Source organism: Columba livia, chromosome 2 (assembly GCF_036013475.1).
Source record: "Columba livia isolate bColLiv1 breed racing homer chromosome 2, bColLiv1.pat.W.v2, whole genome shotgun sequence".
Classification (NCBI taxonomy): Eukaryota; Metazoa; Chordata; class Aves; order Columbiformes; family Columbidae; genus Columba; species Columba livia.
The window spans coordinates 613,511-674,458 of NC_088603.1; the positions used below are offsets into that span (position 1 = coordinate 613,511).

Genomic DNA, 60,948 nt, shown 5'->3' on the forward strand with positions numbered 1-60,948 from the left:
GTCCGCACATTGCCCAGCACCTCATCGGCCACCACGGTGGCCTTAGCCACCTGTGGGGAGAGGGACAGAGAGGGGGCTGGAGCGGGACACCCCGTGCTGGCCCGGGGGGTGGCGGGGCCCGGGGGGGTGAGTGGGCTTACCTGCTCCTGCGCCCGGCGGGAGAGGCTGCGCAGCGCGGCGCCAATGAGAGCCCCCGCGGCCACCAGCGCCGGCAGCGCCACGACCAGCAGCCCCGTCAGCTTGGGCGACAGCAGGTAGAGCGAGACGAAGCAGCCAGCGGTCTGGGTGCTGCTGCGCAGGCCCTGGGGGGGGCAGCGGTGGGTGCTGGGCGCTGCGGGGGCCGGGGGGTCCCGGTGCCGCTGGCCGCGGGGCTCACCTGGGAGATGGCCAGCTTGAAGGAGGACTTGAACTCCTGGATGTCAGCCGTCAGCCGGTTCACCAGCTGCCCCGTCCGGTTGGCGTCGAAGAACGCCACGTCCTGCCTGCCGGGGAGCGGTGCTGGGCTGGGGACCCCTGCGCCCGTCCCCCACCCCGTCCCCGTGGCCCCCGGGATATTTTACCGGAGCAGGTTGGTGAAGAGCGCCTTGCGCATGCTGCCCGCCACCTGCTCCCCGACGCGCGCCAGCAGCGCGATGTACCCGAACGTCAGCAGCCCCTGCGAGGGGACAGGTCAGGAGGGTGGAGGGGAGAGTCCCCGGGACCACACCCAGCGCAGGGTGCCGGCACCCACCTGCAGGCAGTAGACGGTGAGCAGGTGCAGCGCTGGGCGCCGGACCTCCTGCAAGTATCCAGTGACGGGGCCGCGGGCGCATCGGGCCACCACGTTCACCAGCTGGCCCAGCAGCACCGGGATACGGACGTTGAGCAGGGCTGCGCCCAGTGCCAGCTGCGGGGACAGCGGGCGTCAGCGCGGTGGCACAGGGACGGCGGGGACCAGGGTGACGGCGGCCACGCTCCCAGCCCCGCTCACCACCACGGCTGCCGAGAGCGCCAGGAGCTGGGGCCGCAGGAAGGTCCAGAACGCCGGCCAGTCGAAGGCGGGCTCCGGCCGGGGCTGCGCGGTCTCGGGGACAGCGGGGACGGGGACAGCGGGGACAGCGGCCTCCTGGCAACGTGCGGCTGTGCCCAGCAAGCCAAGTGCCACACAGCCCGCGGCCGGGCCGGCCAGGAGCAGGCAGTACCGGGCTGGTGGTGCAGGGCCGGGCGGCCGGAGAGGGGCACTGGTGAGCCCCAGGCGTCCCCCCCCATACCTGAAACTGGGGAGAGGGGTGAGTACAGGGCGCCCAAGCCGGGGCCAGCGCCGGGACGCTGGCACACCCACCAAGGTCTGTTCCGCGCAGGCACGGCCAGCCTGCCCGTGCCACCCGGGGCTGTCCCGGGGCAGGGACACCCCTGTTCCCCTGTGGCGTTCCCGGTGTCCCTGTTCCCGGGCTGTTCCCGGGCTGAGCGCCAGCACCCAGAACCCTCCGCTCTCCCCCGGCACCCCAAGCCCCGTACCAGCGGCTGGGACCCCACGGCTCCCGCTCCCACCCCAGCCCCGCTGCCCGCGCTGTCCCCGCACCCCTGCACCCCCCGGGAGCCCCGGCGCCCCCGCACCCTCCACCGCGCCCCCACCCCCGGGGTTTCCAAGTTCCGGGCTCCCCACACCGCACCCCCAGCCCCCCAGGAGCTGGGGAGTTCCCACCCCCCACAAGGGACCCAGGACCGCGGGTCCCCCGTCCCTCCGGGGGAACGAAGAGTCGGGGCTCCCACACTCCAGGGGCGCAGGAGTTGGGGTTCCCCCGCCCGCGCCGTCCGCGGTACCTGCGCCCCGTGCCGAGGGGCGGCCGCAGCGCCGAGGGCACCGAGCGGAGCCCGGCCGGGGGCTGAGCGCCCGCAGCAGCAGCGGCAGCAGCATGGCGGCACCGGACACCGGGAACGGGGCGGGCCGGGGGGCGGGCACCGGGGAACGGGGCGGGCTGGGGGGAGGGCATCGTGGAACGGGGCGGGTCGGGGGGAGGGCATCGTGGAACGGGGCGGGGCGGGGGGCGGGCACCGGGGAACGGGGCGGGCTGGGGGGAGGGCACCGGGGAACGGGGCGGGGCGGGGGGCGGGCTGGGGGCGGCCCCGGGAGGGCAGGGGGCGGGCGGGGGCGGCCCCAGCGGCGGCGGGCGGAGCTCCAGCACCGCGGCCCGGGCCCTGCGCCGGTCCCGACCCGCCCCGGCCCGAGCCGGGACCCCGAAGGGCCCGCAGCCCGACTCCCCCACCCCGGGTCCCGCACCTCCGTCCGTCCCCGGAGCCTCCTCCGGTACCCCAGGGCCCTCGCTGCTCCCCGGGCCCCGCTCCGGGAACTCGGGCCCTGCACCGGATTCAGTCCCCCGGGCGCGCACCGGGAGCCGCACCGGGAGCCGCACCGGCCCCGCTCCCCGTGGCCCCGCCCGGCCCAGTGCCGGTGCCGCTGCGGCCATGCCCGGCGGCGGGACAAGGGGCCGGGGCCGGGGCGGGGTGCGGGGCCAGGTGACAGCCCGGCACCGGGAACACCGGCCCCTGGGACCGACCCAGAGGTGAGCCGGGATGGGGACAGCGGGCAGGGGACAGCGGGGTCAGCAGGGGATGGGGACACGGGAGCGGCCACCCCAGCGCGGCCCCGAGCGGCTGCGATGTCCCGGGCCCCGGTGCAGGGTCACCGGCTCCTTCTCGGGGTCCCCTGGCCCTGCTGCTGTGGGGACGCTGCGCTCAGGACCATTCCTGCGGCTGGCCTGGGGCAGATGTGTTCCCGTGGCTGTCCCCACGGGGTGTGGGTGGGCCCACGGGGTCCAGGTGGCTCCGTGGGGCCACTGAGGTGCCGGTGTCTGTCTGTGTGGGGCTGTCCCCATGGTAGTGTCCCCACGGGATGGCTGCGCCCCGCACAAGTGTCCCCACAGGGTGGCTGTGTCTGTGGGGTGTGTGTCACCGCAATGCTATTGGAGTGTGTGTCAACCACAGCGTGTGTGTCACTGTGGGGCCAACATGCTGACTTGTGTCCCCGTGTGGGCACCTGTGTTTCCCTGGGGTTGTCGGTGTCCCCATGGGGGTGCCTGCGTCCCCACTGACGTATTTGTGCCCCTGCAGGGCCACAGGGGTCCCTGTGTGGCCATATGTGTCTCCATGGGGACACCGGGGCACATGTGTCCTCGCAGGGGTCACTGGGCCCCTTGCCAAGGCACGTGTCCCTTTGGGGACAGTGTGTCCCATGGGTGTCCGTGTCCCCTGGGGCTGTGCTGTGACGCTCAGGGGACCAGCATGTCAGGGGGTTGTGGGGCTGCCCTGCCCCGGCACAGGGATCCCCTCGCTGGCCCTCGGCCCCCCCGGCTGTTTACACCACCCGGGCTATTTTCGGGCTCCCCGGGCGCCCCGTGGGTATTTTTGGCCGCCCGGTGCGGGGCAGGTGGGGGAGGGCTGTGCCGGCCGCCCCAGTGGGCAATGGCCGGGACACCCGATCCCGGGGGACACGGTGGCTCTGTCCCCAACGGGGAGTTGCACAAGGCCGGGGGTCAGCGTGGGGACAGCGTGTGCGGCGGTGCCCGGCTCTCTGCCGGCCGCGGCCACGTCCCTCCTGCTGAATCACCGCCCCGGGGCTCCCGGTGCCCGCGGCCCCGGTGCCGTGAGTCAGGCCCCGGCAGTGCCGCGGCGGGGTGGGGCCGCACGGCATCACCTGCGGACACTGGCCCGGCCAGCAGTGGCACTGACCACAGTTGGGGACACTGGTGACGTGCGGGGCTGTGGGAGCACCGGCCGGCGGTGGTAAAGGGGGGGCAGTGGACGCTGGACGGGGGGGTCCCATCCTGCCCCAGGGGCTGGGGTCCTGTCCTGCCTGGGGTGCTGGGGGTCCTGTCCTGCTGCGAGGGGAGGGGGGTCCCATCCTGCCCTGGGTGTCCAGGGTTCCCATCCTGCTCCAGGGCTGTGGGGCTCTTGTGCTTCTCTGAGGGGCTGAAGGTCCCATCCTGCCCCAAGGGTCCTGGGGTCGCCCCCTCACCAGGGGCTGGGAGTGCTCTGGGGAGAGCAATCTGTGGGAAGGGGATCTGTAGGGATGTGGGTCCATGGGGAGGGGACTCCGTGGGGGTGGGGGTCCTTGGAGATGGGGGTCTGTGGGGAGGGGGCTCCACGGGGATGTGGGTCTGTGGGATGGGGGTTCGCGGTGATGGGGGTCCGTGAGGATGGGGTCTGTGGGATGGGGGTCCATGGGATGGGGGTCTGTGGGTGGGGGTCCATGGGGGTGGGGGTCTGTGAGGATGGGGTCTGTGGGATAGGGGTCCATGGGGATGGGGGTCTGTGGGATGGGATCCATGGGGATGGGGGTCTGTGGGATGGGGGTCTATGGGATGGGGGTCCGTGAGGATGGGGGTCTGTGGGATGGGGGTCCATGGTGATGGGCTCTGCTCCACGCAGGTTGTGGGGCAGCCCAGCGCGGCCCGAGGGGCAGCTGCGGGTGGAGGGGTGTGTGTGGGGCAGGCTGGGGTCTCTCCGGGGCCCCTGTCCCTGTGCGGGGGCACAGCCGGTGCTGTGGGTGACCGGCCGGCGGGCAGGGCTGGGCCGTGCGGCTGCGGTGCGGGAGGCCAGCTCAGGCCGCCCCAATTTGGGGCACGCGGGCGGTGCGGTGTGACCTCGCCGGCATTTCCGGCTGCTGCCGCGGGGCAGCCAGCTCACCCGCTCGCCCGCTCGCCCGCTCACCCTGCCCGCCCTCCCCGCGCCCCATGGGGCTGCCGGGGGCTCTGTCCCCCCAGGCCCCCGCTGCCGGGGGCCGTGGCGGGTGCCGACGGGTGTCCCTGGCAGGCGTCCCGGCGGGCCATGGCGGCGCAGGGCGAGTACCAGCGGCTGGAGGATGGCGAGGAGGAGTCCCCCCCCGGCGAGGAGGAGCTGCTGCTGCACGTCACCGAGGGGCTGCAAGGTGCCGGGGGGCAGCACCCCGGGGGGCCGGGCTGCGGGGCAGGCGCTGCCCTGGGGGGCACCAGCGGGGTCTGGGGGCTGTGGCCCCTGTGGAGCAGGGAGGGAGGGCAGCCGGGGGTGCCGCGGATGGGCGCGGGGGGCCCGGCCGGGCCGTGCCACAGCCCTGGCTCAGCCCCCGCTGTTTTTCTTTGCCCGGCAGACTCCTGGCACCACATCAAGAACCTGGATAATTTCTTCACCAAGATATCCTTGCGGGGCCCCTGCCTGGCGGGCGCGCAGCGCTGCACGCGGCGCACTGCGGGGGGCGGGGGGACCGGCACTGCGGGTGCACGATCCTTAACACCCCCCAACATCTACCACTTCCACCAGAAGAACGGCTTTGCCTGCATGATGCTGTCCGACGTCTTCGAGCTGGTGTGAGTACCAGTGGGACCCCCGTCCCCCGCCGTGCCGCGGGGCGAGGGGCCGCACTGAGCCCCCCGCCCCCAGGCAGTTCCTGTTCGTCGTCACCTTCACCACGTTCCTGCTGTGCTGCGTGGACTACGACGTCCTCTTCGCCAACCGGCCGCTCAACCACAGCCAGGCCGGCGCGGCGGCCGCCGACCGCGGCAAGGTGACGCTGCCCGACGCCGTCCTGCCCGCCGCACAGTGCGCCCAGAGGTGAGGGGGCCGGCAGCCCCGGCGCGGCCCTGCGGGGTCCCAGCGCTGCCTGACACGTGTCCCCCCGCCAGGATCCGCGCCAGCGGCTGGATCATCTTCCTGCTGGTGATGGCGGCCGCGTTCTGGCTGTACCGGCTGGTGAAGGTGCTGTGCAGCCTGCTGGGCTTCTGGGAGATCCGCTCCTTCTACATCCGAGCCCTCGACATCCCCGCGGTGAGGGGCTGGGGGTGGCGGTGCCGGGCTGTGCCGTGCCGAGCCGTGCCGGCGCTGATCGGCGCGTTGCCGGCGCAGGAGGAGCTGTGCAACTACAGCTGGCAGGAGGTGCAGGCGCGGCTGATCGCGCTGCAGCGCCGGCAGCAGATGTGCGTGCACAAGCGGGAGCTGACGGAGCTGGACATCTACCACCGCATCCTGCGCTTCAAGAACTACACGGTGGCCATGGTCAACAAGTCGCTGCTGCCCGTGCGCTTCCACCTGCCGCTGCTGGGCCCCGTCGTCTTCCTCACCCAGGGCCTCAAGTACAACCTGGAGCTGCTGCTGTTCTGGGGCCCCGGCTCCCTGTTCCAGAACAAGTGGAGCCTGCGGCCGCAGTGCAAGCGCGCGGGGCGCGCGGCGGGAGCTGGCGCGGCGCCTGGCACGCACTATGGTGCTGCTGGGGGTGGCCAACCTGCTGCTGTGCCCCTGCGTGCTGGTCTGGCAGCTGCTCTACGCCTTCTTCAGCTACGCCGAGGTGATCAAGCGGGAGCCGGGCAGCCTGGGCGCCCGCCGCTGGTCCCTCTACGGCCGCCACTACCTGCGCCACTTCAACGAGCTCAACCACGAGCTGCAGGCGCGGCTGAGCCGCGGCTACAAGCCAGCCACCAAGTACATGAACTCCTTCACCAGCCCGCTGCTCACCGTGCTGGCCAAGAACGTCGGCTTCTTCGCCGGCTCCATCCTGGCCGTGCTCATCGTGCTGACCGTCTACGATGAGGACGTGCTGACAGTGCAGCACATCCTCACGGCCATCACGCTGCTGGGGCTCCTGGTCACGCTGGCCAGGTAGGTGCATGTGCCGGGCCGTGCCGGGCTGTGCTGGGCTGTGCCGGTCCATGCTGGGCTGTGCCGGGCTGTGCCATGCCAGGCTGTGCCGTGCCGGGCTGTGCCAGGCTGTGTCGGGCTGTGCCAGGGGAGGCGGGCGCGGGGGGTGGGCGGGCAGGAGGTGGGACACGTGCCCCCCGCCCGCAGGTCGTTCATCCCCGACGAGCACACGGTGTGGTGCCCGGAGCAGCTGCTGCAGCGCGTCCTGGCCCACGTGCACTACATGCCCGACCACTGGCCCGGCAACGCCAGCCGCGCCGAGACGCGCAGCGAGATGGCCCAGCTCTTCCAGTACAAGGCGGTGAGCGCGGGCAGCGGTGGGCGGCGGGACCCCCGCGGGACACCCCTGAGACCCCCGTCACCCACAGGTCTTCATCCTGGAGGAGCTGCTGAGCCCCATCCTCACCCCCCTCATCCTCATCTTCGCGCTCCCTGCCCGCGCCCTGGACATCGTCGACTTCTTCCGCAACTTCACCGTGGAGGTGGTGGGGGTGGGCGACATCTGCTCCTTCGCCCAGCTTGACGTCCGCAACCACGGCAACCCCCAGGTGGGGGGTCCCGAGGGAAGGGGGGTCCCGGAGTGGGGGTCCCAGGGCAGGAGGGGACCCCAGGATGGGGGTCTGGTGGTGGGAGGGTCCCAGGCACGGCTCCACTCACCCCCTGCGCTGCAGTGGCTGTTGGCCAAGCAGATGCGGGCGTCTGGGAGTGGGGGGTCCCAGGATGGGGGTCCCGGGATGGGGGATGTCCTGGGATGGGGTCCTGGGGTGAGGGGGGTCCTAGGGGCTGCCCCACTCCCCCACTGCCACACAGTGGCTGTCGGCCAAGCAGACAGGGGATGTCCAGGGGTTGGGTCCTGGGGTGGGGGTTGCAGGGTGGGAGGGGGTACCAGGGTGGGGCAGGGGGGTGTCCTGGAGTGAGGTCCCAGGATGAGGGAGTCCCAGAGTATGGGGATCCCAGGGTGGGGGGTTCCTGGCTTGGGGGTTCCCAGGCGTGGCCCTGGTGACCCCTGCCCTGCAGATGGGGAATGTCTGGGGGTGGGGGGGTCCCAGAGGTGGGGGGGTCCCAGAGCAGGGGGTCCTGGTTTGGTGGTTCCCAAGCACAGCCCCCTAACCCTCACCCTGCAGATGGGGGATGTCTGGGGGTCGGGGGTCCCAGAGTAGGGGGGTCCCAGGGTGTGGGGTTCCTGGGTTGGTGGCTCCCAGGCCTGGCCCGCTGACCCCTGCCCTGCAGATGGGGGATGTCTGGGGGTGGGGGGTCCTAGGGTGGGGGGTTCCCGGCTCGGTGGCTCCCCGGCCCGCTGACCCCCGCCCCGCAGTGGCTGTCGGCCGGGCAGACCGAGGCGTCGCTGTACCAGCAAGCGGAGAACGGGAAGACGGAGCTGTCGCTGATGCGGTTCGCGCTGGCGCACCCGCGCTGGCAGCCGCCGCGGCCCAGCGAGCTGTTCCTGAGCCGCCTGCAGCAGCGCGTGCAGCGCGACGCGGCCGCCGCGGGGCCCGTGCCCGCCGTGCTGCCCGACGGGCCGCTGGGCGCCTCGCTGCTCTCCGACGACTCGGCGGTGAGCGGGGCCGTGGCTCTGGGTGCGGGGCTGGCGGGGCCACGGGATTGGGATGTGGGGCTGGGTCTGGCCGGGGTGATGGGGCTTGGGGTGTGGGGGTGGGTCTGGCCGGGGCGATGGGGTTTGGGGTGCAGGGCTGGGTCTGGCCAGGGGGCGATGGGGTTTGGGGTGCAGGGCTGGGTGTGGCGGGGGACGGTGGGTTTGGGTTGCAGGGCTGGGTCTGGCCGGAGGTTGTGGGGTCTGGGATGCAGGGGCGGGTCTGGGGGGGACAGTGGGTTTGGGGTGCAGGGTGGGTCTGGCTGGAGTGATGGGGTTTGGGGTGCGGGGGCGGGTCTGGCAGTGGACGGGGGGTTTGGAGTGCGGGGGTGGGTCTGGCTGGAGTGATGGGGTTTGGGGTGCGGGGGCAGGTCTGGCCAGGGGGTGATGGGGTTTGTGGTGCAGAGGGTTCCAACCAGCAGTTGGTTTGCAGTGCAGGGGTGGGTCTGGCCAGGGGGCAATGGGGTTTGGGGTGCAGGGTGGGTGTGGCTGGAAGTTAAGGGGTTTGGGGTGCAGGGTGGGTCTGGCTGGGGATGGTGGGTTTGGGGTGCGGGGGCGGGTCTGGCAGGGGTGATGGGGTTTGGGGTGTGGGGACGGGTCTGGCGGGGGACAGGGGGTTTGGGGTGCGGGGGCGGGTCTGGCGGGGGACAGGGGGTTTGGGGTGCGGGGGCGGGTGTGGTGGGGACGGTGGGTTTGGGGTGCGGGGGCGGGTCTGGCGGGGGACGGGGGGTTTGGGGTGCGGGGCCGGGTCTGGCGGGGGACGGGGGGTTTGGGGTGTGGGGTTCCGCCGGCGCCTGACGCTGCCCCCGCAGCCCGACGCGCTCCTGGCCAGCGTCCTGGCGCGGCCCGTGCTGTCGGCCAGCGGGCTGGTGGGCCGGGACCGGCGCGTGGCCCAGCCCTGCAGCACCGCCAGCGCCGCCGCCAGCGTCCTGGCGTCCCTGGCGTCCCCCCTGCCCGGCCGCAGCCGCGGGCCCCCCGGCGACAGCCCCAGCGAGCGCCCGCGTCCCGAGGAGAGGTCCCGAAATGGGGGCTGGTGGGGGCGGTGGGGAGGGGGTGTTGTGGCAGGGGGTGTCATGGTGGGGAGGGGGCCATGCTGGGGAGGGGTCTGGAGGGAGGGGCTGTCGTGTCCTCATCCTCACGGGGATGTTGCGTCAGGGAGGGAGTGTCAAGGTGGGGGTGTTGTGGCGGTGGGGTGTCATGGCTGCGGCGTTGTCGTGGAGGGGTGTATCATGTTGTGGGAGGGTGTTGTGTGGAGGGGGTGTCGTGGTGGGGGTGTTGTGGCGGGGAGGTCATGGTGGGGAGGGGGTCGTGTTGGGGAGGGGGTTTCAAGGGCGTGGCTGTCGTGTCGTGATGGGGATGTTGTGGCAGGGAGGGGGTTTTGTGGCGGGGGCCTGTTGTGCCGTGGTGGGGGTGTCATGGCAGGGAGGGGGGGAGCGGGTGTCACGGCGGGCGTGCCGTGGTGGGGGCGCCGTGCAGCCCCCGTGCCGCCGGCGCTCACCGGCGCTGTCCGCAGCGTGTCCCTGAGTGAGTCGCGGCTGCGCAGCCTGAGCCGCTCGGCGCTGCTGGGTGAGGTGGCGTCGGCGGAGATGAGCCTGCACGCCATCTACCTGCACGAGGTGCGTGGCCCCCGTGCCGGGACCCCCTCCCACACTCCGGGGGAGCCAGTGGGGCAGGGCAGGGGCTCTGAGCACCTCTGGGGGGGCTCTGAGCACCTCTGGGGCTCTGAGCACCCTCGCGCCCCCCAGCTCCACCAGCAGCAGCAGCAGAGCCCGGGACCCCAGGCCGTGGGGACGTGGGGGGCCGCAGGGACATCCAAGCCGCCATCTGAGACCACAGGTGAGCCCCGCACCGGGGGGCCTGGGGGACCGGTGATGCACGCTGGACCCCGTCCCCATGGGGCTGAGCCTGGGTCGGGGCAGCTGGGGGTCCTGAGGGCCGGGACCCCGGGGGGGCGGCTCTGACCCCCCTGTGCCGCAGGCTCGGCTGCCAGGGCCTCGCAGGCTCAGCACCGGGAGATGCCGCTGGGCGGCTGGGCTGAGGAAGAGGAGGAAGATGAGGAGGAGGAGGAGGAGGAGGAAGCACAGACGACAACGTAGCTGGCCTGGCCATGAGGGTGAGGGCACAGTCTGGCCGGGCAGCCCCGGCACAGGGGGTCGGTGAGCACCGGGGCTGGGGCCCTGTGGTGTCTGGGCCATGTCCCCACTGCTGGGTTCCCGGTGCTGGGTTCCCCAGCGCTGGTGTCCCTGGTGCCGGGTCCCTCCTGATGGACCTGTTACCTCTGCAGGTCCTGGATGTGCCGAGAGCTGCCGGTGCTGCCGGACACGGTGCCAGCAGAGCTGCTGGAGCGCTGGCCAGGACCGGGCGCGGGGCCCTGGCCGCTGCCCCGCCGTGCTGCCCGGGGCCGGGGGGGTCCAGCTGGCGCTGCCCGGGCATGTGGCCTTACCCGTGTCCCCGCCGCGGTGGGGACAGCCGGCCCACCAGGTGCTATGTGTATGGGGAGGGTGCCCCAGCCCAGGCTGGTGCCATCGCTGCCCCCGTGGTGCCGTGTCCCGGGCACCGGCTGCACCGCGCTGCTGCGGGAAATAAAGGTTTACAGAGAGGCTGTGCCAGCGGTGACGGTGCCCGGGCCGGGGGACGCTGTGGGGATGGGGGTCCGTGCAGGGTGATGCTGTGGGGGCGAGGCCGGGGCTATGGACGGATGGTGGTGCCAGCGGTGCCGCTCGCCTGCAGCTGTGGGGAACGTGGCCGTGTCCCCCCATCTCACCCACCCGTCATTTCCCGCTGCCCCATGTCTGCCCCACGCGTGGCCAAAGCGGGGCCAGTGACCCCCCCAGAGCCCCCCATGCCCACCTCAACCATTCGCAGCCACACGTGGTGCAGCCCGGGGGGACCAACAGCCCGTGGTTATCAAAACTAAACCTTTACTGAGGAGGCAGCGCTGCCGGCAGCGGGACGGGGGCGCGGCCGGGACCCCCCGCTCCGGCGCGCTCAGGGGGCCGGGCCCGGCTGCCTGCGCTCCTGCATGGAGAAGGACTGGCTGCGGATGCGGAACGCAACCTCCTGTGTGCGGAACGTCAGCCCGAAGATGTCCTCGTGGTAGCGGTTCTTGTCCTGGGGGCGGAGGCGTCAGGGCGGCGTGCCATGCCGTGCCATGCCGTACCGTACCATGCCATGCCGCGCCGTGCCGCGCGTCCCCAGCCCTTACCCGCAGCTCGCTGATGAAGTCCCCCGCCTGCCCCAGCGTCATGCCCGCCTGCTGCACCAGGATGTGCTGCACCGTCTGCAGCACCTCGGTGGCCATGGTGACGTCCCCGCACACGTACATGTGCCCGGCGCTCTGGCACAGGACTCGGTGCACCTCAGCCGCCAGCTGCGTCCGCAGCACGTCCTGCACGTAGGTCTGGGGACACCGCGCCAGAGTGGCGGTGACACTGGCACACAGCCCCGCGGTCCCATCCCCACCCATGCTTTGTGCCCTGTCCCTGTCCCCAGCCTTGTTCTGTCCCTGTCCTGTCTCTGTCCTCATCCTCATGCCACCCATCTTCATCCCTGTCTTTGTGTTCCCAACCCTGTCCATGTGTCCCTCTCATTTCTGTCCCCATCCTTTCTCTGTCCCTGTCCCCATCCCCATCCCACCGTTGTCTCCATTCCCATCTTCGTGTCTCCAGCCATGTCCCTGTCCCCCTCCCATTTCTGTCCCCATCCCAGTCCCCACCCACCCCTGTCCCAGTCCCGTCCCACCTTGGGGGTCCCGGGCTGGCGAGAGAAGGCGGTGAGGACCTGGCTGAGGGCCCCCCCCTCCTGCGCCTCCTCCATCTCCTGCCGGTAGATGTGGTCCAGAGCCGAGGCGCGGCAGCCGAACACCAGCACCATGCTGCCCAGGGGCCCGCCTGCGGGGACAGCGCTGCATGTCCCCACCGTGTCCCCACCGCCCTGTGCCCTTGGGCACCACGTCCCCACCTCCCCATGTCCCTGTTCCCCCATGCACCATGTCCCCACTTCCCCATGTCCCTGCCCTCCCATGCACCATGTCCCCACCTCCCTGTGCCCTGCATCCCCACTGCCCCGTGTCCTGCAGCCCCTCATGCCCCTGTCCCCATGTCCCACATCCCTGTGTCCCTGCCCCCCTGTTCCCCATGTCCCCCATCCCTGTGTCCCTGCACCCCTGTTCCTCCATGTCCCACCTCCCCATATCCCCACACCACCCTCATCCCCTTCCCCTTGTCCCCACCCTGTGACCCACATCCCCCCATCCCCGTGTCCCCACATCCTCATATCCCCACATCCTCATGTCCCCAGCCCCACCCCTCTGTCCCCAGATTGCCACATCCCTTGCCTTCTCCTGCATCCTGGTGCCACCACGTCCTTGGGTCCCTGTGTCCCTGGCTGCCACCCCTGTCCCCGTGTCTCCCTGTCCCCAGCCCCATGTCCCCCTGTCCCTGTGTCCCCCTGTCCCCAACCTCCGGTTCGCAGTTGGTGCAGCCGGTGCTGCCAGAAGCTGCGGAAGGGCGCAACGCCGGTGCCGGGTCCCACCAGGACACAGGGGACCTCGGGGTCAGGTGGCAGGCGGAACGAGGGGGCCCTGCGGGCAGTGGGTCACTGTGCGGTGGGGACACCAGGATGGTGACCGGGGTGGGGGGACAAGGGGCAGGCAGGGCTGTCCTTTACCCGCGGATGAAGGCCGGCACCGTGTCCCCGGGCTGCAGCCGCGCCAGCCAGGTGGAGCAGACGCCGTAGTGCAGGGGACCCTGCCCATCTGTGGGGACACAGGGGCTGGAGGGGTCGTGGCAGGTACCCCCAAGCAGGGCTGGGGACACCCCTGTCCCCGGGCAAGGCTGCAGGATGGGGCCCTGGGACAGTGCATGGGGAGCAGGGGGTGACCGGTGCTGGGGGGGTCCCCACGTTGCTGGGGCTCTATCAGGTCTGGTGGCAGCGCCCGGGCACTGTGGGATGGGGCTGGGTGGGATCCTGGAGGGGCCCTGGGGACCTGGAGATGCCCCAAGGGATATGGGGGGACATAGAGATGCCCTGGGAGACTCTGGAGATGCCTTGGGGACCAGAAGATGACCTGGGGGACCTAGAGATACTCTGGGGACCAGGGAGATGCCCTGAGGGATGTGGGGGCACCTAGAGATGCCCTGGGGACCCCTGAGATGCCCTGATCCTGATCAACATGGTGTCCTGGGAGCAGGAGCCACCGAGTCGGGGACAGGGCACAAGGCAGCAGCCCCCGCCCGGGACCCCCAGCACCCCTGGGCACCCCGTGCCCGCTCACTCTCGCTGTGGTAGGTGACGACGGCCACGGTGAGGTGGATCTCCCCGGGGCTGGGGCCGGGCGCGGAGCTGATGGAGTAGTATCGCGGCTGGAGCAGCGGCAGCTGGGTGAGCAGCAGGGACGCCGGCAGCCCCACCGACGGGAACTCCTCCAGCACCTCCAGCAGCGTGGGGCACCGGAACCACTTCCAGTCCTCGTACAGCCGGGCGTCCTGCGAGGCACCAGCTGGGCCACGGCCACCGCCCAGCAGCCCGGCCCGGAAGGGACCCGGCTGCCCAGCCAGGGGGGCCAGCATCCCAGTATCCCAACATCCCAACCAGGGAGTGTCCAGCATCCCAGTATCCCAACATCCCAACCAGGGACGGGCCAGCATTCCAGTATCCCAGCATCCCAGCCACTGAGTGTCCAGCATCCCAGTATCCCAATATCCCAACCAGGGACGGGCCAGCATTCCAGTATCCCAATATCCCAGCCAGGGAAGGTCCAGCATCCCAGTATCCCAGCCACAGAGTGTCCAGCACCCCAGTACCCAGTATCCCAGCCAGGGATGACCCCAGCATCCCAGTATCCCAATCAGGGAGGGTGCCAGCGCGCCAGTGCCCCAGCCCCCCAGCCCCCGCCCTGGGCGCAGCCCCCTGACCTGGCTGAGCTGCTGCAGGCGCTGGCGCTGGGCCGGCTCCCGTGCCAGCGTGGCCAGGAGCCCCAGGAAACGGGGACTCGGGGGTGTTGCCACGTCCAGGAAGAAGGTGAGCGCCTGGGCCAGGGTGCAGGGGGGCAGGCGGCTCTGCGGCACCCAGCACCGCGGACCGTCTGCAGGAGAGCGGGTGGGATTGGGACGGGGATAGGGATGGAGAGGCACAGCCCCTGCCGCAGCCCTTTTCCTTTCTTCTTCCCCTTCTCCTTCTCTTTATTCCCTTCCCCTTCTCCTTCCCCTTCTCCTTCTCTTTATTCCCTTCCACTTCTCCTCTCCTTCTCCTTCTCTTTACTTCCTTCCCCTTCTTCTCTTCGTCTCCTTCTCCCCCTTCCCCTCTTCTTTCCTTTCCCCTTCCCCTCCTCTTTTCCTTTCCCTTTCCCCTTCCTGTTCTTCTTTCTCCTTCTCTCCCCTTTCCCTTTCTCCTTCTCTTCTTCTCTTTATTCCCTTCCCCTTCTCCTTCTCTTTATTCCTTTCCCCTTCTCTTCTCCTCCTCCTCCCCCTTCCCTTTCCCCTTCCCCTTCCCCTTCCCCCTTCCCCTTCCCCCTTCCCCTTCCCCTTCCCCTTCCCCTTCCCCTTCCCCCTTCCCCTTCTCCTCCTTTCTCCTTCTCCCCCTTCCCCCTTCCCCTTCTCCCGGTTCCCCTGTCCGTGTCCCCGCGCTGTCCCGGTGCGCACCGGCCGGGTCCCCCTCCAGGCTCTCCACCAGGACGGGCTGCTCGGGGCCCGGGGGCTCCTCCACGCGGCCCAGCAGCCCCCGCACCAGCTCGGCCCGGTTGGCCGGGAACACGCCGAGGTGGTCGCCGGGCTGGAAGCGCAGCTCCGCCTGCCCCCCCGAGCCCAGCCGCACCAGCAGCGTGGCCCGGCTGCGGGGGGGTCAGCGGGGGCAGGAACCCCGGGGCGCGGGACGTTCCAGGCGGGGGGCGGTCCTGGGGGACCCCAGGGGTGGGGGGCGGGGGTGGGAGAGGAGCAGAAAGTCCGGGGGTGGGAGGGTCCCAGCGACGGAGGTGGGCGGGATGGGCGGCCCCGGGGATCTGTGGGGGTCCCGGGGGTGAGGGGTCCCGGGGGTGGGGGATCCTGGGGTGGACAGTCAGAGGGATAGGGGGTGGGGGTCCTGGGGATGGGAGATCCCAGGTGAGGGTCCCAGGGATGGGGGGTTCTGGGGATGGGAGGTCCCGGGGATGTGGGGTCCCGGGGATGGGAGATCCCGGGTGGGGGTCCCGGAGATCCGGGCTCCTGGGGATGGGAGATCCCGGGTGGGGGTCCCGGGGATGGGGGGTCCTGAGGATGGGGGTCCCGGGGGGGTCACCTGGACTCCTCGCTCTGCAGGTTCTCCACGGAAAGCACCGTGCAGGGGAACACCCGGCGCTTGTGCAGGTGGGACAGCCCTGGGGGAACATGGTGGGGCTGGGGAGGCACCGGAGGGCACGAGGAGGGCATGGGAGGGCCACAGGGGGGGCTGGGAGGGGGTGGGCAGTGGCAGGGAGGACTGGGGGGGTCACGGGAGGTGGGAGATCACAAGGAGGCGGGGGGCTCGCGGGGCGCTGTTGGGGTCCTGGGAGGGGACAGGGGGGTGACGAGGGGGTCGGGGGGTCGCAGGGAGCTCTGGGGTGTTTCATGGAGGGGAGGTCAGAGCGGGGCTGGCGGGCCATGGGGAGGAGATGAGGGGTGACGGGGGGTTGGGGTCACCATGGGGAGCTGGGGGAGGTTCGGGCAGGTGCTGGGGGTGTCCCGGGGGGGCGGTACCGGCCAGCGTGTCCGTGCCCTGGGGCTGCCCGACCAGCCGGTGCCGCTGCCGCTTCCAGCCCTGCGGGGGAGCGAACAGCTCCTCGGCCCCCGCCGCCCCGTCCCCCACGCAGAAGGTCTCGCAGGCGGCCTGGGGACACGGGGGGGACACGGTGGGTGCCGGGGGGTCGGCGGGTGCTCCCCCCCGCCCCGGCGCCCCCCCTGACCTGGAAGACGAGGCGGGCCCAGGTGTGGAAGGACTCCTCCTGTGCGCACAGCTCGTCGCCCTCCCCCATGGGCAGGATCCGCTCCCCCCCTAGCTCCTCCAGCCGCGTGTCCACCGCCCGCGCGAAGGCGCAGAAGTGGGGGTACGCGCGGGACCCCAGCCCGAACACCGCGAACCTGCGCCGGGGTGGTCAGCATGGACCCTGCGCCCCCAGGTGCAGAAATGGGGTACGTGCGGGACCCCAGCCCGAACACCATGAACCTGCACCAGGGGGGTCAGCATGGACCCCACCGGCAACTGTCCATGGGGGGCTGGAGCCTGCAAAGGGGGGGGCACGCAGGGCTGGGTGGATACCCGGGGATGTGGGTGAGCGGTGCTCAGGGCTGGGGGGAGAGGGGCGACCCAGTGATGTGTGTGGGGAGCAGCTAAGGCTGGGAGGGCGATGCCCAGGGATGTGGGTGTGGGATACCTGGGTACCCAGGGCTGGGGGGCAGATGCCCAGGGATGTGGGTGGGGGGATGCTCGAGGCTGTGGGAGGGAGGGTCAGAGTGGGGGGACAGGGCTTGTGGGTGGGGGCACCCAGATCCGGGGGTCACGGTAGGGGCTGTGGTGGGGGGCTGTGAGAGCAGGCGTGGTCAGGGCTGTTACAAACGGGTGCAAGGTTGGGGACCCCCGGGGCAGCTTCTGCCCCCTCCCACAGGTGCCAGGGCTGGTGCCCCCGCTGGCTCTGTCCCCTCCCCAGCTGTCACCATGTGCCCAGCCCCGTGTAACACCCCAGCCGGGGCACCCCGAGCCCAGCCGGCCGGCGTGCCCCGGCAGAGTGCCATCCCCGTCTCCGTCCCCGTCCCGGTCCCGCGGCGGTACCGCAGGGCGCCCAGCGTGCCGGCGCTGTCCGTGTTGCTCAGCTGCCGCCGCTTCTTCTTCCAGGAGGCAACGAGCTGGTCCGACTGTGAGACACTGTTGAACCGCAGCTTGTAGCTCCTGCGAGGGAGAGGAGGGTGAGGGGGGGGCAGGGTGGGGGGGCAGGATGGGGGGGCCCTCCCCAGCCCCAGCCGGGCACCCCCGGCCTCCCCGGGTGCTCACTTGGGCGGCTCAGCCTGGGATGTGCTGGTGTAGGGTGAGGTCATCTCCATCAGCGCCTTGGAGAAGCTCTGTTGGGAGCAGCATGTCACCGTGCCATCCCTCATCCTTGTCCTCATTCCATCCTCATCCCCATCTGCATCCTGATCCCCATCCCCGTCATCATCATCCCCATCCACATGCCCATCCTCACCCTCGTCCTCATCCCATTCCCATCCTCATAACATCCCCATCCTCATCTCCAACCCCATTGTCATCCTCATCCCCATCCCATCCCATCCCTGTCGTTATCCTCATCCCCATCCCATCCTCATCCCATCCCCATCCTCACCCTCATCCTCACCCTCATCCCCGTCCCATCCTCATCCAATCCTCATACTCATCCCCATCCCTATCTTCATCCAAAACCCCATTCTCATCCTATCCTCATCCTCATCTTCATCTGCATCCCCATCCTCATCCCATCCTTATCCCTATCCTCATCACCATCCGAAACCCATTCTCATCCTATCCTCATCCTCATCTTCATGCACATCCCCATCCTTATCCCATTTTCATCCCATGCCCATCCCATTCTGATCCCATCCCCATCTTCATCCCCATCACCATCCGAAACCCCATTCTCATCTTCATCCACATCCTCATCCTTATCCCATTTTCATCCCATCCCCAATCCATCCCCATCTTCATCCCATCCTCATCCTCATCGCCATCCTTATTGCCATCCTCATCCCCATCCCATCCTTATCCCCATCCCCATCCTCATCCCCATTCCATCCTCATCCCCATGCCATCCTCATCCCCATGCCATCCTCATCCCCATCGCACCCTCATCCGCCATCCTCATCCCATCCCATCCCATCCCATTCCCATCCTCATCCCCATCCTCATCTTCATCCCCATCCCCATCCCCATCCTCATCCTCATCCCCATCCCCATCCCATCCTCATCCCCATGCCATCCCTATTCTCATAACCATCCCATCCCTATCCTCATCCCCATCCTCATCCCACCCTCATCCTCATCCCCATCCCTCAGCCCCTCACCTCCGCACATTCGGGGGGGTCCCCATTGCCGAAGGTGCTGGTCACCACCAGCACCAAGGTCTCATGCTCCAGGGACACCACATCATACTCATCCATGCACAGCACCTGCATGGCGGGGACACGTGGGGTTGGGACACAGGCAGGGGGCTGCAAATGGCACTTCCCCCCATCCGAAGCCCCCCAACGGGGCCAAAGGCCCCGTTGGGGGGCTTCGGATGGAGGGAGGTGCCCATTGTAGCCCAGGCTTCTGCTCCCCCTGCCCACCTTGGGGTCAAAAGCGTGTCGGAAGAGCTGGCAGAGGTTCCATGCGTAGGTGCGGGATTTGCCGGTCTCGGTGGCATAGAGGATGGTGGCCTTGACCCGCCGTGCCATCATGTGTCCCATGAGCTTGGCCGAGATCTTCACTGCGCTGGATCATTGGGTCAGTGTCCAACCCATGGGCTGGGATCCCCAAGACCACCCCCCAACAAGGGTGGGCACCTACTTGGCCACCTCCTTGAAGGTCTTTCTCCTGGTGACGGTGGTGCCTTTGGAGACGTAGACCTTCCAGGCGTCGGGCTGTGGGGCGGGCAGGGGGTCAGCTGTGGGGCTGGGGGGGGCTGTGGGGCTGTGGGGCTGGGCCCACCTGGTAGCGGAAAGTGGGGCAGAGCTGGTAGTTGACCATCTCCTGGTGGAAGACGGGGGTGAGGCTGCCCGAGATGGGGGGCACGATCCAGACCCAGTCGGCCGGGCACCCCCCGCGCGTCCGCAGCTCGTTCTCCATGTGCTTCACGAAGGACTCGGTGGCCGCGTGATGGTCCACGATCGTCACCTTGGCCACCTGCGGGGACGGTGAGCTGGGGGTGCTGGGAGCGGCCGGTGCGCCCCCCCAGAATGGCGGCACTGCGGGGTCCCATGTCCCACCTGGTAGCTGTGCAGCACGGCGACGTTCACCTCCACCGCCGCCTTGTCCTTCCAGAGGGACGACGTGGTCCGTGTGTCCAGCCCCATGCGCAGGGCCACCTCCTGCCAGCGGGGAGGGGTCAGCGTGGGGCCCGGGGCGTGGGGGTCCTGGGGTGGGGGGGCTCACCGGCAGCAGGTTGTAGCGGTGGCTGTCGCAGAGGTTCCTGGTGCCGATCTCGCTGCTCATGTACCAGCCGTTAAAGGGGGCGGCCGGGAACTCCAGCCCCCCGATCTCCAGCAGCATGTTGGACACGGCCGGCAGCGCGTACCAGCGCAGCCCCAGCTCCGCGAACCACGCCAGCCTGCGCGGGGGGGTCACATGGGGACACACACCACCCCGGTTCCCCCCAGCTCCCTCACCCTCCATCCCAGCCCCTCCCCCACCCCGCAGCCACGGGGGTGTCCCGCGGGGCCGGGGTCCCTGGGGCACAGCCCCACTCACGTGGGGTGCTGGAGGGGCACCTCGAGGACCAGCTCGGGCGGGAGGGGGAAGAGCTCGGGGGGCTCGTCGGGGCTCTGCAGCAGCAGGGGCAGCACGTCGAAGCGGCCGCCGCCGGGGCTCCAGCCGTGCTGGACGCAGAGCTGGGGGGCGGCAGCGTCAGGGTGGGGGTGGCGCTGGGGGGACGGGACGTCCCGGGGTGCAGGGGTGTCCCCACCTCGGTGATGTCGACGTTGGCCGGGTCCCCCAGCACGGAGCCGTCGGGCTGCCGGTACCCGGCGTAGCGGATCAGCTGCGTGTTCCAGATGCGGAAGTCGCCCCGGCCTGGCGTCCGCTGGGGGAAGATGGTGATGGCCGACCTGGGGGGCCGGGCAGGACGTCACCGACACCCCCGGGGGCTGCGGGGCCAGGGTCATGCCCTGGGGGTGTGGCGGCCGGGCAGGGCTCTCACCGAATGTTGCCGCGGTTGGTGGCGTATTGGATGTGGGTGCAGAGGAAGCTGAACATCTCCGCCACGCTGGCGCAGTCCCGGGCGTCAAACACCTGTGGGGTGGGGTTGGGGGGACACGGGGATGTCCTGCTGCCCCCTGCCCACCCATGGAGTGGCCACCCCAGGGTGACCACCTGGCCGTGGGGCAGGTGTGGGGAGGGTCCCCGCTGCGCTGCCCCCGCCCTCACCTGCAGCTTGTTCCACTGGATGCGGCCCACGCAGCGCGCCGCGTTGCGCCAGGCCTGCTTGGCGCCGAACACCAGCTCGGGCTCCAGCAGCTGGTAGGTGCCGGTGGCGGCGATGGCGGCTTCCACCTCCCGCAGCCGCTGGGCGTGCGCCGGGGAGTTCTCCCTGTGGGGACCGGAGCCTCGGACCCCCAGACCCCCAGCAGTGCCACAGGGTATGGGGGGTCCCAGGGCAGGGCTGGGGATGTGGGGGGCCTTGGGCAGGGATGGGGATGTGGGATGGTCTGGGGCAGAGATGGGGACATGGGGGGTCCCAGGGCAGAGATGGGGATTTGGGGTGCCCTGGGGTAGGGATGGGGACATGGGGGGTCCCAGGGCAGAGATGGGGAGCAGGGTGCTTTGGGGCATGGACAGGGCAGGGTGGGAGCTGGGAGGTGGCCTGGGGCAGTGCTGGGGATGTGGGGGGTCCCGGGGGCAGGGATGGGGATGTGGGGTGACCTGGGTTAGGGATGGGGACACGGGGGTCCCAGGGGTAGGGATGGGGTGCAGGGTGCTTTGGGTATCTGTCCTGGGCAGAAGGGGGGCTGTGGGCTGTCCCGGGACACAGGTGGGGCTTTGGGGTACCCGGGGGCAGCGTGGGGATGTGGGGCTGTGGGGCGGGGCAGGTCTGTGAGGGCTATGGGGCCGTGGGGTCCCTCACCGCCGCAGGGACAGGTAGTACTGGCTGATGAAGTCCCGGGCCAGGCCCAGCAGCTCCTGGGGGGGCCGGGTCCCCTCGGGGGCGGGCGCCGGCAGCGGCCGCGGCAGCACCAGGGAGCCCAGGCAGCGCTGCCCCGAGCACGGCAGCTCCTGGGGGTCAGCGGGGCTGCACACCCTGCTCCTGCAGTCCGCGTCCCGCCCACACAGCCCAGCCCGTGCCCGTCAGCCCACCCTGCATATCCCGCACCCCATGCCGCACCCCATCCCTACATCCCATCCTGCATCCCATCCCTGCATCCCATCCTGCAATCCATCTGCACCACATGCTGCACCCCATCCCTGCATCCCGTCCTGCACCCCATCCCGCACCCCATCCTGCACCCCATCCCTGCATCCCTGCACCCCATCCCTCACCCCACCCTGCATCCCATCCTGTCTCACATCCCTGCATCCCGTCCTGCACTCCATCTCTGCACCCCCATCCCTGCACCTCCTCATCCCTACAGCCCCCAGTCCTATGTACCCGATCCCCATGTCCCCCACCCTCATGCCCCAGCCCTGCAATCCCCATCGTTGCGCCCCCCAGCCCCGCACCCCCCAGCCCCGCACCCCCACCTGCAGGGCCTGGGCACAGAGCGTGTCGTAGCCGATGCTCCCGGTCTCCCAGTTCTTCAGCCGGGCGAAGCGGGGCGGCTCCGCCGGGCGGGTGGGCGCCGAGCTGGGGGGGACAGCCCTGAGCCCCGGGCACGGGGGCCCGGCCTATCCCGTGCAGGGGCACAGCTGGGCCGGGGGGGCAGCCCCCACTGCACTTGCTCCGGCGGCTCCGACACCAGGACCCCGGGTTGCTGGGACCGGCTGTGGGGACTGCGACCCCCGGGGGGCGGGGGAGGCGGGCAGGGCACGGAGGACACTGGGGTGATGGGACCCGTGGAAGTGGGTTGCAAGGGGTGCTGGCCTGGGGGAGTTGAGCTGGGGGTGCCGGGCTGAGGGGTGCTGAGCTGGGGGGGGTGAGCTGGGGGTGCTGGCCTGGGGGCGGTTGAGCTGGGGGTGCTGAGCTGGGGGGTGCTGGGCGGGGGGTGCTGGGCGGGGGGTGCTGGGCGGGGGGGGTTGAGCTGGGGGTGCTGGGTGGGGGGTGTGGGGCGTTCCTGGGCCTCGTGCGTGCGAGTGAACAATGGCCATGAGTCAGAGCGGGCTCCCAGCCACCGAGGGGTGAGCGGCCCTCCCGTCCCCATCGCCGTCCCCTCGGGGCTGGGGTGTCCCCACGCGTCCTGGCACCGCTCTACCTCCCATCCGCACTCGACCCCCCGCGCCCCCTCCCCATATGTCCCCACACATCCCATCTGCCCCAGCACACCCCAGTAAGTCCCGACACACCCCACAGGCCGGGACACGGCAGTGGGGCTGACAGGGACACGCCGTGGGGCAGGGGACGCCGGCACCATGCTGTGGGCACCGTGGACAGGTGGGTGCGGGCTCAGCACCTCCCTCTGCCCGGCGACCTGTGCGCACCGTCCCGCCGGGGACACCTCTCTGGTGGGGGCGCGTCCCTGGCAGCCTCAGCCCCGTGGGGATGACCCCATGTGCCACGGCAGCGCCAGGCAGGAGGGGGCCAAGCGAGGGGTCCCCATCGAGGTGTGAGGACCCGCAGCCTGGTTGTGCCGCAGCCCAGCAGGTGCCAGTGCCCCGTCCATCCCATCTGTCTGTCTGTCCCCCTGGCTGCCCCGCACCCACCTGCGGCGCTCGGTGCCGGGGGTCTCCTCGGGCGCGGCGCTGAGCTGGCGCGAGCAGAGGCCGAGGCCGCAGGAGCGGGCAGCGCCGGGCAGCACGGCCGGCAGGTTGCCCATCGCGCCGCCACTGAGCCGCCGGGGCCGGGAGCGGCCGCTTCCTCCGGCCGCCGTGGGGAAGTGGTGACCTCGGCCACGCGCGCCCCCGCCCCGGCACAATGGGCACCCCCCACCACCGCGACGCCGCCCACCGCCACATGGCCTGGCCCGCACCAGGGGCTCTGCCGTGGGGCTGGTGGGGGCTTCGGCACCGCCCTGGGCTCCCTGCACCCCAGCACACAGATGGGGGGACGTGGCGATGACGGTGTCAGGGTGGCACGCAGAGACTCACAGCCACAGGGCCCTGGCCATGGACCCCCACCATGGCCGTGGGACACCCAGCACGGCCACAGAACCCCAGCACAGCCAAAAGACTCCCAGAATGGCCGCAGGACCCCCAGCACAGCCACGGAACCCCCAGTACTGCCACAGGACCTGCAACAGGGCCATGGGATGCCAGCACAGCCACAGCACCTCCTGCACAGCCACAGAACACCCAGAACGACCACAGGACCCCCAGCACGGCCACAGGAGCCTGGCACAGCCACAGGACCCCCAGCATGGCCATAAGACCCCCAGAATGACCACGGGACTCCCAGCACAGCCACAGGTCCCCTAGCATGGCCACAGGACCCCCAGCATGGCCAAGGGACCCCCAGCATGGCCACGGGACCCTCCCACCTTCCCCAGACGCTGCCCCACCAAAGGGTCCACCTGGCCCCCAGCCCCATAGCACGCCAGAGCAGAATGGGGGTCAAGGTGCTGTGGGTTGGAGTCTGCCGCCCCCTGTCCCCCTGGTGCTAGCTGCCCCCCACCCCTACCGGCCCTCCTGCTGGCTGTGTGTCCCTTGGGGCCACGGGGCGCTGTGCCCCCCGGGGGGTCCCAGGGCTCCCCCCGCCCGCGGGCTGTGGGACGGATGTCCGGAGCGAGCCCCCGGCCCCCCCGCGGGGCTGCCGCTCCCCGCCCAGTTCCTGCTATTGATGTGCCTGGCCGGTCCCCAGGGACCCCCGCCGGGCACCCCGAGGCGGGGCTGCGCCCCAGCGGGGTGAGGGAGGCGGCACGGGCGAGAGGGGCACTCTGGGGTGATGGGGTGGGATGGGGGGGGTCACCTGAGCTATCGGCAGGGCTGGGGTCCCACGGGGAATCCCGGGGGAGGGGGGGCCCGAGTGCGGGGGGAGCAGGTGGTGATCCAGCCCCTGGGGGGGCCGAGATGCCCGGGGGGAGCGGGGCCTGTCTGGGGGTGATTGCGGAGGTGGGTGCGCGTCCCCCGGGGCCCTGGTTGGGGGACCGGCTGCTGATCGCCGGGGGGCGGGGGGAACGGCCCGCGGCCCCCGCAGCCGACGGGAAACCGCGCCCGGTCCCGGCTGCGGCGGTTCCTTCCTGAGCCGGGGGAAGCGGGGCCGGGGGGGCCGGGGGTGATGGGCGCTGGGGAAGGGCAGAGCAGCAGGGGGCGCCCCAGGGACCCCTGGGGGGCACAGGCTGGGGACGGGCTTGGTGCGGGGCGGCAGGACGGGTGGTCTCGGTCACCTCTCCCCGGAGTGGGGGTTCCTAGACCGTCCCGCCCGACGGGGTTTTCCCCGCTCCGCCCGGCTCCGTGCCCCCCCCAGGGGGCGAGGCTCGCCCGTCCGTCATTACAGAGCGCCCATCTGACTGGCTGCTCATTCAGGGGGGCGGGGACTCGGCCCTGGGACAGGCGGAGGGGCTGGGGGGGGTCAGAGCTTGTCCTGTCCCACAGCTCAGCCCCCCACACAGACTCCCCTCCGCCCCACAGCCTCCCGCTGCCCCACAGCCTGCAGACCCCGCCCCACGGTTCGGCCCCCGCCCGCGACAGCCGCGGGACTCCCCTGCAGCCGCCTAGGCGGGGCCCGGCTGGGCGGGGCGGGAATGGGCGGGGCCGGGGTATGCAGGGCGGGGCCGGGTTTAGCTGGGCGGAGCTACAATGTGCAGGGCGGGACCGGTTCTGATGGGCGGGGCTAAGATGGGCTGTGCCACGATGGGCGGAGCCGGTTGCTATGGGCGGGGTTGCGCGGGGCGGGGCTACGCGGGGCGGGGCCGGGCGGGGCGGGGCCGGGTCCCGCGGTCGCAGCCCCGGTGGCGGGTCCGGGCCGGGTCCGCCGCTGTTTCAGCACCTGGGACAGAGCCCAGCGGAGCGGTCGGACTGGGACTGAACTGGGACTGAACTGGGACTGAACTGGAATGGTCTGGGGCTGGAACTGGGACAGGGATTGAACTGGGACTAGGACTAGACTGGACTTGATTTGGACTAGGATTGAACTGGATGTGGGAGTGGAATGGACTACACTGAGATAGGGGCTGGGACTGGAACAGACTGGGACTGGGATTGGGACAGGGACTGGGACTGGGACTAGGACCAGAACTCAGACTGGAACAGGGATGTGCAGGGCTAGGATTGCAGTGGGTTTGATTTAGGACTGAGAGTGGGCTGGGACTGGGACTGAGACTAGGCCTGGACTGGAATTATGACTGGAACTGGGACTGAGACTGTACTGGGATGGGGACGGAACTGGGAGTAGAAGTGCAATGGAGCTGGTGAGGGGCTGGAGCACAAGTGTGATGGGGTGGCTGAGGGACCTGGGGGGTTCAGCTGGAGAATAGGAGCTGAGGGGAGACAGGGACACAAAGAAACGACCTCAAGTTGCACCAGGGGAGGTTGAGGTTGGATCTGGGAACAATTTCTTCCCCAAAGGGCTGTGGGGCATTGAACAGGCTGCCCAGGGCAGTGCTGGAGTCACCATCCCTGGAGGGCTGGACAGACGGACATGAGGTTCTCAGGACATGGGGCAGTGCTGGGGTGGGGGAACAGTTGGATTCAATGACCTTAAAGGTCTCTTTCAACCAAAATGATTCTGTGATTTTATGGATTGGACTGGGACTGGGACTGGGACTGGGACTGGGACTGGGACTGGGACTGGGACAGGTCTGGAACTGGGATGGGAACTGGACTAAAACTGGACTGAGACTAGAATTTAACTGGGACTTGAACTATGACTGGACCAGGACTGAGACTAGAACTGGGACAGAACTGGGACTAGGATTGAACTGAGAATGGGACTGGGACAAGTCTGGGACTGGAGTGGGACTGGGACTGGAGTGGGACTGGGACTGAAACCAAACTGGGACTGGATCTGAACTGGGACTGGGACTGGGACCAGCACGGGACCATCATCATGACTGGGTCTGAGATTGGACTGAGACTGGGATTGGGACCAGCACCATGATTGAGACCAGTACTAGGACTGGGACTGGAACTGGTAGCAGACCTGGGATCAGGACTTGCACCGACAGTGGGACGAGCAGTAGGACTGGGACTGCAACCAGGGCTGGGACTGGGACTGGAACTGGACCAGCACCAGAGCAGAGATACAGCACCAGGACTGGGACTGGCATTGGAACCAGGATTTGGACCGGGACTAGGAATGGGACCTGTAACAGGACTGAAACTGGGACCAGCACTGGGACTGGAACTGGACTGGGACCCAGCATCTGAATCCAGCACTGGGACTGGGACCATGACTGGAGTCATGATCATCACCAGGCCGAGACTGGGATCCAAGCCTGGGCTGGGACTGGGAGCAGCACTTGGACCAGAACTGGACTGGGACCCAGCACCTGAACCCAGCACTGGGACTGGGAGCAGCACTGGGAGCAGGCTGGTTACTGGGATCAGAAGCTGCGCTGAGACCAGGGCAGCATGGGGACTGGGATCAGAACTGGACTCAGCACTGGGACTAGGACTGGAACTGCGAACCAGCACCGGGACTGGAAGTGTGGCCCAGGACCAATACTGGGACCAGCACCAGGTGCCAGGTGCTGGGACCGCTGCGGGGGGGATCACTCGCAGGGGAATGAGGTGATGGGGGGTCTGGAGGCGCGATGTGAGGGGCACCTGGGGAGGGAGTTGGGCGGGATGCGAGGCGGGACGGGGGCACCGGAGGCCGGTAGGGGGGGCGGGGAGCTGGGGAGGCGGGGGCCGGGAGAGACCCGGGGCGGGGGGTCGGGCCGGCCGGTGCCTCCGGGCCGGGCGTGCCAGAGGGGCTCCTCCGGGCGCTCGCCCCCTCAGGCGTCCCCCCCCCACCCCGCGGCCATTGGCTGCGGCCGCGCTCGCCCCGCCCCGGGCCCGGCTGTCAACACGCAGCGCCCGCCGCGCCCGAACCGCCGGCTGAGCCCCGCCGAGCCGGGCCGAGCCCAGCCCAGCCCCGCTGAGCCGGGCCCAGCCGAGCCCCGCCGAGCCCGGCCGAGTCCCGCCGACCCCTGCCGGGCGGGGCGGGGGCGGGGGCTCCATCCCCCCCAGCCGCTCCTTGACTAAATAAGGCCGATGCTGCGCCCGCCGCGGCGCGCACCGAGCGGGTAGAGCGGGGGGGCATCGGCACCGGCATCCGCACCAGCATCCGCACCGGCACCCCACCGGCACCGCGCCGGTACCCGCACCCGCAGCGGGCGGGCGGGCTCCGGGCTCCAGCCCCGGCGGGCAGCGGGCACCGGGCAGCGAGCGGGGGAGGGCCCAGCCTTAACCCCTGCGCGCCCACCCCGCATCCCGCCGCCCCCGGGGCCGGGCTGCGCCGCGCCCCCCCCCGCCGGAGCCGCCCCGCCGGCGCCGTCCTTGGCTCAAGGGCAGCGGGACCCCCCGCGGCGCGGGGCCCCCCCCGGGCCCGGCGGAGCGCGGCGGCGCGGGCGGCGCTGCCCCATGGGCCCGGCAGCATGCCGGTGCGGCGGGGGCACGTCGCCCCCCAGAACACCTTCCTGGACACCATCATCCGCAAGTTCGAAGGGCAGAGTGAGTGGGGACAGCGCGGGGGGGTCACGGGGACCGGGGACAGCGCTGGTCGGGTGTGGGGGGAGGGGGGTGCATGTGGGGTGCTGTGACAAGCACAGCCGGGCAGTGCCACCACCTTCACCAGCCCCTGCGAGCCCCCGGCCCCAGGCAGTGGTGTTGAGGGGCCGTGGGGTGCCCCTGGTCCCCGTGGGGACTCGGGTGCCAGCAGTGATGGAGTCTCTGCTGCCAGCTCTGGCGCTGCGGCTGTTGTGGGCTGGATGGGGGTCCTGGCCACCCTGGGCCTGCAAGCCCCCTGCACCGGGCGCGGTGGGCACCAGCAGCGGGTGGGCAGGCAGCAGGTTTAACGGGGAGACACTGTTCTCCCTGTGACGGGGGGCCCATGGCGCCTTTCTGGGGTCATGCCCAGAGCATCCTCAGCGGGGACGAGAGTGACACAGGGGCAATGCCACCCCATGGGGCTGAGCTGTGGGGCGTCACCATGCCAGGGGACAGGCCATATGCCTAGGCTGCCCTGACCACATTGTCCCTTGGGGAGGGCTGGCTTGGCATGTGGCACTGATCCCCGGGGTCCCTGTGGTGGTGGTGGGGTCCCTGTGGTGGCGGTGGGGTCCCTGTGGTGATGGTGGTGGTAGGGTCCCTGTGGTGATGGTGGTGGTGCTGGCAGCTTGGAGGGTTCCCTGGGGAGCAAGTGGGGCGGCTTGGAGGGTGTTTGGTCACTGAGAGCCCAGAGCTGTTGGTGGATGGATGGAGGGATGGATGGATGGACAGACGGACAGATGGATGGATGGAGCGAAGCCTCGCTGTGGGGTGCTGGGCAGGGGGAGCGCAGGGCTGACCCTCCCCTCTCCGCCAGGCCGCAAGTTCATCATCGCCAACGCGCGCGTGGAGAACTGCGCCGTGATCTACTGCAACGACGGGTTCTGCCAGCTGTGCGGGTACTCGCGGGCGGAGGTGATGCAGAAGCCCAGCACCTGCGACTTCCTCCACGGGCCCCGCACCCAGCGCGGCGCTGCCGCCCAGATCGCCCAGGCGCTGCTGGGCGCCGAGGAGCGCAAGGTGGAGATCTGCTTCTACCGCAAGGACGGTAGGGACCCGCTGCCGCGGTCGCCGGAGATTGACGGTTATTTGCACGGGGGTGAAGGCGGCCGTCCATCACGGGCACGCAGACCCCGGAGTTAACGGCTGCGCTGTGCCCATCCATCAGCTGTGCCAGGCCCCACCGCACTGTGGGTGGTGCGTGGTGCCGGCATGGACAGGAGCCTGGCACCAGTGGCTGGTGCCCATGTGCCGAGAGGCAGTGCCGGGGCAGCAGGTCTGGCCCTGGTGATGGGGGGTTTGTCCTGCCCCACTGGCACCACCGCGGGCCTGCAGCCATCCCCAGCTGCTGCGGTGGTGCTGGGGTGCTGGAAAGCCACGTGCCGTGGTGCTGGGGCTGTGGGGCGGGAGCAGTGTGCAGCATTGCAGTATGGGGGGTGATGTGGGGCGTGGGGGCACCGCGCTGCCCCAAAGGAAGACCTGGGTGGGCTCCTGCCCTGCCGGCACCGCTCAGCCTGCTCTGTCCCATGGGTCCGGCTGCCCCATGGCTCCCCCACGGCTGGGCAGGATGTGACCAGCCCCACAGTGAGCTGATGGGGCCACAGGGCTCGAGCCCGTGTCAGACGTCGCGGTGCCACCATCCTGGCAGGGGTGTGTGTGGGGGGCACCGAGGCCGTGCTGCCCCGCTGCCTTGCTCCAGCACTGCTGCTCTGGGGGTCCCTGTGCCAGGAGGCAGGTGCTGGGCCCCACGGTTCCCGGGAGGCTGGCACTGGCAGCCCCGTGTCAGTAGTGCCGGGGCTGCCCCACACCACGGCCCCACCGGTGCCTGCGCCAGGTGTCCCGGCTCTCGCGGCAGCTGTCTCCGGCTCTCGGCACCCGGCCTCGGTTCCGGCGCGTGGAGTAAACAAAGCTGGTTCCCAGCTGCCGACTCAGCGCCGGCTCTGCCGGCAGCCGCCACGTGGAGCCACGGCTTCGGTCCCCAGTGCCACCCGGGCTCTGGGGCATGGGGTGCCGGGCGCCTGGCTGGGGGGAGCGTGGGGGAGTCCCTGCCTGGCCCCGTCCTGGCGCAGCAGCACTGGCTCCACGGTGCTGCCCAGGCACTGCGGTGCCTGGCACAGCCAGGCTGCAGCAGCATGCGGCGCATCTGGTGCTGGTGGCCTTTGGACCCGTGCGTGCGCCCGGGGCTGGCAGGGCACAGGCGGCACGTGGCTGCTCCTTCCCGGCAGCGTGGGCAGCGCTCGGTGAGCCCTCGTTAGGGCTGCGCTAATTGCCCGGCCTGCCACTCACCGCCTGGCGTGTGCCAGCAACCGGGGACGGGGCTCAGCTCCTGCCCCGGCCCTTCCTGGGATCCCGTGGGGGATTTGGGGGTCCCGGGCCTGGCTCTGCCCCCATTGCCTGGGCTGGCCGGGGGGGCAGCTCCGTGCTGGTGCCCCCGGCTGTGTGGGGCTGGTGCTTCCCCTGCCCGTGGGGCAGGGGCACCCGGGGCCGTGGCAGCGGGGGCCGGGGGGGGCCAGTGCTGCCCAGCCCGGCCCCGGGGAGGGCGGTGATTCCGATGGGATATTTATAGGCGGCAGCAGCGGGTGCGTGTGGGGGCCGAGACGTCCCGGGGCGGGGGGGCCCGAGGGGGGCTCTATGGGGACCCGCTGCCCTCGGCCGTGGGGCAGGGCTGTGTGGGGCAGGGCCGTATGAGGAGGGGCAGTGTTGGAGCCAGCGGGAACCCCCAGGGGATGTCCTGTACCCCCAGATCCGCCCGCTGGCCGGGGGACTGTCGCGGGCGCTGCCGGGGCTGCAGCGGTGCCCCCTCAGGGTGTCCCTTCAGGGTGTCCCCTGTCCCCTCGGGCACAGCTCTGCATGCAAAGGGCTGGTGTCCCCTGAGACCGCGGGGCCGACACGGGGGGGGGTCCACCTGCGCTGCAGGAGCGGGCGAGGGGTTCTGGGGAGGAGATGTGCTGGGGGCGTGCTGAGGGTGCCGAGGGACCCCGAGCACCCGGACCCCCAGCCGCTGTGGGGCGGGGACCCTCCTGCTCCCACCGCGTCCCCCATCGCTCGTCCCGTCGGTGCTGAACCCCGCTCCCCCACCTCGGCTGCCCCCCAGACCGGGGGAGCGGTGCCGGCGGTGCCGAGCCGGGCCGGGCCGAGCCGTGCCGAGCCGAGCCGTGCCGGGCCGGGCCTGGCCGAGCCGAGCCGAGCCGAGCCGAGCCGAGCCGAGCCGGGCCCCGCCGCGCCGCCAGCCGCTGCTGCAGCCATTAGTTTTCGCGACGTTGTTTACCCAGCGCTGGCGCTGCCGGGGACGCCGGAAGGTCGCGGCAGCCGCGGGGGAGCCGCGTCCCGCAGGGGTGGCCTTGGGCTGCAGCGCGGCTGGGGCGGGGGTGGCCCCAGACTCCCCGTGGCCTTTGGGGTCACCCGGGGCTGCAGCAGCCGGTGCGAAGTCGCCGGATCGGGCCCCCAGCACATCGCGGTGCGGCCCCCCCCGTGCCGCAGGGACCCCCCCGCCCGAGCCGGCCACGCCGCTGGCAGCTCCGCGGGCCGGGGGGGCCGGCGAGGGGCATCGGGACATCGGGTCCCGCCGGCGCTGCCGGGCCAAGGTCGCGCCCTCGCTGCGGCTGCCAGCGCCGCACGGGGTGTCCCCGGGCGGGGGGGCCTGCGGGGACCCCACACGGCGCTGGACGGGGATCCCCGGGGTGTGCGGGGGGAGCGGTGACGTGCCGGGGGTGCCTGTGCCCGCCTGGGGTCACAGCACTGGAGTGGGGGGCTGTGCAAAGGGGAGGGGGGGCGGGGGGCTGAGCTGGGCTGTGGGGAGCCCGGTGCGGTGCAGAGGGTGCGGGACGGGGTGCGCGAGGTGGGGTGCACGGTGCGGAGGAGGGTGCGGGGGTGCAGGTGGGGTGCACAGTGTGGGAGTGCGTGGTGCAGGTGTGGTGCAGGGTGATGGGGTGCAGGGTGCTGGCGTGCAGGGTGCTGGGGTTCAGGGTGCTGGGGTGCAGAGTTTGGGGGTGCAGGTGGGGTGTTCGGGGGGTGGGGCGCCTCCCGCGCTGCTGCCCCCTGGCGGTCGCGGGGAGCAGTGCAGCCCCGAGCGAAGCTGGGCGCGGGGGGGCGGGGATGGGATGTGTGGGTGCATTTGGGGTGATGGGGTTGTGTGGATTTGGGGTGCGGGGGTGGGTGTGGGGGGTGAATTTGGGGTGCAGGGAGCAGCCGCCCGCCGACCCCGTGCAGCCCCCCCACCCCTCCCTCTCTGTCCCGCAACGGGGGGCACATTCGGTCCCTGTCACTCGTGGCCGAGATCCTCGAGTCCGGGGGCGTTGTGGGGGGTGCAGGAGCCTCCAGTGCTGCTGGGGAAGTGGGGGACAACCGGTTCGTACAGCCTCTGGCGCGGGGCCTGTCCCGGCTGGGCAGGGAACGGGGGGGGGCGCACGGCCAGAGGTGGGGGATGCTGTGGGGGGCAGGAGGATGCTGGGAGGGGTTGGGGGTGCAGGGGGTTGCTGTGGGGCAGAGGATGCTGAGGGGGCAGGGGGCTCAGCGCAGCCCCTGCCTCTCCCCTGGCCACGCACTGGACACCCGGCAGGTCCGGTGTTTGGGTGCCCCCAGCCCTTCACCCCACCAGGGCATCCCCTTAAAGGCTCCCGCCCCCAGAGCCCCGCACCCCGTTTCCCCACGGAGGGGGGTGGCCGGGGCCGGGACTGGCCGGCGGCCGCGGGGGCCGGCTCGGGACCCCGTGGCGTGGCCTGGCGTGGCGTGGCCGTCCCGCAGCGCCGGCGGCCGCTGCCCGCAGCCATATTTAGGCATAAAGCCGGCACAGCGGCGGCGGTGCCAAGGGCCGCAGCCCCTGAGCTCAGCGGTGGGCGCGGGGGGTGGCCGGGGGGGGCCACGCGCCGGGAGGGTCCTCGCTGCGACCCTGGGTGGCCGAGCCCACGGCTGGGCCAGGGTCCCCGCCCCCCGCGCCCCCCCAGCCCGCGTGGGGCTGGGGTCTGGCGCCTGCAGCTCCGGGGGGGTGCGCGGGGTGGGGGCCGTGGGACCCGGCCCCGCGGCAGCGAGGTGAGGTGCGTGTGCCCGGCGCGGGGGTCCCGCCGCAGCCCCCGCCCCACGCCGCGGGACGGGGCAGCCGTGGGCGGGGGGGCCGGCGCGTGTCCCGGCGTCCCGGGGCGGGCGGGGGGATTAGGCTTCCCCGGGGGAGCCGGGTGCCGGGTGGGCGAGGATGAAGCAAAGCTGCCGGTGCGTGGGCGGCCATGTGGCCGTGCCGCTAATCCCCCCGCGGTGGGCGGCCCGGGGGGGACCCCGCTGCAGCCCGTGCGGTGCCGAGCCGCTCCGCACGCCGCCTGCGCCGCTGGCCCCCTGCCCACAGCCCCACGTGCGGGTCGGGATTCCCCGTGCGGGGCCGGGGCCGGTGCCGGTGCCAGCTGGCGCCGCCGGGCCGGGCTCCCCGGCACAGGCTGCCGGGCCCGCCGCCAGCGGGGGGGACGCCGTGCGGGGGCCGCGGTCGGGGGAGCCCGGGGGGATGAGGCAGCACCCCGGCGTCACGCGCCTGTGTCCCCCCCGCATTCCGCGTCCTACTGCAGCGGAGCGGGTGCAGGAGGGGCCGGGGATGCTGCGGGGTGGGGGCTGCGCCGGCCCCCCCAGCAGCCCCCGCGGCGAGGGCCGCCGGCTCCGGGCAGCCCTGCGGCTGCGTGCTGGGGGTGCGGGGTGCTGCCCCGTCCCCCGCAGATGAGGTTACCCCAGGTTGCCCCCGCGCCCCCCCGGGCTGCCGCCACCCCCCGGCCAGCTGAGCTCCCAGCTGCGGCAGCAGGATTAACACTGCAGCTGTTAACGAGGCTGAGCGGCTTAAGCCCGGCCCGCATGCCGACTGCCCACGGTGCTGCCCCCGCACTACCCCGCAGCCCCCCGCCCGCCCCGCATAAGCCCTGTGGTGTTTTGGGGGACGCTGGGGAAACGGGGCCCTTCCCAGCCTCTCGTGCCTCGGTTTCCCACATGGTGCAGGTGCAGTGGGGCTGGCACTCTGCTGAGTCAGCAGGTTCTTGCCCCACAGGAGCAGGGGGTATTGGGGTGCCCAGCAGGGGAAGGGGGCTGTGCTGCCCCAGTGATGAACCCCCCCGCCCTGCAGGCAGCTGCTTTCTGTGCCTGGTGGACGTGGTGCCGGTGAAGAATGAGGATGGGGCCGTCATCATGTTCATCCTGAACTTCGAGGTGGTGATGGAGACGGAGCGCCCGGGCTCCCCCGACAAGGACACCAACCACTGGGTCACCCCCGCCAACTGGTTCCCCGCAGGTAGGGCCGGCGCCGTGGCGTGGGGGGGAGCCTTGTGCCAGCACCGCAGCGCTGAGTGCAGCACTGGGTTCCCGCAGGTGCCCTGCCAAAAGCACGGCACGTGGCGAGGGCAGAGGGTGCTGCGGGCACCGACACCAGCCCTGTCCCTCCCTCCGGCCAGGGCGCAGCAAGTCCTTCCGCCTGAAGCTGCCGGCGCTGCTGGCGCTGGCAGGCAGCAAGCAGTCGCTGCCGCAGGAGCCGCCCGACGCCGTGGTGGTGGACTTCTCCAAGCAGAGCAGCGAGTCGGGCCCCGAGGACGCCACGTCGTCGCTGGAGCCCAGCTGCCCGGGGGGCACCCAGCCCGAGGACCAGGCGGCACTGATGGGGGACGGTGCCCCCGAGCCGCCTGTCACCCACTCGTCGCCGCGCGCCGACCGCCTGGCGCTGCATGCCGCCTTCTCCAACTGCAGCCTGGCGCGCAGCCGCTCGCGAGAGAGCCTGCACAGCGTGCGCCGCGCCTCCTCCGTCGACGACATTGAGACCATGAAGGGCGAGGGTGACAAGCGCTGCCACAACCGCCACGCCAGCACTGGCGCCAGCATGCACCGCGGCTCCAGCACCGGTACGGCACCGCCGGCACAAGCGGCGTCTCGCCTCGGCATAGCGGGCAGCCGTGGGGCGAAGTCATTAGCGCTGGCAGCTCGTTAGGGCCAGGGCCGCTGGCGGCTCAGCAGTGGCTCTGGCAGGGGCTGCGGTGACACCCATCACTGTCAGGCTCCTCATCGCTGTAATGGCCCACGCTGCCAGTGGCTCTGGCGCCTGGTGGGGCCCCCCCTTGCCTGGTGTGGGGTGGGCTGGGGCAGCCCTGAGCCCCCTGCATAGCATCAAGCCCCCCACATGGTAACGAGCCCCTCCTGCCCCAGTTTGGCCGGCTTACTGGTGTGCACCCCCTGTGCAGCCACACAACATGGGTCTGAGGTCTCACTCCCCCCCATCCCGCAGCCCCCAATCCCCTTGGCAGCGCTGGGGCAGGCAGCAATTACCTCGTTAACCCCCGATCCCATTAAGCTCATTAGAGAAGGGGGAAATAATGGCATTAAGGTAACTGATAGCAAGCTGTTGGGTTGTGGTCCTACAGCACCCAGCTGGGGGGGCCCCCCCACCCCGGGACTCCCCTCGCCCACCCTGGGACCCCCACCCTCAGGGACAGTGGTGCCATGGCCCCCCATGGTGACAGTCCCCCCACCCAGGGGCCATGAACAACGTGCGGAATGCGCTGCTGAACTCCACCTCTGACTCGGACCTGATGCGCTACCGGGCCATCAGCAAGATCCCCCAGATCACCCTCAACTTCGTGGACTTCAAGGCAGACGCCTTCCTGGCCGCCCCGCCTGGGGAGAAGGAGATCATCGCCCCCACCAAGCTGAAGGATCGCACCCACAACGTCACCGAGAAGGTCACCCAGGTGAGCCCGCGGGCGCCCGCTGTGCCGATGGAGGTGTCCGGGAAGTGCCGGAGGTGACTGGGTGGTGCCAGAGCATGGCCAGAGCCCAGAGGATGCTCTGCACAGCAGCTGCTGGCCAGAGCTCGCAGGGAGGTTTTTGAGTGTGCAGGATGATGCTGGAGCATGTAGGATGATGCTGGAGCATGCAGGATAATGCTGGAGCATGCAGAGAGGTCCTGGAGCTCGCAGGACAACTCTGGAGCATACGGGATGGTGCTGTAGTTTGCAGGAAGGTGCTGGAGCTCTTGGCATTGTGCTGAAGCTCCCAGGATGGTTCCAGAGCTTGCAGGGTGGTGCTGGAGCATTCAAGGAGGTGCTGGAGCTCACAGGATGGTGCTGGAGCTCGCAGGATGGTTCCAGAGCTCCCGTGATGGTGCTGGATTGTGCAGGATGCTGGAGCTCGCAGTGCGATGCTGGAGCGTGCAGGATGCTGGAGGTCGCAGGGAGGGGCTGTGAGGTGCTGGGGGCTGCAGGAGAGAGCTGAGGGCCCAGCTGGGTCCCCTGCCCAGGGGGACACCGGGACAGTGCGAGGTGCGTGCTGGCGCTGGCCATGTAGGTGGCTGTTGTCCCCACCCTCTGGCATTGGGAATGTCCCCATCACCCCCTCGGGGGGATTGGCCGGGGTGCCCTGGCCGCGGTGCCCCCTGTGCCGGGTGCGGGGATGGTGCATGGCGGGGTGGCATGCGGCTGGGATGGACCCCGCACGGCACATGGGGTTCCTGGGGGAGCTCGAGCAGGTGACCCCAGGGCAGGGACATCCCTCGGCCCCGGCTCCGTCCCAGCGTGTGCAGCTGCCCTGTGCCGCCAGCTCGCCGTGCCGGGGGGCCAGCGGTGCCGGTTAATCCTTGGCACATTGTGTAACCACCATCTGGCTGCGACGGCTCCTGCTTAATTACACCCTGATTCTGGCTCCCGCTAATGAACTAAAAGCTGCCAGGGGCCAGTGGGTCCCTGGGACCCCTGTCCATCCCCACCAGGAGGGCTGCCCTGGGGACAAGTCAGGGAGGATGGGGAGAGGGTGTCCCTTGTCCCCAAGCTCCCCGGGCAGCCCTGCGCCGTCACTTCTCCGCAGGGACACCGGCAGCTGGCGGGGGACGGAGCTGCCCGGGTGCATCTGCCTGCGCTCCTGGTCCCCGGGCACCCCGCCTCCCCTGCCCTCCCCCGGCATCTGCTCACACACATGAGGGGGCGCCCGTGTGGGACCGCCCACTCCCACGGGAACCCCCAGCTCTGCTGCTGGGTGGGCACCTGGCCCCGCGGCTCCCGCCGGCTGCCAGAGCAGCCACAGGACCCTGTGTGGGGTGGGGGACCCCACTATGGGGTGTGGGGCCTGGCGCTGAGGGCACCGGGCTGGGCTTCCCCCACGGCCCCCTCCCCACCCCTTGCGTGATGCCGCCGGCCTTCCCTGCTCCTCTTCAGCACTAACGAGCTCGGCATCCTGATTGCCTTCGCCGTGTGATTAATTCCCATGCTGTGGTGGCTGCCGCTGTGCGGGCAGCTGCCGGCGCTCAGCCACGGTCATTGCTCCTGCCTGTGGCCAGCAGCACCGGGCTGTGCCCGGCGGACGGGGACGATGCCACCCTTGCCGGGGCCGGCTCTGCCCCACGGCGCTGGGATGGGGGGCTTGGCAATGCCATGGCCACGCTGGGTGCCCAGGAGTGGAAACGGCCACCACCTCCACGGTACGGAATGAGGGTCCTGCTGAGGCACCCTGACTGAACCAGGGCTGGGATGGCGATGCCGGATGCCAACACGGTGCACCCAGTGCCAGTGTGGTGCACCAATGCCAGTGTGGTGCGGGGAGTGAGCAGGTGCACACAGCCGTGGTGTGACCCTGGGATGTCACCGCGCTTAGGACCCTACAGCGGGTCGTGGGGCAGCCCCAGTTCAGGTACAGTGAGCCGGGGGGCCCGTGGCACTGGGGGGCCAAGGCTTCCAGACAGTGTCACTGTGAATCATCCGCAGTGACGGCAGCCAAAGGAGCCCATGTGCCGCCCGCTCCTGCGGCTCCAGTCAAGGTCACTGTGCTCCGGGGCTGCCAGCCGGCCCTGCTCACCGCACTGCTCCGGCCACGGCCATGGGGACAGGGACTGGGACAGGGACTGGGACAGGGACTGGGACAGGGACTGGCACTGCCAGGGCCATGGCTGGTGCTGGGCGATGCGGTGGGGCAGCGTGAGGCCCTGGGCCGTGCAGGGATGGATGCTGCAGCATCCCAGCGGCCAGCAGCAGGCCCGGGGCCCCAGCCTGGCCCGGCAGGGACTCCTGCCCGTGGTGGGATGGGACGGTGCTGGGGCTCGGCGCTGCCAGCACCGCGCTGACTGTGACCGACCCTGCCGGGGGCTGCTGTGGCACGGTGTGGTGGCAGAGCATGTGCTCCTGCCCACCATGCGTGCAGTGGGGGCTGGGGGTGCTGAGCTGGGCCCCTCTGCTGGTGGGTGCCCCGTGGGGATGGGGGTGTCACTGGGAGCTGCTGTGGGACAGGGAACGCCAATGGGTGGGAGTGAGGGTGGGGGACGGGAGGAAGCCCCCACTTGACTGAGCAGGTCCCGCTGAGCCCTGGCTCTGCTGTCGCCCTTTGGGGGAGGACAGTGCACCCCGGGGTCACCCCGCAGGGACGGGCAGGGGGTGCGGGCAGGCGCAGGGGGGTCTCGCTGCCAGGGCTGGGTGGCAGCCAGGGACAGCGGGAGCTGGCAGGGCCGTGAGTCAGCCCGCGGCCGCTGCGCTGGCCAAGGAGCCTCCGCGGCCACCTTGTTCCCATCACTGTTCCCATCACTGTCTCCATCACTGTCCCCATCCCAGTCCTGCAGCAGACAGGGCTGTGCGACCTCTCGTCGGGGCAGCTCAGGGGTCCCTTGGGAACGGGGGCTGCAGGCAACGCTGCCAGGCTCGGGGCGGGGGGGGGCTGGCAGCTCAGACACCGGGCGCGGGGGTCCCCAGGGAGTGGGGCGCCCCGCCCCCCCGTGCCTCAGTTTCCCCACGGGGGGTGTTCCCGGTCCCTCCCCGCGGCGTGACGGCCCCGCGGGGAGTGGCGGAGGCTGGAGCCGGGCGGGGACCGGACCGGCGGGGGCGGGCGGCGGCGGGGGGGGCTCGGGGGGGCGCCCGCCCCGCTCCATCTGCCGCCAGCTCGGGGCCGCGCCGGGCCGGGCTGGGCTGGGCTCGGCGGGATGGGGGGCGGCGGGGGGGCGTCCCGGGGCTCCCCCCGCTAAGCGCGATCATGGCCCCGGCGCGGCGCGACAGCGGCGACCGCCCCGACGGGGACCGCAAGAGCGGCCGCGTCCGCCGCGCCGTCCGCATCTCCAGCCTGGTGGCCCAGGAGGTACCGAGGGAGACGCGGGACGGGGGGGGCTGGGGGCGCGGAGGGGCCGGGAGGGTCCTGCGGTGCGGGGGCGGCTGGGGGTCCCTCCCGCCGTGCCCGCCCCGACGGCACCGGCTGCCCCGGGCTGCGCCGCCCCAGAGCCCCCCGAGCCCCGGAGACGCCTCCGGCCCGGCGGGAGCGACCGGCTGTGCCTCCCCGAAGGGACCCGGTTCCCGGGGCTCGTCCCGCCGCGGGTGGACGTGGGGTCCCGGCGCCGTTCCAACGCTGGGCTGGAGCCCCCCCGGGCAGCGCGGCCGAAGGGATGAGCCGGGATGGGCGAGGAGAGCGGGGGGCGGCGGGGTCGGGACAGGTGGCGGAGGGGCTGAACATCCCCGCGGCTGCGGCTGGAGGCGCCAGGAGCCGGGAACCGCCGCATGGGCTGGGCTACCGCCAAACGCGGGGGGGCCGGGGTGTGGGGATCACCCACCCACGGCCACCCACCACCCCCCGGGCACCTGCCACCCGCCCGGTGCCACGGCCGGGCTCGCAGTGCGCGCGGCGCTGCTACGGTGGCTGTGGCGTAGTTGTGGCCGTGGCAAGGGGTGCCACACGGCCGCTTGGTGAGGTGCTGTGGACGGGGGATGTCAGGAAGCTGTGGTGGCTGCCGTGTCCCCACAGCGTGGTCCCCATGCCTGTCCCATCGACGGGTGGCCTGCGGCAAGGTGGTGTGGCTGTGGCAGCCGGGCTGTGGCGCGGTGTGGGTCAGCGCAGGGGCTGCTCGGTGGCTGCGTCAGCAGGTGGGGGTCGGGTGTTGGGGCGGGCGCGCCGCCCCACGGGGACGTCACCCCGTGACGGGGCTTGTCACCCCACCCTGCCACCGCCACCGCGGGGTGCCGGTGCTGCCGCCGTGCTGCCGGCAGTGGGGTGTCTGCATCGCCCGGGGTGCCCACCGTCCCCGCTGCCCATGTCTGGGGGTGCCGAGGGAGCCGCACCGCTGCCGCAGCTCAATGCTGTGAGTACCGGCCACCGCCACCGAAGTGGGGACAATGGGGTGTTGGGGTGTCCCCACTGCCGCAGAGCATGCCCTGCGCGCTGCCAGGGTGAACGGGTGTCTGTGTGTCCGGCTGTGCCGATGGTCCGTGCCTGCCATGGTGGAGAGTGCGTTGGGTGACACGGACACCGACACCTGTGAGGGTGACAGGGTGTCATGGCTGGTATTGGGCACCCGCGCTCGTGGTGGCTGCTGCAGCCATGGGGCGCCCCGGCCCCGCAGGTGTTGGTCCTGCTTTGGGTGTCCCTCGGGGTGCCGAGTCCCCATTGGTGCTGCTGTGGGTGCTGCCGGCATGGGGCAGCTCTGCTGAGTTTGGTACCGCGGGTGCCGGGGTCAGCGCACGATAGGTGTCAGTGTCCTGGTGTTGAGTGTCCGGAAGGTGCTGGAAACCTGCTGGTGGGGGGGCCTGGGCGGTATTGGGTGTCTGCCGGTGTCGGTACTGGTGTGCCGTACCTGGATGGGTGTTGGGCACCTGCAGGCGCTGGGTGCTGGTATTGGTCCTGGTTTGGGGTACAGGGTGCTGGGTCCTGGCTCAGTGCGGGGTGGGGGGTCCGTGGGTTTCTGGGGTGGGGGTGTCTGCGCTCAGGGGTGCTGCTGTGTCAGCACCCATGTGGTCTTGGTGCCGGACAGTTTTGCCATGGTGCGCGGTGTCACCACAAGCGCTGATGTCAGCACAGGCGCTGCGGGCAGGGGCTGCCGGTGCGGGCGTGTTGGGGTGGCAGGGGTGCCCCGGCCGCGGGTCGGGGTATTTGCGGCAGCGAGGGGGCCGTGCCCCGTGGGCGCGGGTGTCTGGGTCACGGCAGGTGCCGCGCTGGGTGTCTCCGGGTGTGCGGGCTGGGTGTCGGGTGCCAGTGTCACAGCAGGTGTCGGCGTACGTGTCACCGCGAGCGCGAGGTGCCGCGTGCCTGCGTCAGGGCGGTGTACGTGTCACCGAGCATCGGCACCGCCGATATCTGTGTCACGGTGACTGATAGGTGTTGTGTCACTGCGAGCGGTCCCGCTGCCTGCCGGCGTCACTGGCGTGGCACCGTGCCCGGCCAGGCCGGCGTGGCCAGGATGTCACCGCGTGCCAGCCCCGGTGTGGGCGCACGCTCTGGGCTGAGGGTCTGTGGGGCACCGGGCACGCATGTGGAGAGTCTCTGACCCCTCACCACACTGTCCCTCAGCCTCGTGTGGCACTGGGGGAGCTGGGGACTGTCCCCAGGGCTGGGTGGCACAGGGGAGCTGGGGACTGTCCCCAGGGCTGGGTGCCACAGAGTGGCAGGGGGATGTCCCCAGGGCTGGGTGGCACAGGGGAGCTGGGGACTGTCCCCTGCGGCGGTGCAGAAGTGGGGGGTGTCCCGGGTGCAGCCCCCCAGATGCAGCACTGGGGTGTCCCTGGGCCGGCCCAGCTGTGTGACACCAGGGACAGGGCTGCAGGAGCGCACCGGCTGCCGCTGTCCCCCTGGCTGTGGGGAGATGGGGGTACCGGGGATGCCGGAGCTGGGCCAGGGTGGCCAGTGATGGGGGACAGGGAGGGTGACAGGACAGGGGTCGCTCCGGACTGGGGGGGGCACAGAGCTGGGGGTCCCTGGGGGGCAGTGTGCGGCGCTGCTGGGCCGGGGGCTGCTGCCCGCGCTGCCCGCGCCCGGCCCCGCTGCAGGCAGGGATTTGTCCCAATTTGGCGCGGCAGCTGGGTTAATTTTAGAGGCAGGAGCCGGGTGGTTGCTGGAGCCGCCCCCCCAGCGCTCCCCCCGCTGCCCCCCCTGCCCCGGCTAAAAATGGAGCCGGGCGGACAGAGCCGCAGCTTAAAGGGGCAGCGGGGACGGGGCCGCGTGGGCACCCGGGGTGGGGGGGAGTGGCCGGGGCTCCCGTGAACCCCCCACTGTGTGGGGCACTGCAGCTGGGGGGCTCTGCCTGCGGTACCTGTGCCCCCCCACACCCTGTGTGTCCCCACGGGGCTGTGACCCCCCGTGCCCCCCATCAGTGTGACCCCAGATGACCCTGCAGTGGTGTGACCCCGTGTGGCCTTGTGGCACCTGTCACCCCTGCCCGGGGTGGCTTGTTTGGGACACACGGGGGTGCTCAGGGCGCAGCCACGGGGGTCAGGGCACTGTTTCGGTGCTGCTGGGACCCCCCGCTGCACGTGCCACACGCGTGGCCTCGTCCCTTCCCGTCACGCGCTGCGTGGGGACATGGGCGCCAGCAGGAAACCCCTGCGCGTGGGTGGCAGCGGGTGAGTCAGGGCTGATGGGAACCGCGGCGTGTCCCTGGCGCTGTCAACGTGTGACATACATTATATATATATAAAATATACCCTCAGCACTGCACCGCTTCCCCAGGCCCTGCTCCGGGCACCACATGGAGCCCACCAGGCCGCCCAGGCAGGTGGCACTTGGGGACAAGGGGTGACAAGAGCCACGTGTCCCCACCCCCCAGGACATCCCCTGCTCCCTGTGTCCCAATGTGGGGGTGGTGACACTGGAGGGGACGTTTTGGCTGGGCCAGCAAGATGGGAGCAGCGCTCCCTGGGCTGTGAGCACCGCGCAGGTGTGTGAGCGCTCGCGGTGTGTTCATGGCGTGACCACAGTGTGATCGTGGCGTGACCGCGGTGTGCTCATGGTGTGACCGCGGTGTGCTCATGGCGTGACCGCAGTGTGCTCAACCTGTGCTCATGGCGTGTGCAACGTGTGTTCACGGTGTGATTGTGGTGTGCTCGTAGTGTGTTCACAGTGAGCTCACGGTGTGTTCATGGCGTGATCGTGGTGTGTTCAACGTGTGTTCATGGTGTGATTATGGTGTGCTCAATATTTGCTCACAGTGCACTCACGGTGCGCTCACGGTGTGTTCACGGTGCGCTCATGGCGCGCCTGGCACCCTGACATGCCACTCACCGCCGTGGGGCTGGGCTGTGTCCCTCCATCACCAGGCACAGCTGCTGGCACCAGCGTGGTGCCCGGAGAGCCAAAGTGGTGCCAGTGGGGTCAGGACATGTCTCACCTCGTGCTGCGCTGGGGCAGCTGCCACCTGGGCCCGCTGCCCGCCCGCTGCCTGCCCGCTGCCCGCCGCCTGCTGCCCGCCCGCTGCCCGCCCGCTGCCCGCCGCCTGCCCGCTGTCTGCCCGCCCGCTGCCCGCCCACTGCCCGTGGTCACCCAGACCTGCGCCGGGGTCCCCGCCACGGTGTCCCCCTGCCGTGCCGTGCCCCGCGCCGTGCCGTGCCGAGCCCTTGGGCGTGCCGCCGTGTGTCACCAGCCCGCCGGGCACCCCGCGTGTCGGAGGGTTAAGGGGCGGGGGGGCACAGCCCCCCCGTGGCGGCGGGAGCGCGGCAGCCTGGGAAAAATTTCCGCCCCAATAATTTTGCTCTGGCTGCCGGTGGTGCGGGGCTCCCGCCGCCGCTGCCGCCGACCCGCCGAGGGGAGCCCGGCCGGGGGGACCGGGGGGACGGCGGGATGGGCGCGGGGGCCGCCGGCAGGGAGCCCTGTCCCCGGTGTCCCCGGTGGCCGCGGGGGGGACGGCGGGCGGGCGGCGGGGGCTGAGCGCCGTGGGCTCTGGCCGGGACGATGCTGCCGTCGCTGCTGCAGCTGCTCCAGGAGTTGCCGGGGCCCCCCGCCGGGCCCCCCCGGGCCGGAGCAGGACCCATGCCCGGCATCTCCGTCTGCGGCACCTGCCTCTGCCTGGACGGCGACAGCGACAGCGCCCGCGCCGCGGGGCCGAGCCGGGACGAGAAGGTACCGGGACCTCCGCCCCCGGGCCCGCACCCGCCGGTAGCGGGACCGCCGCCCTCCGGCCCCACCACCGCTGGGACCGGAACACAACCGCCGGGGGATGCGCCGGGGGGGCAGCGGGTGCTGCGGTGCGGCGGACAGGAGGGTCCGATCACGGCGCCCACCCTGGGGGACCCGTGTCCTGGCGGTGGCCGGGGGAGTCGGGCTCCGTCCCCCCTCTGCCCCACGGCGCCCGTTCCCCCCGTCTCTATTTATAGCCGGTGCCCCTGTCCCGCGGCCGGGACACCTAATCCCGGTGCCGGGCGGGCGGGACGGGCCGGCACAGCTGCCGGAGGGACGTGGCTATGCCCGCCGGGAACCCCGTGCTCAGGCTGGGTGTGTGGGGCAGCGGTGGGGCAGGCAGCGGACTGGGGGTGCGGGAGGACTGGGGAGGGTGGGCAGGGCTGGGACTGGGGGCAGGGAGGTGCCCGGGGGCAGCCAAGGCAGCACCTGGTGGGGGCTGTGCCCCCCCATATGTGAATGCCTGGCAGAGGTGTTTGCATGCCGGCCATCATCTCCGTGGGGAGGGACACGGCAGGGGGGTGAGCAGGCAGAGTCCTGCCTAGGCTGGGGGAGGTCCCTGCACCCCCCTGTATCCACCTGCACCCCCCTGCACCCCACTGCACCCCCCTGCATCCTCCTGCACCCAACTGCACTCCCCTGCACCCCCCGTATCCCCCTGCACCCCATTGCACCCGGCTGCACCCCCCTGCACCTCCTTGCATCGTCCTGCACCCAGCTGCACCCAACTGCACCCCCCGTATCCCCCTGCACCCCCTGAACCTTTGTGCACCCAACTGCAGCCCCTTGCACCCTCTGCGGGGTCCCACTCCCAGAGCAAGGCAGGGACCCGGCCGGGAGCGCCCCCAGCCCCACAGCCCAGCCCCACGGTGTGTGGGGGCGGCGGGGGCTCCGTGCTGCTCGTGCCCGGCTGGCCTGGCGCGGGGACAGGCTGGGGTGGCAGTGCCAGCCTGCAGCTGTGTCACCGCGTCCCCCGGGGCTGCCGGCCTGGGTTCAGCAGCAGCTGCGCCGGGTCCCGCCGGAGCAGGGCAGAGCACCGGGGCGGCTGCTGCCCTCTGGGGGGGCACGAGGTGGGGGTGGCACAGGGGGGGCCGCGGGAAGCGCCTGGGCCGAGGGCAGCGTCTGTCTGCGCAGGGAGGCGCGAGCGCTTGCAGCATCTGTGGGGCAGGAGGGGGCTGTGGGGCAGCACCGCGCTGTGGGGCGGCTTTCTCCTGGCTGTGCCTGCCAGCCGTCCCCTCCGCACCCCTCGTCACCGGCTCCAGGGTCCCGCTGCACCCCAGAGCATCCATGGCGGCTGGTACCCGCTGGAGCAGCCCCAGCCCTGGGCTGCGTTGCCTGCGGCCGGCGGGGGCAGCGCCCACTCGGGGCCGGGGGGCTCGGCGCGGCGGGGGGGCAGGAGCTGAGCCCCTGCCTGTCCCCACAGGTGCTGTCGCTGGGCGCCGACGTGCTCCCGGAGTACAAGCTGCAGGCGCCGCGCATCCACAAATGGACCATCCTGCACTACAGCCCGTTCAAGGCGGTGTGGGACTGGCTGATCCTGCTGCTGGTCATCTACACGGCCATCTTCACCCCCTACTCGGCTGCCTTCCTGCTCAACGACCAGGAGGAGGCCCAGCACCACAACTGCGGCTACTCCTGTAGCCCCCTCAACGTAGTCGACCTCATCGTGGACATCATGTTCATCATCGACATCCTCATCAACTTCCGCACCACCTATGTCAACTCCAACGAGGAGGTGGTCAGCCACCCCGCCAAGATCGCCATCCACTACTTCAAGGGCTGGTTCCTCATCGACATGGTGGCCGCCATCCCCTTCGACCTGCTCATCTTTGGCTCCGGCTCTGAGGAGGTACCTGCTGCTGTGCTGCCATGCCGTGGTGCCGCCGCTGGCACCGGTTGCACAGTGCTCTGGCTGGGATGGGTGCAATTTTGCTGCTGGGTCCCCCCATGGGTGATGCCTGGGGGTCACACATGTGCCCCCACGCTGGGTCTGGGTGCCCGTGGTGCCACGGTGGGTGCCGGAGCAGCGAGAGGGGGTGTCGGGCGGGTGCAGGCAGCACGTGGTGCTGAGCACAGGTGCAGGTGAATCTGGGTCTGGCCCTGGGGGACCCCTGTGCCCCAGCACGGATGGGTTGAGGGACTTAACTGCTGCCGTGCCTCTGTGGGACCCCTGACACCAGGGAGGACATAGCCCAGGGGGCCACCTGAGCCTGAAGTGGGGCTGCGGGGAAGACAGGTGTCCCCAGGCTGGGACAGGGACAGCCCTCCCTGCTGGGGGCTGGGCGGGGGTCTCCGCTGCAGCAGCCCCCGCTGACCCCGCCGCGCCACCCGCAGACCACCACCCTGATCGGGCTGCTGAAGACGGCGCGGCTGCTGCGCCTGGTGCGGGTGGCCCGCAAGCTGGACCGCTACTCGGAGTACGGGGCGGCCGTGCTGTTCCTGCTCATGTGCACCTTCGCGCTCATCGCGCACTGGCTGGCCTGCATCTGGTACGCCATCGGCAACGTGGAGGGGCAGCGCATCGGCTGGCTGCACTCGCTGGGCGACCAGATCGGCAAGCCCCTCAACGCCAGCAACCCCCTCTACGGCCCCACCATCAAGGACAAGTACGTCACCGCGCTCTACTTCACCTTCAGCAGCCTCACCAGCGTCGGCTTCGGCAACGTCTCCCCCAACACCAACTCCGAGAAGATCTTCTCCATCTGCGTCATGCTCATCGGCTGTGAGTGCCCGCGCCGGGGGGCAAGCAGTGGGGGCGAGTGTGTGTGCGGATGGGCACACGTGTGTGCGCGTGCGCATGCGTGTGTGTGTGCTACTGTGCACATGTGTGGGTGCGCGTGTGTGCACACATGAGTGAGAGTGGGCAGCCGTGTGCATGGCATTGCACATGACTGTGCATGGGTGTGGGTGTACGTGTGTGAGCGTGCACATGTGAGTGTGCATGTGTGTGTGTAAGCATGCATGCGTGTGTGAGCATGCATGTGTGAGTGTGCACGTCAATGTGTGGGCATGCACATGTGTGTGTAAGCATGCATGCGGGTGAGCCTGCACATCTATATGTGAGCATGCGTGTGTGTGTGGTCATGTGTGTGAGCACACGAGTGAGTGGGCAGCTGTGTGCATGTCATTGCACATGGCTGTGCATGGGTGTGGGTGTACGTGAGTGAGCGTGCACGTGTGTGAGCGTGCATGCACATGTGAGCATGCACATGCTCGTGTGTGTAAGCACACATGTGAGCATGCACATCTATTTGTGAGCGTGCATGTGTGTGTAAGCATGCGTGTGTGAGTATGCACATCTATGTGTGAGCGTGCATGCGTGTTTGGCAGTATGCCTGTGTACGTGTGAGTGCACATGTGTGTGTGTAAGCATGCATGTGTGTGTGAGCATGCGTGCGTGAGCGTGCACGTCAATGTGTGGGCATGCACATGTGTGTGCAAGCATGCGTGTGTGAGCCTGCACATCTATATGTGAGCGTGCACGTGTGTGATCATGTATGTGAGCACACATGAGTGTGTGTGGGCATCTGTGAGTGCACATGTATGACTATGTGTGGGTGTGGGTGTTGTTGTACACGTATGTGTGAGCATGTATGTGTGAGCGTGCATGTTTGTTTGGCACTGCATGTGCACATGTGAGTGCTCATGTACGTGTGTGAGCATGCGTGTGTGTTTGGGAGCATGCATATATGCATGTGAGCACGCACGTATGTGCATCTGTTTGTGAGCGTGCATGCGTGCGTGAGTGTGCATACATGCGTGTGAGCATGCTTGTGTGTGTGCATGTGTACATGTGAGCATATGTGTGAGTGTGCCTGTGTGTGCATGTGTGCGTGAGTACGTGGGAGTGTACATGTGTATGTGAGTGTACACGTATGTGTGAGTGCACGTGTGTGTGAGCGTGCACACATGCACCTGTGGCAGAACACGCACACACGTGCAGCTGTGAGCACACCACTGTCCTGTGCACACGTGAGTGTGCAAGGGAGCCGCCACACGCATTAGCACAGCCCACGGGGGGTGCAGGCGCATTTGGGGTGATGGTGAGCGCGGGTGCAAGGACACGTGTTGGGGGGAACCCGGGGGACCCCCACACCGTCCTGCCGGTGGTGGTGTCCCCGTGGTGCTGGGCACCCCTGGGGGGTCTTGGGGCGGTGCCGGGCCCCCCTGACGCCGCCGGCCCCGCCGCAGCCCTGATGTACGCCAGCATCTTCGGGAACGTGTCGGCCATCATCCAGCGCCTGTACTCGGGCACCGCGCGCTACCACACGCAGATGCTGCGCGTCCGCGAGTTCATCCGCTTCCACCAGATCCCCAACCCGCTGCGCCAGCGCCTCGAGGAGTACTTCCAGCACGCCTGGTCCTACACCAACGGCATCGACATGAACGCGGTGAGCGCCCGCGCGCCGGCCCAGCGGCACCGCCGCCCCCGCCAGCCCCCCCCGCCCCCGCCGCCCCGTGACCCCCTGTGTCCGCAGGTGCTGAAGGGCTTCCCCGAGTGCCTGCAGGCGGACATCTGCCTGCACCTCAACCGCAGCCTGCTGCAGAACTGCAAGCCCTTCAAGGGGGCCACCAAGGGCTGCCTGCGCGCCCTGGCCATGAAGTTCAAGACCACACACGCCCCGCCCGGGGACACGCTGGTGCACGCCGGGGACGTCCTTACCGCCCTCTACTTCATCTCCCGCGGCTCCATTGAGATCCTGCGTGGGGACGTGGTGGTGGCCATCCTGGGTGAGCCCCTGGGGATGCCATGCTGGGGCGGGGGTGTTCCCACCACCAACCCCGTGGGCTGACCCCCCCTCCGGTGTCTTCCCCCCCAGGGAAGAACGACATCTTCGGGGAGCCGCTGAACCTGTACGCGCGGCCGGGCAAGTCCAACGCCGATGTGCGGGCGCTGACCTACTGCGACTTGCACAAGATCCACCGCGAGGACCTGCTGGAGGTGCTGGACATGTACCCCGAGTTCTCCGACCACTTCTGGTCCAGCCTGGAGATCACCTTCAACCTGCGCGATGTGAGGGCTGGGGGGCACGGGCTGGGGAGGCAGGGGCACGAGTGTGATGGGAGCGGCTGAGGGACCTGGGGGGTTCAGCTGGAGAACAGGAGCTGAGGGGAGACAGGGACACAAAGAAACGACCTCAAGTTGCGCCAGGGGAAGTTGAGGTTGGATCTGGGAACAATTTCTTCCCCAAAGGGCTGTGGGGCATTGAACAGGCTGCCCAGGGCAGTGCTGGAGTCACCAGCCCTGGAGGGCTGGACAGACGGACGTGAGGTTCTCAGGACATGGGGCAGTGCTGGGGTGGGTTATGGTTGGACTCCATGAGCTTGAGGGGCTCTTCCAACCTAAATGGTTCTATGATCGCTGACTGCGGGAAGGCACCATCCTGCTGAGCTTGGAGGGTCCTGAGCAGGTGGGGGACCTGGCATGGGGGATGCTCAGGGTTGGGGGACAGTCACCCCAGGATGCCCCTAGCATCACCTGGCTGGTGGGGGACACCGGACTGAAAGCGCCCCTGCGTCACCCTCCAGCGTCACCCCCCAGCATCACCCCCAGCATGATCCCCAGCATGATCCCCAGCATCACCCCCAGCATCACCCCCAGCATCACCCCCAGCATCACCCCAGCATCATCCCAACATCACCCCCAGCATCACCCCAGCATCACTGCCAGAATCACCCCCAGCAGCTCCCCATTGCCACAGTCCCTGCCAGCACAGGGCGGGGGGGTCTCCAATCTCACCCCCTTCCCCGCAGACCAACATGATCCCCGGCTCCCCGGGCAGCGATGAGCTGGACAGCGGGTTCAACCGGCTGCGCAAGCGCAAGCTCTCGTTCCGCCGGCGCACGGAGAAAGGTGAGAGCGGGGGGTCGGGGGGGTGACCGGGCCCCGAGGGGCCGCGGTGACCCTGGTGTCCCCCGCAGACGCCGCCAACGCCGGGGAGCTGCGGAGCGGGCAGAAGGTGCTGCGGCCGGGCCGGAGCTGCCAGGCGCCCGGGGCCCCGCGTGGGCCGGCCGAGTGGGAGCCCTGTCACTCCAGCTCCCCCTCCAGCTCCCCGTCCAGCGACGAGGACGAGCCCCCCGCGCCGGGCGCCGCCGTGCTGTCCCCGTTCCGCAGCGCCCGCGCCGGCACCGACGCGCCCGCGGCCCCCGAGGCTGAGGAGCGCAAGGGCAGCGACATGTGCAACCCCCTCTCAGGTGGGAACGGGGACGGGGGCTGGGCTGGGCGGGGGTCCCCTCTTTCTGCTCAGGGTTCTGCAAACCCCCAGGTGGCTCCCAAACCCCACTGCAGTTGCTCCACCTGCCCCCAATCCCCTGCACATTTGCATCCCCACGCTGTGTCCAGGGTTTCCCTTTGCATCCCCACACCGTGTCCGGGGGTCCCCTTTGCATCCCCACACTGTGTCTGGGGGTCCTCCTTGCATCCCTGTTCTGTGCCTGCTGGGAGACACTGATACCCCCCCAGCCCTTCCAGGAGCCCAAGGGGTCTCAGGCTGGCCGGGGGTCCCCTCTTTCTGCTCAGGGTTCTACAGACCCCCAAGTGTCTTTGAACCTCCATTGCAGTCACTCCACCTGCCCCAAGCCCTCATCCCATCCCCTGCACCTTTGCGTCCCCACGCTGTGTCTGTGGGGTCCCATTTACATCCCCACTCTGTGTTTGGGGGGTCCCCTTTACATCCCCAAACTGTGTCCAAGGGCCACCTTTACATCCCCACGCTCTGTCTGGGGGTCTCCTTTGCATCCCCGCATTCTGTTTGGGGGTCCTCTTTACATCCCCACACTGTGTCCTGGGGTTCCCTTTGCATCCCCACTCTGTGTTTGGGGGAGTCCCCTTTGCATCCCCACACTGTGTTTGGGGGTGTGCCCTTTACATCCCCACGCTGTGTCTGGGTGGTCCCCTTTACATTCCCACGCCATGTCTGCGGGGTCCCCTTCACATCCCCATGCTGTGTCTGGGGGTCTCCTTTGCATCCCCGCACTGTGTTTGGGGGTCCCCTTTACATCCCCACGCTGTGTCCTGGGGTCCCCTTTACATTCCCACGCCGTGTCTGCGGGGTCCCCTTCACATTCCCATGCTGTGTCTGGGGGTCCTCTTTGCATCCCCATGCTGTGTTTTGTGGGGGGTCCCCTTTGCATCCCCACACTGTGTCCAAGGGTCCCCTTTGCATCCCCATGCTGTGTTTGGGGGGTCCCCTTTCCATCCTCACACTGTCTCCGGGGGGGTCCCATTTGCATCCCCACTCTGTGTCCGGGGGTCCCCTTTGCATCCCACTCCGTACCTTCTGGGTGACACTGACACCCCCCCAACCCTTCCAGGAGCCCAAGGGGTCTCAGGATGGCCCGGGGTCCCCTCTTTCTGCTCAGGGTTCTGCAAACCCCCATGTGGCTCCCAAACCCCACTGCAGTTGCTCCACCTGCCCCCAATCCCCTGCACCTTTGCATCCCCATGCTGTGTCCCGGGGTCCCCTTTGCATCCCCACTCTGTGTTTGGAGGGTCCCCTTTGCATACCCACTCTGTGTTTGGGGGTGTCCCCTTTACCTTCCCACACTGTGTTCCAGGGTCCCCTTTGCATCCCCACACTGTGTTTGGGGCGTCCCCTTTGCATCCCCACGCTGTGTTTGGGGGGGTCCCTTTTACATCCCGACACTGTGTTCCAGGATCCCCTTTGCATCCCCACTCTGTGTTTGGGGGGGTCCCCTTTGCATCCCCACTCTGTGTTTGGGGGGGTCCCCTTTGCATCCCCACACTGTGTTCCAGTGTCCCCTTTGCATCCCCACACTGTGTTTGGGGGTGTCCCCTTTGCATCCCCACTCTGTGTTTGGGGGGATCCCCTTTACCTTCCCACATTGTGTTCCAGGGTCCCCTTTGCATCCCCACTCTGTGTTTGGCGGTGTCCCCTTTGCATCCCCACTCTGTGTTTAGGGGGTCCCCTTTGCATCCCCACTCTGTGTTTGGAGGGGTCCCTTTTACATCCCCACACTGTGTTCCAGGGTCCCCTTTGCATCTCCGCTCTGTGTTTGGGGGGTCCCCTTTGCATCCCCACTCTGTGTTTGGGGGGATCCCCTTTACCTTCCCACATTGTGTTCCAGGGTCCCCTTTGCATCCCCACTCTGTGTTTGGGAGGTCCCCTTTGCATCCCCACACTGTGTTTGGGGGTGTCCCCTTTGCATCCCCACTCTGTGTTTGGGGCATCCCCTTTGCATCCCCACGCTGTGTTTGGGGGGGTCCCTTTTACATCCCCACACTGTGTTCCAGGATCCCATTTGCATCCCCACTCTGTGTTTGTGTGGTCCCCTTTGCATCCCCACACTGTGTTTGGGGGGTCCCCTTTACATCCCCACACTGTGTTCCAGGGTCCCCTTTGCATCCCCATGCTGTGCTGGGGGGGGGGGTCCCCTTTGCATCCCCACACTGTGTTTGGCGGTGTCCCCTTTGCATCCCCACTCTGTGTTCCAGGATCCCATTTGCATCCCCACGCTGTGTTTGGGGGGTCCCTTTTACATCCCCACACTGTGTTCCAGGGTCCCCTTTGCATCTCCGCTCTGTGTTTGGGGGGTCCCCTTTACATCCCCACTCTGTGTCTGGAGGTCCCCTTTGCATCCCCACTCTGTGTTTGGGGGGTCCCCTTTGCATCCCCACGCTGTGTTTGCGGGGGGTCCCCTTTACATCCCCACACTGTGTTCCAGGGTCCCCTTTGCATCCCCATGCTGTGTTGGGGGGGGGTCCCTTTTACATCCACACACTGTGTTCCAGGGTCCCCTTTGCATCCCCACTCCGTGTTTGGGGGGCTCCCCTTTCCATCCCCACTCTGTGTCCGGGGGTCCCCTTTCCATCCCACTCTGTACCTTCTGGGCGACACTGACACCCCCCCAACCCTTCCAGGAGCCTTTTCGGGGGTCTCCAACATCTTCAGCTTCTGGGGGGAGAGCCGGGGGCGGCAGTACCAGGAGCTACCGCGCTGCACCATCCCGGCTCACGCCGCCCTCAGCATCCCGCTGCCCACCATGAGCCGCCGGCAACGCTCCGAGGTGGAAACGCGCCTCGATCTGCTCCAGAAGCAGCTCAACAGGTACGTGGTGGGGGGATTTAGGGGCAGCACCACCCCATGGGAGCCCCCCAATCGCCCCTTTGGGGCGATTGGGGGGCTCCCATGGGGTGGTGCTGCCCCACATTGTGCAGCATATTGTGCGCACCCCAACACACGTTCGTCCCCAGGCTGGAGACCCGCATGGCCGCGGACATCAGCTCCATCATGCAGCTGCTGCAGCGTCAGGCCGCGCTGGTGCCCCCCGCCTACAGCACCGTGTCGTCCCCCCACCAGCCCCCCGGCCCCCCATGTCCGCTGCAGCCCGTCCTCCCCATCACCCCCATCCAGCCGCTCTCTCAGGTGAGCACAGTCGCACCCCCAGACCCTCGCCCCCTAAGTTTGGGGCGGCCCGTATCCCTGTCTTCCACCCCACTGCGGGATGGGGTCACTCCTGAGCCCCCCAGGTTTGGGGCAGCCTGTCACCTCAACCTCCAATGCCATTGCGGACTGAGGTCACCTCTCAGCCCCCAAACTTGGGGCAGCCCCTTCCCCCAGCCCCACTCTGTGTTGGGGTCACTCCTCAGCCCCCCAAATTGACAGTAGCCCATCCATTACCCCAATGTGGGTTGGGGGTTATCTCTGAGAGCCCCAGGTTTGGGGCAGCCCCCTTCCCTGCCCCACTGACCCATTCTCTGGCCCCACTGTGGGTTGGGGTCACTCCTGACCCCCCGGGTTTGGAGCCGCCCTCCATATACCCCATCACCCTGGTCCCCAGACTCACTGCAGGATGGGCTTACCTCTGAGCCCCCCAGGTTTGGCACAGCCCCCCCCGATGCCCCATCACCCTGTCCCGCAGCCCCACTGTGCGTTGGGGTCACTCCTGAGCCCCCCAAACTTGGGGCAGCCCCCTCCCCTGCCCCATCACCCCATCCTCCAGCCCTACTGCAGAATGGGGTCACTCCTGAGCCCCCCAGGTTTGGGGCAGCTCCCCGTGCCCCCATCGCCCTGTCCCCAGCCCCACTGTGGGTTGGGGTCAGCCCGAGCCCCCAGGTTTGGGCAGCCCCCCATGCCCCATCACCCTGTCCCCAGCCCCAAGCTGCAGCGGGGCGGGTGACCCCGTCCCCCTGTCCCCAGTCCCAAGGCACAGCGGGGGGTTGACCCGTCACGCTGTCCCCGCGGTGAGCCGCTGTCCCCTCCCGCAGGTCCCCAGCTTCCCGGTGCCGCTGGAGCCGCCGGAGCCCCGCGCCGCCCCCCCGCCGGACGTGGTGCTGCTGCTGGAGCCGGTGGCGGTGGCGCGGCGGCGGTCGCTGCCCGGACAGCTGTCGCCCCCCCCGGGGACACAGCCCCTGCACAGACACTGCTCCGACCCCGGCAGTTAATGGGCCGGGCCGGGCCGGGACCCCCGAGCCGCGGGACCCCCGTCCCAGGACAATCCGCCGCCGCCCCCACGGACAGACCCTCCCGCCAACGGAGCCCGCGGGGGGGCGGCGGGACCCCCGGCACCCCCACGTTAGCTGGCCTAACCGGGGGCCAGGCCGCCCGCGCCCGGGGCTGGCGGGACTGCGGACTGTGCTGCTCTTCCTCCTCATCCTCCTCCCGCAGCGCCGGGGCGCGGCCCCGCAGCCCCTCCCCTGGCAGACCCCCGGGCCGGGGGGGCGGGGGCTGAGGGTGCACACGCGTGGGGGTGCGTGTGTCAGCCGTGTTTCGTGTGCCGTGGGGCTGCTGCCGCCCTGTGTGTGCACACGTGTGCCTGTGCACGTGTGCGTGTGTGTGTGTACTCGTGTCCAGCACCCCGGGACGCTGTGTGTCTCTCGGGGGGGCTCCTACTGTGTGGGGACACCCATCCTGCTCTCTGGGGACAGACAGACTGTGCCCGTGTGTCCATGTGTGCGTGTGTGTGTACGTTCACCCTGCTGCACTTCCCGCCGCCGTGGCACACATCTGCACGTGTGTGCCCGCGTGTGCCCGCGTGTGCTGAGCCGCAGCATGGGGCGGGTGTGCAGCACCCCCAGCCGTGTCCCCATCCTTGTCCTGGCTGTGCTGGCCCTGCCAGCCCAGGACGTGTGTGTGTCCCTGGGGCAGCGCCGTGTGTCAGGGGGTGACCCCTCCCCATGCCCGCTGACTGCCCCCCGGCCAGCTGCCTGAGCCCCCCAGTTATCCCCAGTCGCCCCCAGCTGGGACCCCCCGGCCGCTCCCCCCGCACAGCTGGTGGCACAGGGCAGGGGGCGCAGCCTCCAGCGCCGTCCCAGCCACCCCACGCACAGGGAGGGGGACGCCCCGGTGGGGAGGGGGCGCGGGCAGGGCTGGGGGCTGCTGCCCACCCCCTGCTGGCTCCTGGTAGCGTGTGCCGTGTTCGTGCCGTCGTCCTGTAGCCGGGCGCCGTGTGTGCCAGACCTGCCGTCTCGCACAGCCCTGCATGTCGCCTTCCGCGGTAGGTGCCCCCCCAATAAACCGGACTGACACCCCGGCTCTGTGTGCGGCTGCGCTGCGGGACGGGGCCGCGGCCGAGCTGTGCCACCGCGGATGGTGCCGGGGGGCGGGGACAGGACCCCGGAGGGGGAACCGACCCCAGGTGGGGTGCGAAGGCCAAGGAAGGGCTCTGGGGGGGCAGCAGCCTTGACCGGTGGTGTAATTAAATATTGCAACAGCCGCTGGACGGCGCAGGCGGTCCCTGTGCCGGTGCCCGCGGTGGTGCCAGGGCTGCCGCACGGCCCAGGCAGACATGGGGCCGGAGGAGGTGGCATCGCCTTTACTGAGCCTGTGACGGGGCACAGCACGGCCCACGCCTCGGTGTCCCCGCGGCCGCCCCCATCCTGCGCAGCACAGGGTGCCCCGGGTGCCGGCAGCACCGGGACGGTCACTCCTGCCAGTAGGTGCCATTGTAGGTGAAGGGCCCCGGCGCAACGCAGGGGCCGGGGCTGGCGGGGGTCCAGCGCTGGATCTGCAGCTGGGAGAAGGTGGGGGGGTCCAGCGGGCGCACAATGACGGGGCTGCGCGAGGCCACCGAGGGGTCCTCGTCGAAGAAGTTGAAGGGGCGCAGGAAGAAGCCGACGGCGTTGCCGGGGGTGGCCGTGTTGGGGATGTCCTCGGCGTGCGGGACGTGCAGGAACCCGACAGTCACCCAGGCCACCAGGTCCTGCGCAGAGGGGACAGCGGCCGTCGGTGGGGCATGGGGCACAGTGGACCCTGGCCATGGTGCCCACACTGCCACCGCCGCTGCCCCATGTCCCTGTGCTGTCACCTGGTCCTCGATGGTCTCGTTGTCGTGGATGAAGCCCTCGAAGCTGACAAGCGGCTCCCAGGGGTTGTTTTGGCCGTAGATGCTGCTGCTGCTGCGCTCGTTCTCATGGTGCCGCGTCACGGCCAGCTGGTACCTGCGGGGGCAGCGGCAGGATTGGGCCCATCGCCGAGGTAGGGCACAGACCCCCGTGTGCGGGTGCTGGGATGGTGACAGGACCCATGTCCCACCCCCACAGGGGCTCCCCGGGCTGTGCCACCCGCTGCTCGCCTGCGCAGGGGGGACCCGGGGCTGGGGGGACCCGATGAGGGTCCCAGAGCTCCCAGCTCCAGGGGGCTCAGTGTGGCACCTGCAGCGCTGAGGCCACCGGCCGTGTCCCCTCTGTGCCAGGACAGGGGGCCCGGGTCCCCCTCAGCTGGGGGGGTGACAGCTGGGACCCCGCTGCCCCTTGGGCAGGTGCCACCACCCGCCCCGGGGTGGCAGGGCAGGAACAGAGGGTCTCTCAAGGGGTCCCCGGCAGCCAGGGATGGCAGCAGCCGTGACTGTGATGGGCTGTTCCCGCAGAGGGGCTGCCGGGGTGGGGACCGGGAGTGGAAGGCGTGAGGTGCCAGCTGGGAAGGTCCCAGCGCTGTGACCGCAGCGGCCAGGCGACGCTCGGGGCTCAAAGCACGGACAGAGGGGCCGGTGGTGCCAGAGGCCACCAGGGCTGGCAGAAGCCACATCCCTGTGCCATGGGGACCCCCCAGCCCACCTGCTCCAGGAGACGCCCTTCTCCTCCTGCCAGCCGCGCGGCAGCACCCGCCCGGCGTGCGAGCTGTGCTGGATGCGGTAGCTGCGCGGGTGGCCCCAGCGGTTGCGCTGGTGCGGGTTGTAGAAGAGCAGGTAGCGCGGCAGCGCTGTGCCGAAGGGGAAGGCGGCCTGGCGCTCGCTGCGGCGCGGCTGCCGGTGCAGCCAGGGCTGCACCACACGGGCGCCCGGGCTCCAGGGGTTGGAGATGTTCTCAAAGCGCACGTCCATCGTCTCGAAGCTGTTGCCGGTGCCTGCAAGCAGAGAGGCCGTGAGCGGCGGCGCGTCTGGGGTGCAGCGGCATCCCGCCCATGGCGGGCACGGGGCTGGGACCCCACGGAGATGCCGCCCTGGGGAGGAGCATCTTCAGAGGGTCAGACAGCAACGCTCCCCCAGGGATGGGTCTCCCAAGCCCCTGGAACTGTGTGTGGGGTCTGGTCCCACCCCCCAGCACCCAACCCGGGGCCAGGGGTGCGGCGGGGGGTGGCACCTGCAATGTCCAGGTCCACCTTGTAGTGCACCAGGTGGGTGTGCAGGTTGCCCAGGACGTGGCTGTGGACGCGGCTGCCGTAGCGCCGGCCCTGCGGTGTGTAGAAGGTGGCGTGGATGAAGCCGGTGGCATGGACCTTGGCCTCCATCACGCCGTTGGGGTAGAAGAGGAAATCCCAGATGTAGTCGTAGTTGTAGACGGTGGAGGTGGTGCGCAGGACCAGCGCCTGCCCCTCCAGCCCCGCGTAGAAGTGGAACCCCCCCTGGTAGTCACTGTCAAAGTGGCGGCGCAGCGGGACGCCCGTGGGCAGCTCGAAGACGCAGATGGCACTGGAGAAGCGCACGGGCCCGTCGGCGTCATAGAGGTGGTGGGCATCCAGGTAGGTGGCCACCTCGGGGCAGTCGATGCCGCGGGCCAGCTCGTAGGTGACGGAGCCCATGCCCCAGCCGGCGTCCATGTACTTGGTCTGCATGGCGGCCGGCGTGTGGCCCCCGTAGAAGGCGATGGCCTCCTGCACGCTCACCTCGTAGGCCAGGCGCTCCCCGTTGAAGCGCAGGTCGAAGAGCTGCAGCCCGGCGGAGGAGCGCAGGCGGAAGGCCAGGCTCCAGCCCCCGTACTCCAGCTGGTTGCCGCGCAGCCGGTACCGCCGGCCCTGCGGCTCGCACACCTTGGCCCCGTGCACGTCGGTGGGGGTGCCGGTGGCGAAGCGCCCGCGGGGCTCGTAGCTGGAGAAGAGCTGCTGGGCGGGCAGCTCGGCCAGGCGGGCCAGCGCCAGCGTGCCCCGCTCGTAGTGCTCGGCCAGCTCCCGCGGGCTGGAGAAGTACTGCCCGTTGTACCAGAGCTGCTGCACCGCCCAGCGCCGCGGGTCGGGGTCGCGGTGGTCCACCAGCACCTCCAGCCCCACGGGGTGCAGGAAGAAGCCCTCCACAAAGCGCTGCAGCACCAGCCAGCTGCGGCGCTCGCCGGGCGCCAGCCCCCGCGGCGCGATGTCCGAGAAGGTCAGGGAGCCCCGGGAGCCGTTGTGGTACCAGGAGCCAGTGGCGTCGCGCAGCAGCGGCTGCAGCGGCTCCAGGGCCACCAGCAGCATGCGGTGCAGCAGCTCATACTCCGTCTGGGTGATGGGCCGGGAGGCGAAGGGGATGGTGCGACCGCCCTTGAAGCGCAGGGGCCGGTAGGAGCTGGGCTGGGGCAGGGGCCCCACGATGAACTCGGTGACGTTGGGCTCCGCCTGCCCCCCGAAGAAGACGACGGCCCGAGCCTGGCGCCGGGGCCGGGGGCCGCCCTGGTCCAGGTAGCGCAGGGCCAGCCGCTTCTTGGGGGGCAGCAGTTCCACCAGGAACAGGGTGTTCTTGGCCAGGGGCTCCCCGCGGCTCGGGGACAGCCCCAGCTCGGGGCGGCTCAGCAGGAAGGTCCGCACGGCGCGCAGCTCCGCCGGGGACAGGTCGGCAAAGATGGAGGCCTTGTCCGGAGGGGGTGCGGTGGGGCTGGGGCCGGGGCTGGAGCCAGCTGTCATGCCCAGCGTGGCCAGCGCCCAGGTGAGCCGGAGCAGCCACATCCTTGGGGGACCTGGAGGCAGAGGGACCGATGGGCCAGGGGGCCCTGTCCCTGCCGGCAGCTGCCACCGCTGTCCCTGGCATGATGAGCAGTCGATCCCCCCGCTCTACCGCAGCCTTTGGCTGCAGAATTGGTGCTCAGCCCCCGTCCCCACCGGCAGCTGCTGACGGTGCGAACGTCCCGGCAAGATGTGGGACAGGCAACATGGGGTGGCAATGGCAGCTGCAAGCGGCTGCTGCTGCAAAGGCCGCCCCACTGAGCTGTGCAGCACCATACCGGTGAGAGTGGCACTGCATCGCACCATGCCATGCCAGCTCTCCCATCTTGGGGGAGCGTGAGCCCCGCTGGGTACTGAGCACCGGCCTCCCCCGAGCACCCTCTGTTGGGTGCCTGGGCTCCAGCCATGGGCAGAGCCCCCCACTGAGGGTCCCTGCTGCCAGTCGAGCCTGGGGGGCACCAGCAAGGATGTGCTGTGATATGAGAGGACTGGGGGGGCCCAGGCTGACTGCAGCAGGGGGGTGCGGGCTCTGCTCCAGGTGCGATGGTCCCTTCCATCCAGCACCCCCACTCCATGGCTGCCGTGGGGCGCCGGGAGCGATGGGCACATGGTGGCACCCCACAACAGCCGGGGCTGCCCTGGCACCCCAGAGCACCCACCCGCCACGGCCGCCGCGCAGGGTGCGACGGGGCGGGGGAGCTCCACACCCCCCAGGGCGGCTGCCGGACCCGACCTGGAGCCGAGCGCCGGGCACCCACCGGGCGGGCGAGCCGGGACCCCCGTGTCCGGCCCCCCGTTGCGGCCCCTCCCGGCCCCTCCCGCCCCGCTCACCTGCCCGCGCTCCGAACCTGCCTGAGCAGCAGCAGCCGCGCTGTGCCCGGCCCCGCCGCCCGGGCGGTGACCCCCCCCGCACTGCCCCGCCCGCCCTCCGGGTCAGGGCCGCCGCGGGCGGGCCCGTCCCCCCGCCCCGCAGCATCCCGGCGGCCGCGGGACCCCGCGCGCCTTTCCCACGCCCCCCGGGGCTGCGTCCCCCGCCCCGCCGCCCCGCACCTGCGCGCTCCCGCCGCCGCTCGCTGCCGCGCTCCCGCCCACGCGTGGGGGGCCAGGGAGGGGCCCCGGAGCAACCCCCCCGCCCCGCATCCTCGGGCGGGCACCGGGTGGGCGCAACCCACGCGCCGTGACCGCAGCCCCCGGCGTGGGGCGCATCCCCCGCTAGGGGCGTGATGGGGGGGTGCCCCGCTCCACCTCCCGCACCCCGCTCCACCTCCCGCACCCCGGCCTCCCCGCGGGTTAATGAACACCCAGCGGCCCCGTGTCCGCCCGGTCGTTTCCCCCCCCTCGCCAGAGTCGTTCTGGCCTCGGCGCGATCAAATTCCAGGGCCGAGGTGAGATAACGACCGGGGAAACCCACGCGGGACGGCGGCCACGGAGGGGGCGCAAGGCGGGGGGCAGCTGCAGGTACCCCCCGGGGCCGGGCAGCCCCCTCCCCACGGGCAGGGCTCAGGGTGGAGTGGGGACCGGGCCCTGCAGAGACCCTGGGTGGGGTGTCCCCGGAGTGTCCCCACTGCTCCCCAGGCCCCACAGGCCGTGCAGGGGGTGACCCAGGGCTGCTCCGAGGAGCCCCCGGGGCCGCAGCAGCCGCAGGGAATGACGCTGCCGCAGCTGTTTCTGACCCCCTGCACCCTGTGTGCCCTGAAACAGTCAATATTTGGGTGGTTTTGACATTTCCTGCTCCAGGGCTACAAAACCCAGGGTGCGAAACACCCTTTGCCTGCCAATGTCCAGCTGACTGCAAGCAGCATCCGCTCAGCGCTCGCTGGGAGCTGCCGTGACTGAGAAAAAACAGCGCCCAGCATCTGCTTCCATGGGGTGATTTTGGGACTGACACCCTGGCTCGGCCGGTTTTGTGGTTTTATGGCTGGCTGACGTGACGAGGACGCTGGCTGCCACTGACTGCCCATCCCTTCCCCGTCATCAACCGCCCATCCCTTCCCCGCCACCAACCGCCCATCCCTTCCCCATCATCAACCGCCCATCCCTTCCCCGCCATCAACCGCCCATCCCTTCCCCGCCACCAACCGCCCATCCCTTCCCCGCCACCAACCGCCCATCCCTTCCCCGCCATCAACCGCCCATCCCTTCCCTGCCACCAACCGCCCATCCCTTCCCCATCATCAACCGCCCATCCCTTCCCTGCCACCAACCGCCCATCCCTTCCCCGCCATCAACCGCCCATCCCTTCCCCGCCATCAACCGCCCATCCCTTCCCCGCCATCAACCGCCCATCCCTTCCCCGCCACCAACCGCCCATCCCTTCCC

At 70.2% G+C, this 60,948-nt stretch overlaps 5 protein-coding genes across 12 annotated transcripts in view; 2 read left to right on the forward strand and 3 right to left on the reverse strand.

Annotated features, from left to right (window-relative positions):
- ABCB8 (ATP binding cassette subfamily B member 8) overlaps nucleotides 1–2,447 on the reverse strand; it is a 5,047-nt gene extending 2,600 nt beyond the window's left edge. The window contains exons 1-7 of the mRNA XM_065055219.1: nucleotides 1,804–2,447; nucleotides 971–1,256; nucleotides 731–886; nucleotides 561–655; nucleotides 377–482; nucleotides 141–302; nucleotides 1–50 (exon numbers count right to left, since the gene is read on the reverse strand). The exon at nucleotides 1–50 is cut by the window's left edge and continues 36 nt beyond it. Coding sequence (XP_064911291.1) covers nucleotides 1–50; nucleotides 141–302; nucleotides 377–482; nucleotides 561–655; nucleotides 731–886; nucleotides 971–1,256; nucleotides 1,804–2,447 — 1,499 coding nt within the window. The remainder of the gene's footprint in view (nucleotides 51–140; nucleotides 303–376; nucleotides 483–560; nucleotides 656–730; nucleotides 887–970; nucleotides 1,257–1,803) is intronic.
- Nucleotides 2,128–10,836, forward strand: ATG9B (autophagy related 9B). Its single transcript, XM_065054966.1, is given in 16 exon segments — nucleotides 2,128–2,543; nucleotides 4,792–4,906; nucleotides 5,105–5,148; nucleotides 5,257–5,321; nucleotides 5,395–5,565; nucleotides 5,637–5,778; nucleotides 5,857–6,174; nucleotides 6,176–6,606; nucleotides 6,793–6,946; nucleotides 7,014–7,193; nucleotides 7,961–8,200; nucleotides 9,049–9,251; nucleotides 9,750–9,852; nucleotides 9,982–10,072; nucleotides 10,214–10,349; nucleotides 10,521–10,836. Coding segments are annotated over 14 exon segments (2,361 nt in total). The 5' UTR covers nucleotides 2,128–2,543; nucleotides 4,792–4,806; the 3' UTR covers nucleotides 10,333–10,349; nucleotides 10,521–10,836.
- Nucleotides 10,837–11,140: 304 nt separating this feature from the next.
- Nucleotides 11,141–22,948, reverse strand: NOS3 (nitric oxide synthase 3). 2 transcript variants are annotated; one of them, XM_065054908.1, is made up of 26 exons: nucleotides 22,763–22,948; nucleotides 21,647–21,749; nucleotides 21,033–21,181; nucleotides 20,336–20,498; nucleotides 20,109–20,200; nucleotides 19,875–20,016; nucleotides 19,661–19,734; nucleotides 19,346–19,520; nucleotides 19,180–19,281; nucleotides 18,902–19,096; nucleotides 18,761–18,834; nucleotides 18,541–18,685; nucleotides 18,277–18,381; nucleotides 17,234–17,301; nucleotides 17,015–17,131; nucleotides 16,152–16,326; nucleotides 15,946–16,075; nucleotides 15,509–15,587; nucleotides 14,878–15,065; nucleotides 14,152–14,321; nucleotides 13,512–13,722; nucleotides 12,905–12,992; nucleotides 12,697–12,818; nucleotides 11,978–12,126; nucleotides 11,442–11,636; nucleotides 11,141–11,347 (listed from the first exon to the last, which is right to left on the reverse strand). In XM_065054908.1, exons 1-26 carry the CDS (start codon nucleotides 22,873–22,875, stop codon nucleotides 11,225–11,227), a joined length of 3,447 nt encoding a protein of 1,148 aa, XP_064910980.1. In that variant the 5' UTR covers nucleotides 22,876–22,948; the 3' UTR covers nucleotides 11,141–11,224. The 2 variants fall into 2 exon arrangements, with proteins under 2 accessions (XP_064910980.1, XP_064910979.1); XM_065054907.1 differs by having other exon boundaries at nucleotides 19,661–19,800; nucleotides 22,763–22,947.
- Nucleotides 22,949–24,942: 1,994 nt separating this feature from the next.
- On the forward strand, nucleotides 24,943–55,030 carry KCNH2 (potassium voltage-gated channel subfamily H member 2). Of its 6 annotated transcripts, none has more exons than XM_065054895.1 (16): nucleotides 24,943–26,725; nucleotides 28,503–28,705; nucleotides 33,777–33,941; nucleotides 34,102–34,542; nucleotides 35,171–35,385; nucleotides 44,961–45,386; nucleotides 45,872–46,026; nucleotides 46,174–46,259; nucleotides 47,729–47,928; nucleotides 48,016–48,268; nucleotides 48,358–48,551; nucleotides 49,292–49,391; nucleotides 49,460–49,732; nucleotides 52,419–52,605; nucleotides 52,752–52,923; nucleotides 53,766–55,030. In XM_065054895.1, the coding sequence occupies exons 1-16, from the start codon at nucleotides 26,292–26,294 to the stop codon at nucleotides 53,940–53,942; spliced, it is 3,681 nt and encodes a 1,226-aa protein (XP_064910967.1). In that variant the 5' UTR covers nucleotides 24,943–26,291; the 3' UTR covers nucleotides 53,943–55,030. The 6 variants fall into 6 exon arrangements, with proteins under 6 accessions (XP_064910967.1, XP_064910965.1, XP_064910971.1 ...); XM_065054899.1 differs by lacking the exon at nucleotides 24,943–26,725 and adding an exon at nucleotides 26,974–27,649 and having other exon boundaries at nucleotides 28,503–28,733; XM_065054893.1 differs by having other exon boundaries at nucleotides 24,945–26,725; nucleotides 45,872–46,259.
- Nucleotides 55,031–55,297: 267 nt separating this feature from the next.
- Nucleotides 55,298–59,907, reverse strand: AOC1 (amine oxidase copper containing 1). Of its 2 annotated transcripts, none has more exons than XM_065054961.1 (5): nucleotides 59,680–59,907; nucleotides 57,078–58,643; nucleotides 56,553–56,841; nucleotides 55,805–55,937; nucleotides 55,298–55,699 (listed from the first exon to the last, which is right to left on the reverse strand). In XM_065054961.1, the coding sequence occupies exons 2-5, from the start codon at nucleotides 58,630–58,632 to the stop codon at nucleotides 55,421–55,423; spliced, it is 2,256 nt and encodes a 751-aa protein (XP_064911033.1). In that variant the 5' UTR covers nucleotides 58,633–58,643; nucleotides 59,680–59,907; the 3' UTR covers nucleotides 55,298–55,420. The 2 variants fall into 2 exon arrangements, with proteins under 2 accessions (XP_064911033.1, XP_064911032.1); XM_065054960.1 differs by lacking the exon at nucleotides 59,680–59,907 and adding an exon at nucleotides 59,461–59,620.
- Nucleotides 59,908–60,948: the final 1,041 nt, after the last annotated feature.

What these genes read in the sequence shown, in the direction of transcription:
- NOS3 (XM_065054907.1), bottom strand. Translation starts at nt 22,875, where the DNA reads ATGGGCAACCTGCCGGCCGTGCTGCCCGGCGCTGCCCGCTCCTGCGGC. An exon ending in CCGTGCTGCACAGCTACCAG is followed by an intron (nt 19,097 to 19,179) that starts GTGGGACATGGG and finishes CCGTCCCCGCAG; the next exon opens with GTGGCCAAGGTGACGATCGT. An exon ending in GCACCAACTGCGAACCGGAG is followed by an intron (nt 12,127 to 12,696) that starts GTTGGGGACAGG and finishes CTGTCCCCGCAG; the next exon opens with GCGGGCCCCTGGGCAGCATG.
- KCNH2 (XM_065054893.1), top strand. Translation starts at nt 26,292, where the DNA reads ATGGGACCTGTAACAGGACTGAAACTGGGACCAGCACTGGGACTGGAA. An exon ending in CGCCAACTGGTTCCCCGCAG is followed by an intron (nt 33,942 to 34,101) that starts GTAGGGCCGGCG and finishes CCCTCCGGCCAG; the next exon opens with GGCGCAGCAAGTCCTTCCGC. An exon ending in TCACCTTCAACCTGCGCGAT is followed by an intron (nt 48,552 to 49,291) that starts GTGAGGGCTGGG and finishes CCTTCCCCGCAG; the next exon opens with ACCAACATGATCCCCGGCTC.
- AOC1 (XM_065054960.1), bottom strand. Translation starts at nt 59,605, where the DNA reads ATGCTGCGGGGCGGGGGGACGGGCCCGCCCGCGGCGGCCCTGACCCGG. An exon ending in CAGGTTCGGAGCGCGGGCAG is followed by an intron (nt 58,644 to 59,460) that starts GTGAGCGGGGCG and finishes CTCTGCCTCCAG; the next exon opens with GTCCCCCAAGGATGTGGCTG. An exon ending in GGTGGACCTGGACATTGCAG is followed by an intron (nt 56,842 to 57,077) that starts GTGCCACCCCCC and finishes CTCTGCTTGCAG; the next exon opens with GCACCGGCAACAGCTTCGAG.